This window comes from Rhinolophus sinicus, linkage group LG05 (genome assembly GCF_036562045.2).
Source record: "Rhinolophus sinicus isolate RSC01 linkage group LG05, ASM3656204v1, whole genome shotgun sequence".
Lineage (NCBI taxonomy): Eukaryota > Metazoa > Chordata > Mammalia > Chiroptera > Rhinolophidae > Rhinolophus > Rhinolophus sinicus.
In genome coordinates, this window is record NC_133755.1 from 71,324,349 (window position 1) to 71,389,764 (window position 65,416).

Consider the following 65,416-nt stretch of genomic DNA (forward strand, 5'->3'; position numbering starts at 1 on the left):
ATTGATTTATGGATATTGAATCATCCTTGCATCCCTGGAGTAAATCCCAGTTGATCATGTGGTATGATACTTTTAATGTATTGTTTTCGATTTACTAGTATTTTGTGAGGATTTTTACATCTCTGTTCATCAGAGATATTGGCCTATAATTTTCTTTTTTATGTTTTTCTTGTGTGGTTTTGTTATTAGAATAATGTTGGGCTTATAAAATGAATTAGGAAGCATTCTGTCCTCTTCAAATTTTTGGAAGTGTTTTAGGATAGGTGTTAAATCTCCTTTGAATATTTGTTAGAATCCACCAGTGAAGCTGTCTTGTCCTAGACTTTTGTTATTTGGGAGGTTTTTGGTTCTGTTTTGATCTCCTTACTAGTGAACTATCTATTAAGATTTTCTAATTTTTTCATAATTCAGTTTTGGAAGGTTGTATGATTCTAAGAATTTACTAATTTTCTCTATATTTTCTAATTTTTTGGCACATAGCTGTTTATAGTAGTCTCTTATAATCCTTTGTATTTCTGTGGTATTCATTATAACTTCTCTTTCATTTCTGATTTTAGTTATTTGAGCCTTTTCTCTTTATTTCTTAGTGAGTCTAGCTAAAGGTTTATAATTTTTGTTATTGTTTCAAAGAACCAGCTCTTAGTTTCATTGATTTTTTTTCTCTTATCTTTTTAGTCTCTATTTCATTTATTTCTGCTCTGATTTTTATTATTGTCTTCCTTCTGCTGACTTAGGGCTTAGTTTGTTCTTCTTTTCTAGTTCCTTTAGGTGCAAGACTAGATTATTTGAAATTTTTTCTTATTTCTTGAAATAAGCCTATATTGTTATAAGCTTTCTTCTTAATACTACTTTTCCTGAATCATAGTATGTGGTGTGTTGTATTTTCATTTATGTATGTATCTATGTATCTTTTTTTCATTTGATTTTCTCATTGACCCAATAGTTGTTTGGTAGCATGTTGTTTATACTCCACATATTTGTGATTTTCCCAGTTTTCTTGTTTCTTGATTTTTAGTTTCAAACCTTTGTGGTCAGAAAAGATGCTTGCTATGATTTCAATCTTAAACTTACTGAAACTTGTTTTATGCCTCAACATATGGCCCAGTCCTTGAGAATGTTTCATGTGCACTTGAGAAAAACGTGTATTCTGTTGCTTTTGGATAGAATATTATATATTCTACATGTATGTATATGTATATATACATATATATATGTGTGTGTATTTATATATTTATATATTAAGTCTTCTGCTCTAATAATGTTATTTAAGACCACCTTTTCTTGTTTTTCTGTCTGGATAATCTATGCATTGATGCAAGTGGGGTGTTAAAGTCCCCTACTAATATTGAGTTGCTGTCAATTTTTTTCTTTTAAGTCTGCTAATATTTGCTTTATATATTTTGATGCTCCTATGATGGGTGCATATATATTGATAAATTACATAATGTCCATCTTTGTCTCTTTTTACAGTTTTTGTCTTAAAGTCTGTTTTGTCTGATATAAGTATGGCTACACCCACTTTCTTTTGGCTACTGTTTACTTGGAGTATCATCTTCCATTTTACTTTAAACGTATGTTTGTCTTTAGAGCTGAGATGAATTTCCTGCAGGCAGCATATAGTTGTGTCTTGTTTTATAATCTGTCCAGCCACTCTGTGTGTTTTGGTGAGTTCATTCCAGTTACATTTAGGGTAATTATTGATATATGAGGGCTTACTGCTGCAATTTTATCTTTTGTTTTCTTCTTTGTCTTTATCTCCATTGTTTTTTTCTCTTGTTTCTCTGTGCCATTTTAGCTTAGTGGTTTTCTAGGATGTATTTCTGTTTCCTCTTATTTTATGTTTTGTGTCTTGGTTCTCATTTTATGTTTTGTGGTTACCATGTGGTTTGTATAACATGTCTCATAAATTAAGTCCTTTTTTCTGTGATAGTGTCTTATCTTTATTTGCCTATATAAGTTCTGTCCCTTTCTTCTTCCCCTTCTTTGTTTTTGCCATCATAAATTATGCCTTTTTATGCTGTTAATTCATTACCAAATTGAACTAGCTATAGTTATTTTTAGTGTTTTTGTTTTTCTTTAACCTTTATGATAAACTTTAGTGATTAACACCGTATTATTAAATAGCTTTGCAGTTTTCTGATTATGTCTATTTAATACATTACTCAAAGATTCATGTAATTTTACTTTTTTGTTTTTGGTAGAACTCCTTTAAACATTTCTTGTAAGGCAGGTCTTGTGCTGGTAAACTCCCTCAGCTTTTGTTTGTCAGGGAAAGCCTTTATTTCTCCTTTATATCTGAAAGATAACTGCTGGGTAGAATATTTTGGGCTGGTAGTTTTTATCTTTCAATATTTTGAATATGCCCTTCCACTCTCTCTTGGCTTATAGAATTTCTGCTGAGAAATCTGCTGATAGCCTAATGTGGGTATCTTTGTAAGTCACTGTCTTTTTTCTCCTGGATACCTTTAAATTTTTTTTATCGTCGACTTTTGACAGTTTTAATATGTCTTAGAGAAGGTCCTTTTGAACTGAAGTAATAATTATATATTCTAATAGGCTCATGGATTTGCATATCTAGTTCTTTTTCCATGTATAGGAAGTTGTCAGCTATTACTTCTTTAAATAAGCCTACTGCTCCCTTTTCCTTCTCTTCTCCTTCTGGAATACTCATTCTTATGTTACTTGTTTCTAATAGAGTTGGATAGTTCTCATAGATTTTCTTCATTGTTTTTTAGGTCTTAGTTATCATTCCTCTTCACCTGAATGATTTCTAGATATCTATCTTTGAGCTCACTAATTCTCTCTTCCATATGGTCTGCTCTTTTTTCAGTGCTTTTAAATGAATTCTTTATGTCATTTATTGGGTTCGTCAGCTCCAGAATTTCTATTTGGTTCCTTTATGGAGTTTCTTTTTCTTTTTCTTTTTTTTAAAATTTTATTGGGGAACAGTGTATTTTTCCAGGACCCATCAGCTCCAAGTCAAGTTGTTGTTTTCAATCTAGTTATGTAGGGTGCAGCTCACTGGCCCATGTGGGAATTGAACCAGCGGCCTTGGTGTTATGAATACTACACTATAACCAACTGAGCCAACTGGCCACCCTTAGAGTTTCATTGTTTTAATAAAGTACTCCTGTTCATTAATTTTATTCCTGAGCTCATTGAATGTTCTGAATTTTCTTTTAGCTCATTGAGTTTCTTCAGGACAGCTACTTTGAATTCTCTATCTGGTAGATAACAATCTTTCAGGACTTTAAGTTTAGTTTCTGGAGAATTCTTATTTTCTTTTTGTGTTACTGTGTTACTGTAACTTTTCATGGTGCTTGATTAATTCTTCTTCTGTCAACCCATTTGAAGTAGCAAATACCTTTCTAACTTGTCTCCAGTTATATCCCAGAGCTAGTGCTTTGAGAGCAAGTGCATTTGCCAGTGGCATAGCTGGTGCCCTTGCTGTCACTACTTGTACCTCTGGTGCCTTGCTGCTGTCAGTGCTACCATGTCATGGGCACCACTGCTGTTCCTGGAGCTTCTGGTCTCATATGCTGCGGTGGTTCCTGGAGTCTCTGGTCTTGGGTACCACCACCATTTCTGGAGCCACAGGTTGCAGGTACCACTGCCACTATCATGTACACCAGGGACTTGGGTGCAGGCCCCACTGCTGGGAGGGCTGAATTTGCAATCACCACTGCTGCTGGAGATGAGGTGGGGCTAAGTCTTGGGTGCTGCCTTGGTTCCTGGAGCCTCTAGTCTCAGGCACTGCTGTGGTTTCTGGAGCCTTTGGTCTTAGGCACTGCCTCAGTCCTGGGGCTTCTGGTCTCTGGTACCAACATGGTTCCTGGACGCTCTGGTCACCAGTGCCACCTTGATTTCTGGAGCCTTCAGTCATGGGCTCTGCCACTACTGCCCTTCTGGTTCTACCACCTTCAGGAGGTCTAATATACCCAGCTTCAGATGTAAAGATGTATGGATCTCTCAGGTGTCCCAGTGTGGTGTGTAGAGGATCCTTATTGGGCTACGGATGTCCTACTGGTTGTAACTTAAAGGAGAGAGACAAAGGGAAGGACTCGTGCTGCCATGATGCTGACATCACTCCCTCAAAATTTAATTTTACTTGTTTACTTGTTAACATTTTCTGTCTCCTTCACTATACTGTAAGGTATGTGAAACATGACTTGGGCTGTGTCTTGTTTTCTCACTGTACACCACCTTTATGCATATTACTTGACATTCTATTATTTCTTGAGAGAAAGAATGAGTAAAACTAAGCAGAAAATTGGCAAGTGAGTTCTTTGAGCCACCATCATGGTGGGGATTAGGCGAGGCTAGAGGCTATGCTTGGAGTCTGCAGACAAGTCAGGAGGCAGACTGAATCTGAATCCTGCACCAGCTCCTAGTAGCCGTGGGCCACGGACATGTTCCTGAACCTCTCTGCCCTTACACTTCACACTTTCTTCATGTGTAAATGGGGATCCTAAGAGCATTTACCTCATAGTGTTGTGGGGAATCAAAGTGTGTTTAGTGCTCAGTATAGTGCTTGGCAATAGGAAAATGTTCAATAAACTGTGGATGGAAAAGAGGCCACATGTTAAAGCTGACAAGCTCAGGAGACTTAAAATCACCACATAGGATGGCGTGAGCATAAAAACTCCTAAGTAAGGTGGGCAATGGCGGGAAGTCACATCTTTGGCCTGTAGCTTCCTTGACAAAGGTCAGTCTTTACCTTAAGTGAGCCTGTCTGTCATCTTTTTGCATCTAAGATAACATACCCTTGGAATGCCAAAGTAATCCCTTTTTCCAGACCCCCCAGGGGGCACAACCCACCACACCAGAGCAGGAAACTACAAAATCTCTCATGGTTACCTTGCTCTTCAAATGCTATCTCTATGTGCTGTAAGGTGCTATTCACTATCTTGTATCCATCAATGTCAAAGAAGTGTGTGTCTCTCCATTTTGCTTTTTATCCAATCCCAGAGATTTCCCCGCTTTGCTTTCTCCCACCCCCTTAATCTACAACCAATGGATTTCATGTAACCTTCCTCCTTTGATTCTAATGTGTAAAACAAGTTGCAAAACGGCCAGTTTCTGGAGCATTTTCTCAATCCATTGACTTTGCTTCCCGGCAATTGTCATCAGTTTGGCTTGAATTAACTCCCATAAGCTTTCTCTTAGGTTGGTTGCTGTTTCATTGACATTACTTGGCGTAGTTGGGCAGGATTCCAAAAAAGCCCACCCAGGACCCGGGTTTGATGCTAGGTGTCAGCGGGGGCCCGTGGTGCCCCACCAGCGCCGTGCTTTGCATTGGGTAATCTTGGGTGACTTTTTCTTGGAATTCCGGACCTCCCTGTTTGAAGGTAGGAGGCCATGATTTTATTTGAGCTGTTTTTTTAAAAAAATTCCCTGAGGTGGCATTAAAGGTTAAGGGTTGAAATAACCCAGGATAAGGACAAGAGTTAAGATAACTCAGGGACAGGAGAAAAAAATGGGTGCCTGGTTTTAAGTTTGACTTTTTCAAATTGGAATTGCTTACTGAGAGTCTGACCAAAACCTTTTGCTGGATAAATGAGAGTCTGAACTTGTTCAGCTCTGAAGACAGGGGGCATTTACTCCCTCCAGCTCGAATTTTGGGCATTCTTAGGTGACTGAAAATCTATGTGGAGGTGTTTGAGGGTACGCCTCAAAATGTGCAGTGGCCCCATAGGGAATTCCAACACAATTGCAATTAAATATTTGACTCGTCCAGGGACGCGCACACAAAGGCTGGTTACCTAGTGCTCCGAGTCCTCACTGTTGTACTAGACAGCCGGGGAGAGAAACTGAGGCATGTAAGAAGATTGAAGCAACTCGGGAGATGACAGCCCCTTGGAGCTCAACCCATGAGCAGCACACTTCAACCCACTACATAATATCACTAGATATTTGTTCAGACTCTGCAGATCTCAAAAGAAAACTAAAAATTAACAAGGGAAGTCATGCCTCAAAGGCTGACTAGCTCCCAGGCTCCAGCCCATTAATTCTCCTACAGGTGTACAGTTCCTAGGAGTCAGTCTTGCGAGTATTTATAGAAATGGAAAGATTTAACTAGAAGTGGTATCAACTTAAGATGGCCAAAATAGAGATCTTATAACATTTAAATTAATATTTGTGTGCACAATTAGGAAAAGCTGGCTTACAAATCAAACTGAATGAAATGGTAAGCTTACCTCAACTGGCAAATAGAAAGAAGCGTCTGAAATGGTATGCAGAGAAATGGCCTTCTCTCCAGGAAGTTAGTAAGAAAATTTAGAGACTGTCTTTGAACTAAAGAAGGTTTCTGAAGCGGCTCAATGCCAACATCCCACTTTTTCGTCTTCTCCGACTGTCCCACTGTACACGTTACTTTGCCCGGACTTGCTCTCCTTTTCCTCCGTCTCTCTTTTCTGCACCTTTGTGCAGTTCCCTTTGGAGGGGAGCTGGTCTTGGGTGGAGGGGCTTTAGCTTGTACGCAGGCAGGACTAAGGAATCTGCTAAAGATTCCCCCAACCCTCTCTAGGAACCTGATGACTTCGCAAAGGAATTTGAATTAAATGTTAGAACAAACTTAAGATCTTGGCTTTTCTGATTTATCCCAATTAATGCACTGACTGGTTTCTGAGAGAAAAGCAATAGAATTATTGAATAAGTTTTGCTAGGGAAACTCCTGTGAGAGGAGTCTGCTTCTATTATAAAAAGTCAGATCACCTTAAGGATTGTAGAAAACTGAAATGGGATTTAGAAAAAGAAAAGAAATAGAAGCAAGCATAGGGCTACTTCAAGGATTCTGAGGGCATTTCTCCTTACTAACACTGGGGTTACTTTATCTGTTAGCACCATCCGACTAAGTTACCCTCTCCCTTGGAATAAAGCCTCTGTACAAACTGTAGGGATATCTAATCAACCAATGTCTGTTTTTTAAATCAGGACCTAATCCCTTCCAACAAGGAAATGTTAAGGGGTGACATATATTTTTACTACTCAAATCTGCCCCAAGTCACCTGATAGAATGAGACTTTCTAATCAATGATACATAGCCTTCTCCCTGGAGAGTGAAATCTACTTAGTTTAGAACTAACTGAATCAGATTGGGAAAATGATTTTAAAAGAAAGTACAGGAGAGAAAACTAATCTTGAGACTGACTAAATGTTTGTTGCAGGGTGTCCCAGTGCAACTTTAGGCTTTTTCCAGTACAGATATTGGCAAGGTTAAATCAGCCACTCCTATTTAAATAACTATTGATAATACTTTGCCTCTACCTTATATTTGCCAATATCCTGTTAGACCTGATACAGCTGGAATTAGCTCATTATACAAGATTACCTTTAAAAAGGGGGCTTATAATTCCATGTAGGAGCACCTGCAATTCTCCCATCCTTCCGGTGAAGAAACCCAATTGGAAAGGATGGAGATTTGCACAGGATCTCAGTGCTATAAAGATATTCTGTGATTTCAGATCTTCATACCCTATTATCAGCTATTCCTGTGTGTATTGCCAGTATTTTTCAGTGATAGATTTATGTAGTGCCTTTTTCAGCATTCCTGAAAAAAAAAAAGGGGGGGGGAGCGAGTGAACCTCTTTGCTTTACCACCTGGGAAGATCAGAGTTTACTTGGACAGTAATGCCCCAGGGGTATACAGAGTCCCATCTATTTCTCTTAGATACTAAAAGCTAATTTAAGTAATGTTGAATTTCCCAGAAATTCTACTCTAATCCAATATGTGGATGATTTACTCTTATGCTCTAGGATATATTAGACTATTAAGAGGACACAACTTACCTATTACAATAGCTAGTCATAAAAGACATAGGGACTCAAAGGGCAAGCTTTAATTCTGTTTACAACAAGTAAAATACCTTGGTTATCTAATACCTAAAGATATACTACTAATTAACCCTGAAAGGCTTAGAGGAATAATATCTTTTCTTCTTCAAAGAACAAAAACAGTTTAAAGGATTCCTGGGTCTGACTGAATGATGTCTCAATTAGGTTCCAAATTTTTCATTAAGGCTCAGCCTCTATATAACTTATTAAACTCAGGTCAATCTGATCCAACTCAATGGAACCCTGAAGGGAAACAAGCTGAAAAAGCTCTAGACAATTAATCTCAGTCATTAAAGGGCTCCCTTCCTACATGACAGCCATCTCTGCTATAGTCAGTCATGTTATACAAACAGAAGAGATAGGTGCTCCTTTATTTATGCTACTCATTCTGTTAAATCCTTACTGACCTCAACACTTCTGTCAGCTGACTGGCTTCTTATAAAGTACTCTTGCTTTCTGCCTACTACTACTTTAAGTCAATGTAACAGTCTGAACCAGCAACTTTATTACCCTCTACAGGAAGAAGGCATCCACAACTGTGTTTTGCTTACTGAGCACCTTCTTGTTCCTAGAAATGGTTTATAGGAAACCCTTATTGATACTGCTGACTCTTTATCTGAAAGATAAACAGGGACATTACCAAGCTGGATATACAATAACTTCTATGGTAAACATAAATTTAAGTTTCTTATTTACCTGAAAAAGATCTGCCCTACAAGCTAAATTAGCTGATCTAACAGGAGCTTGTAAATGAGCCAGAGATCAAATAGCCAATATTTACACTGACAGTTGCTATACCTTTGGTGTAGCTCACCACTTTGGAATGTTGTGGAAGCGGCAAGGCTTCTTAACTTCCTCAAGGCAGCCCATAAGAACGGAAAACAGTACCAAAACTGAAAAAGATAATAAACGACGTTTTTAAATTAAAAAAAAAGTTGCAGAATTTAAATTAGATATCATACAGCAACCGATACAATTGGCAATTATCAAAAATTCTAGGACATTCTAAGGCTGCCACCATGGAAGCAAAAGAAAATAATTTAGCTGATACTGCAGCTAGACCGGCAACAATAAACAGCCAAATTATCCAGACTTGAGAATATTTCTTCTCCTTATTAAATCAATAAAAGACTCTCTTTTACAGTTCCAATGGACAGCTGCAGAAGAAAAAGAAAAAAAGAAAAAATGGCAACAAAAAGGGAAAAACTTTGACCCAAACAGATATAGCTTTGCATGTACATAAGTTAATGTATTGGGGTCTTGGAAAGATGGTTTCATGGAGTAAAGAATATTATTATCTCCTACTGTAGCTCATAAAGTATACAGCAGATGTTCTATCTGTCCAAAATGTAACCCTGGAAAATCACTCCATGGATCCCAAGGACATTTCCCATTTCCTTTAGGTCCACTTGAGGTATGGTAATTGGATCTTATCCAAATTCCACCATTTCAAGAATACAAATATGTATTAGTCATGATTTGTATGTTGTTTCACTGGGTTGAGCAATTCCCTTGCAGGAGAGCAACAGCCTTAATGGTAGGGAAGTTATTTATAATAATAATAATAATAATAATAATAATAATTCCCAATTGGAGAATTTCTTGTGAGTTACATAGTAATAACTGAGACTCATTTCACTGGGCCAATAATATAATTTGTTTGTAATATTTGGCTTATTTTATAGCATTTTCATTGTGCTTATCATCCCAGTCCTCTGGATTGGTAGAATGTACAAATAGTAAATTAAAACTCAACTAGGTAAATTTTCAGAAGCTTTAAATCTTCCTTGGCTAAAAGCTCTCCTTATAGTGCTTCTCAACCTGAGACACACTTTTGGTAAACATAGGCTTTCTCCTCATTAGTCATTGTTCACCCTATGTGAAGGTACTTGTGAAGCAACCTTACTAAAAGGAGACATTCCACATTATTATCAAGGACTTATCAATTATCTTAAATAAATAAATAAATTAGTAACTGATTCACTTCAGTGTGCTCCTGGGAGACTTCAAAGACCACGACTCACAACCAGGAAATTTTGTCCACTGGACAAGACATCAGTTAAAGACTCTCCAACCTTGTCAGAAGGGACCTATCAGTGGATACTCAAGGATGAGAAGCCGCGGACATTAGGGTTAGACAGCTAACCCAAGACATGGAGAAGACCTGTATATCTACATAATTGATATTAAACTAAAAATAATCATTTGTTTAAATGTCTTTACCTGTCTGCTAATAATATTAGTAATGACAGTTATACTTGTTATTTAGGCTTTTCTCAAAACTTGTACTTATATAGCCCAACTGTTAGTAATTGCTGAAGGTATATAACTTTTTTATTATCAATAATATTATTTTTATGGTTTTGAAACTTAGAAGGAATGTTATTATAGAAGGAAGAAAACGGAGGTGTGTGTATTTTTGAGAAAAGTTAAAAGGAAGTAGTTTGTCCTAGTAAGTTGATTATTTCTGAATAAGGAAAAGTAGAGAAACAGAGAAGGACAACTGAAGTTGTAGGTTAGTGGAACAGAAATACTGAGAAAGGAATTTTATATTAGAACCCAATTATGCTTACCCCCTAATTCAACATAGACTACTAACTATATTAATTCAGATAGAAGCTAAAGTGGATGTATATGTACATATTTTAAAAGGCCCTTATAATGGCTGCTGAGGCACAGAAAATTTATTTATGAAACTCTTACAGTCTTCCTGGCCTCTAGAAATTTTTAGGTAGTAATTATAATTTACACCATTGTATTCTTACAGCCTTAGCCCCTATTAAACCTTAAAGTTACAGTTCCCAGTTATACAACTAACAGAAATCAGATTAATAAATGACATTTGATTGCTTCCAATGTAAAGTAGACAGGCCATATTAAACCAAAAAGGTAAATGGTTATCCCTGATCAAACTGGAATGCTGAATCGTATCCACCTGGCGTATCATATCCATCGCAACAAACAACAAGATATGGTATATGGGAAGGGGACATTTTTATTGGGAAGGGTTAGAATATTCTTCTGTCATGCTAACTGATTTCTATTGTAATGACACCAGGTTTACAGTAAATGCTATGAGAATATAGTATAATACTAAAATCATAGGCAAATTAACTTTGCCTGAGGTTAATAAACCCATGATAATATTGATACTGAAAATCCAATGTATTGGGAAATTGAACTTACTCCTCCCCATGAAGTACTTCCTATGGAAACTAATTGGCCAAAAGAAAAATTAGAGCTTTTTGATCATGAAATACTGATGTAGAATATTTTCTTTGTGAGTACCCAAATGCTGTGGGGAATTTTTGTGAGTGAGTGCTGGGATTGTGTCTCATGAAACCAGAGAATGGACCAAGGAGAGGAAAAGAGTTGTAAAAGAGGATAGTTTATTAACAGTAAAGAGTAAAGGGTCGCAGTTCTTGAAATGAGAGGGGGTCCTGATCAGGTTGCCCAGTGACTGAGGCAAAAGTTCTCACCTTTATACCTTCCCTTGCCTGCTTGGGGAAGGGGACTGGCGCCTTCTAGTGGAATTTGTCTATCAGGTTTGTCCTGTTTGTCCACCCCAAAGGGATTAATGAACCCATCCCTATCTATCAGATCTATTCCTTTGTCCGTCCAAAAGGGATTTATGAGCTAATTTATTAACCTCAAGGTGTGCTCACATACTGTGTTTCCCTGAAAATAAGACCAGGTCTTACATTAATTTTTGCTCCAAAAGAAGCGTTAGAGCTGATAGTCTGGCTAGGTCTTACTTTCAGGGAAACACGGTGTCTTTGTGCTGGAGTGAAGGAGACATTCCAGAACATGGAGTTTCAGGATATGGCTGCCTTTTGTTTATTCCACCAGGGACCTCCATGTTTACCTAACAACATGTCAACTAACCTGTCTCAATAGTAGCAAGTCTTCATTTATCTGGCCAAACTTATAAGGTACAAAGAGCAGTAAATGAGGGAGGAAAACATATTAGTAGCTTAATAAAAAAAATTATAATAATGCATGTAAAGGGTTCTTTAGAGAGCTGGGATGTTTGCTCCCCTCAGACTCATACTGGTCTAATATTGGACATTTTCTGCTCCTAATCGGTGTTACTGGTTTAATGCTATTGCTCTTGGCCCTAGTTTGTACATGTTGTACTAGACATAAAATGCAACATAAGACAGACAGAGGAAAAAAACTTGGATCGTAATAGCTCAAAGATTAGGAATGATCCAGAATATATTTAATAAAGACATATAGGATCTACTGCCTCCCGCTTGCTTACCTTGTCTTTTAAATATAAATAAATAATTTGGCCTTGACTCCATCGTAGGTTATGGTCTTGCTCCAACCCCGATGGTCGAACGTTCAGCAAGACAAACGCTGACACTAAGACTTCCTAGGAATGAGCCTTCCTAGCACCGTGGGACCACACTATGCAACCAAAATGTTGGTCATCATTGCATCCCTCAGATTGATTTATGACCAAAAGGGGGAAATGTGGATGGAAAAAGGGCCACATGTTAAAGCTGACAAGCTCAGGAGACTGAAAATCACCACATAGGATAGCGTGAACATAAAAATTCCTAAGTAAGGTGGGCCATGGTGGGAAGTCACTTCTTTGGCCTGTAGCTTCCTTGACAAAGGTCAATCTTTACCTTAAGTGAGCCTGTCTGTCATCTTTTTGCATCTAAGATAACATACCCTTGGAATGTCAGAGTAATTACTTTTTCCGGAACCCCCAGGGGCACAACCCACCACACCAGAGCAGGAAACTACAAAATCCCTCATTATTATCTTGTTCCCCAAATACCATCTTTATGTGCTATAAAATGCTGTTAACCAGCCTGTACCCACCAATGTAAAAGATGTGTATGTCTCTCCATTTTGCTTTTTATCCAATCCCAGAGATTTCCCCACTTTGCTTTCTCCCACCCTCTTAATCTACAACCAATGGATTCCATGTAATCTTCCTCCTTTGATTCTAATGTGTAAAATGAGTTGTAAAATGACCATTTTCCAGAGCACTTTCTCAATCCATTGAGACTTTGCTTCCCAGCAGTTGTCACTTTGGCTCAAATAAACTCTTATAAGCTTTCTCTTAGGCTGGATGTGTTTTCGTTGACAAAACTTTAGCCATCGGTAATCAATAACTATAGTACACTATTTCTCTGTGGCCCATATTCTGGATGTGATTAGAAAATTGAAATTCTTTGCCTTTTCCTCTCCCTCATCCCCTCCCTGTTGGCTGTATTGAGATGGAGGCACTCTTGGGACAAAGACTGCCAGGTGCAACTCTTGGCATTCATATGCATTTTAAAAGACATAAGACTAACTATAATTTTTCAGTAATTTTTTTTTTATAATCTTTACACTTCTGTGTGCCAAAGGAGTAGAGTGGTGGAGAGTTTAGCAATATCTTAGCAGTTTTGTTTAGTATATTGTGTGCTAGAGATGGAGGACTGGGAGTCGGGGAGGATATGTTCCCCATCCCAAAGGAGGACTTGTTGGGGTTGAAAATAAACCTGGAGAAAGTTCAATGTTCCAAATAGTTTGAAAAGTTGTGACCACACAAATCGTTCCTCTTCTCATTTAATATTTTTACTCAATAACACTTCCTCACAGGTCAGGAAAATTAAATAAAATTTGTACTTAGTTATTATAAAAATAAACTTGTGCTCAGTCTACATTTGGCAAGCATTGCTTTGGAATTCTAAATATCTGGGTTCGAATTGAAACTACTCCTTAATAGTTGTGTAAACTTTGTAGTTATTTAATCTCTTCTGAGACCTTTTAACTTTTTAACTTCTAATTCTTCCCTGAACCTCTTTTGTTTTTGGACTCTATCACTGTTTTCTTCCGGATGTGGAGAGGAGATTCCAACTCTATGTGCACTCTTTGGATGTATGAGTTGTGTCGATGAAAAACATCCAACCTGAAAGAAAGCTTGTAAGAGTTTATTTGAGCCAAACTGACAATTGCCAGGAAGCAAAATCTTAACGGATTGAGAAAATGCTCTGCAAAATGGCAGTTTGCAGCTTACTTTGTACATAAAATCAAAGGAGGAAAATTACATGAAATCCATTGGTGATAGATTAAGGGGGTGGGACAAAGCAAAGTGGGGAAATCTATGACTGGATAAAAGTAAGTTGGAGAGACAGATACTTCTTTTACATAGGTGGGTGCAGGATAGTTAACAGTTCGCTTTTTACAGAGATGGTAATCAGGAGACAAGCAAAATAATGAGGAATTTTGCAGTCTGCAGTTCTGCTTCTGCAAATGGATTACTGACATTCCAAAGATGTTACTTAGGTGCAAAAAGATAACAGATAGGCACACTTAAACGCACAGATTAACTTTATGAAGGAAGCTGAAGATGTGACTTCCTGCCATGGCCCAATTAGTTATGAAACTTTTTATGCTCATGCCATTCCTTGTTGGAATTTTCAGTCTCCTGGGCTTGTCAGGTTTAATATGTGGCCCCTTTCCAGTCCACAGTTGTAAACTCATTGCTTGTTCAGGCTTCAAATGTAATTTGTTTGAAAAAATTATGACTGGGTTTTCTAATGTGTTTTTCATAGGAAAGGTCAATGCAGATTACTTTCCTTAATCAGGTTCTTGCTTGTATGTTTTTACAAAAGAATATGTCTAAAATATATTTTGGTTCAGTCAACTATTCGAAATGACAACTATTGGAAAATGAGCTAAGCTTATACTGAATAAAATTGAATTGAAATTGTCTTCATTCCTTTAATCAATATTTGTATTAGGCTCATTATAATAAGTGCCTCATTTGTTATCCAATCCTTTAACCAAATCAGGAGGAAGGTCTGACCATAATCAGTAAGAATGGAACCCCACCCAGATTGTGCAAGGATTGGGAAACACCCATGGTTAATCTATAATTTATTTCCACCCCACCTTATCCTATTTAGACTGCCTCATAGCCATTCTATTTGCAGTACTTTTTTCCAGAAGTTGAATGTATGTGTGTGAGGGGGATGAAACTCAAATGAATTGTATTAATACTTGCTACTTTAATCAACTTCAAAGATTGAGATTAATTATTAATTCTTGGTGAAATGAAATAAGGATGTAGGAAATCTTTAATCTTAGCTAATTCCTCAAAACATAAACCCAAGAAAATCCTTTACATTATTGGAAAAATAAAAAGCTGTGTCAAAATACAGAGCACCCAGTTAAATTTGAATTCCAGATAACAACAGATGAATTTTTAGTATAAAGTCCCATGCAATATTTGGGACATACTTATACTTAATAAATCATTTATTTATTTGAAATGCAACTATTACGGGATGTTTTATATTGAGACAAGTTAGTTAGCATGTTGCTAGGTAGACAAAGGGGTCCCTGGTGGAATAAACAGAAAAACAGCCATATCCTGATACTCCAGGTCCTGGAATGTCTCCTTCACTCCAGGACAGGACACGAGAATATGCCTTGAGGTTAGTAAATAATCTCAAATCCCTTCTGGCTGGACAAAGGAGCAGATCTGATAGATAGCAATGGGTTAGTTGTTAATCCCTTCAGGATGGGCAAACAGGATAAACCTGGTAGACTAATGCAATTAGAAGGCTCCAGGCCCCTTCCCCAAACAGGCAAGGGAAGGTATAAAAGTAAGAGCTTTTGCCTCAGTCACTGGGCACCCCCATTTGGTACCCTCTCCTGCTCGGGAGCTGCAAGCTCTTCTCCTGCCTCTAATAAACTATCTTCCTTTACAAATTTTTGCCTCTCCCTGGTCCGTGTGTCCGTTCTTCGGCTTCACAAGACACGATCCTGGCCCACACCCAGAAACTGCTAGCAGATCCAACATCGTTTGGGGACTCACAGAAAAATATTCCTTCTTCAATATTTTATCTGGAAACTCTTAAATGGGTGGAAAGTTACTAGTTAAATCTAACTTCAGAACAGAAAAACTCTGGAAACTTAATGAGTGGGATTAGAAATGTGATTTTATGGAAAAACTGACCTAAAATGGTTCTCTGTCACGGGAAACTGACCTAAAATAGTGGCCCGAGTGGAGAGAGAAGTCCCCAGCCTAAGCCCCAGCCCACTTCCGCATAACCCCCTCCAAGCCACAACCCGAGCCAATCACCAGACAACACCTACCCATTCCCTGACTCAAGGAAGCCCCCAAACCATAAAAACCTGCTCAAAACCTTGTTAGGGGCTCAGTCTTTGGGAAGGATCCCGCTGAGCCCGCTGACATAATAAAGCTGACCTTCCTAACTCTCTGAGTGCCGCTTGGGTTCTTTCCGGTCCTGGTATCCATAACATTCTTGGTTCCCTGACTGGGAACCCCATCACACTGGCCCCTTGAGACACTGGTTTGGGTGAGAGCGGGCTGTAGGGTGGCGGGAAAGCCCAGATGGGGCTAGGCGTGCCCTGTTGATTTCGGCAGTCCTGGGGCCAGCGACTTCCCGCCCGCTTCGGCCTGTGGCTCCCTGCTGGACCCCAGTAGGGAGAAAGGACAGTCAACCAGGACATTGGACATGGTAAGACCCCGGGGCCCGGACCCAGCTAGGCCTGCCTAAGGGCAGAAGGGGAACCTGATCACCTCCCGCTGTGTCCCACTTCAGACTCTAGTTAGGGCCGTTCTGGGGGCGCGTGTCTTTCCTTCCTGAATGAGTGTGTGTGTGCTTGGTCCCGAAAGGGATTCTGTATGGATCCATGGCCTGTTGGTTACAGAGCCCCAGTGAGCCCCAACCTACATTCCGTGGTAGCGTTGTACAGCATAACGTGATTTGCACTCTTGGAGTGCGACCACGCCCGGGGCTTATATGGGCACACCTTAGCCAAGACGTGCCCAAAGTTTCTGTGAGGGACACAGCTAGGCGGGCACCTGATTGAGACCCTTTCCTTGTCAACATGACACTGAACATCATGGGAGGGAGTCACGGGAAGCCCACGGTTCTAGACTGCATGTTAAAGAATTTCAGGAAGGGTTTTGGAGACGACTATGGTGTCCAAATGATCCCCGGAGGTCTCCACGCTTTATGTGAACTGGAGTGGCCAAGTTTTCACATGGGATGGCCCTCAGAAGTCACTCTCAACCTCCTCATGATTCGCCGAGTCTACACAGTTGTCACCAGGACCCCAGGACATCCAGACCAGTTCCTTTACATAGACTCGTGGTTGGAAATGGCCCCAACACTTCCTCCTTGGGTACGGTTCTGCTCCAATAGTAAGAGACAGTCCAGGGTCCTCGTTGTATGAACCCACGAGGCTGCGCCCAGAAAGACATGACTAAGACCATTTACCAGGGAGACCCTGACGAAGAGCCGCCACCACCTCCCTATGCACCATGGCCAACAGCTGGCGTGGCCCTGCTGCTTCCAGACACTCGCCTCCGTCCGACCGTCCTCCCCTCTCCCCCCCCAACCCCCCCTCACGGACACCCGACATCCCCAGCCCTCCCCAGGGAGCCCCTGATCCTACATACCAACCCTTACCAGGGCCTGCTAGTCGACTTTGGTCCAAAGACCTGCCTCCGCTTCAGCTGCCCCTCTGGGTGACCAGAGGGCCAGACCAAGTTGGAGATGATGGGACCCTCCAGCCAGGACGCCCCGTCATCTACTACCAGCCCTCCTCCACCACTGACCTGTTGAATTGGAAACATCATACCCCAGCTTACTTGGAGAAACCGCAAGCCATGGTAGATCTTATGGAATAGATCTTATGGAATAGAGTGCAAGCGGGGCCAAGGGACTGCAGCCTCAAGGACTGAGCCCTAAATCGGGCCAACGCATGGCTTTTATTAGTTAGGCGTGGGAGTAAAAGAAGTAAAGCTTGTCAATCTGAAGATCTGTGAATCCTATACATTATAATAGGAAACTGATTCAAGCCAATCACCCTTGCCTGCAGGCAGCTGAACCTTAAGTCCCAAGATAAGTATTTCACCAAGGGATAAAACCTTTATGCATATGAATAGATGGAGAGCACATCATTGACTCACTTCCCCTGCAGGTTTTGGGAAGGAATGCAGCCTCAGAGGCAGAGGCTCTCCTTAGCTGGGGGAAGGTGGGGGTGCTGTGCCCACCTCTATTGATCCCATGAATTCCCCAGATGGTCCCCACATGGCTGTGTCTGGCTTGGGTTGCCCCCCGCCCACTCCCGTGGGGAGTCGTACCTGTCTTTGACTAGCCAGCCATCTTTCTGGGGCCAAACAGGGAGACATAAAGTGTAAGCACAAAGGTGAAGCAAAGTCCCTGAAAGGATCCATCTCACAGACTCTCCTTTCTTTAGGGGCAGGTACGAGGAGATGGACCGGTAGGCTGCTGTGTGGCAAGAAGGCCTCTCTTGTTTTTATCCTTACACTCCATTCCCATTCGCCTCCTACCATAGAAATCAGGACATTTAACATGTATCTTTTGGTTTGTATGTGTTTTTTAAAAAATGAATATTTTTGGTTTGAGTGTACTTTTAAATTTATATAATTGGGTTATATATCTCATTTGGTGACTCACTTTTTTTCTCTAAGCACAATATTTTAAAGATGTCTTTATGCTGCTATGTGTTGCTTCTAATTAATTGCTTTCTGATATTCCAAGATGTGCATCTACCACATTTCATCTATTTGCTTTCCTAGCAATGGACACCCAGATAAGCTTCAACTCCCAGGCAGAACAAATATGGCTGCAAGGAACATTAGCTTTGTGAATATGCCGTGACTTCTGTCAAGTCTGTCTCTTTCTCTCTCTCCCTCCCTCTTTTTCTCCCTCCCTTCCTTCCTTTCATGAGAGAAAGTAGCAACTAGGACTCCCTAGCCCAGTTCTGAAAGGATGTGGGTGGCTTTACTGAAGGAAAATGAGTCTTGATGATGTAGAGTTTAGCCAGATTAAGGGGGAGTGTGGAGAAAGGAATAATAGGCTGCAGGGCAGAGTCAGGAACAGTTGCAGAGGCCTGGAGGCAAGGATCGTGATGACACAGAAGTGATTTGCCAGTGGTGGTGGTGGGTGGGGAGGGCAGAAGAATAGACTGAAGAGGTAGCTAGGGCCACAGTGAGGCATTTCACCTTTATCCTAAAGAAAATAGGAAGCTCCTGAAGGGCTTTAAGTGGGAAAATGAGAACATCAGATTTGTGACTTAGAAAGATCATCTTGACTATAGTGAGAAAAATAAACTGGAATGAGGAAAGATGGGAGGCAGGGTCCAGTCACTTTTGCAGTGACTCAGGTGAGAGAAGATGGTAGCAGTCACAAAGCAGATGGTATGAAGAGATATTGAAGAGGTAGAATCACTAATTCTATGCTACACACCATGCCGGCACATAATAGATGAAAAATATGTGTTACTGTTAATGATAGCATTTAAGTTTGGAGCCATCTTGAACCTCCAAGAATCTGAAACCTTAGGGTTAGAAAGGACATTAAAGATATTCTAATCCCAATCTTACTTCCCACATGATATAAGACTCTACCACACGCTTTACAGCTCCTGTTATACTTTTCCAAGCCTAGCAGATCACCACCTAACAAGGCTGTCTATTCCATTTTGATCTTCCTTATGCTGAACTGAAATCCTCGTTGCAGCATCCATCCATTGTCCCAGTCTTGTCCACTGGAGCCACACAAAATAAGTTCAGTCTTCTTTCCATGAAAACTCTTTAGAGAGCTGAAGAGAGGCAACATATTTTCCCCAAGTTTACTTGTTTTTCAAGGTTCTTTAAAAGTTTCGCAGGATTTCAGGATCCCCTGCCAGTCCCGTTATGCTCTTCTAGACATACCCAAGCTAGTCAAAAATCTCTTATTCTGAAATACCAAGTGAGCCCTTATTTTCCACAGTCTCATGAGGAACACTATTAACATCCTTTTCAGACTGTAAAAAGCAAATAATGTCAGGGCAGCTGGATGGCTAAGTTGGTTAGAGTGCGAGCTCTGAACAACAGGGTTGTTGGTTCGTTTCCCACATGGGCCAGTGAGCTACGCCTCCACAACTAGATTGAAGACAACTAGATTGAAGACAATGAGCTGTCGCTGAGCTGCCAGGGGGGCGGTCAGATGACTCAGTTGGTTAGAGCACGAGCTCTTAATAACAAGGTTGCCGGTTCAATTCCCACAAGGGATGGTGGGCTGTTCCCCTGCAACTAGATTGAAAACGGCGACTGGACTTGGAGCTGAACTGTGCCCTCCACAACTAGATTGAAGGACAGTGACTTGGAGCTGATGGGCTCTGGAGAAACACACTGTTCCCCAATTTAAAAAAAATAATTAAAACAAAAAGTGCAGGCCCCAGCATGGCATTTCTTTAAAAAAAAAAAAAAAAAAGCAAGTAATATTTTGGTAGCAAGAAAACCTATGAGGGAACCATGACAGAATTATTTAAATCTCTATAATGAATGCAGTTCAGATATCTAAGCTCTAGTTTATGTGGCCACTTAAGGTGTATTATTTAAATCTTACTAGCCACCTATATTCTACTTTGAAGCTGGGTGACAGTCTTCTGCCTTTATCTGAGTGATAATATCATCTACATACATAAATTAGAGAGATAATCTGGCATTCTGGGGTAAGAATTTAAAAATTAGCATATTTAAACTGGATACTTCTTTAAAAGAAAAAAACAAAAGCCAACTTACTAGGCTTAGTCATTCTTTCCCTGTTAAGTACAAAGCAGATCATCTCAGCACACATCAAACTGTGCCTAATTACATATAATTAGGTCTTTCAATGTTATGCTTATTTTTGTGATGATTTATATTTTTTCATATCCTCTCCTCTCCTACTTTGCAATTTTGTTCCCCTATGGATGCAGCACCAGTTGGAATGGAGTATATTGTACACTTTAAAATGGTTAAAATGGTGAACTTTGTGTTGTGTGAATTGTATCTCAAATAAAAAAAATGCAAAAAAAAAAATAGAGAAGGTAGCTATTTAGTGATATAAAAAGCATTATAAAGTTAGGTATTTATTTCTGTTTAGTAAAATAAATGGATAAAATACCAGTATTTTCCAGATACCTAATTAATCCACGCTTAATGCTAGTGCTGCAAAATTATGACTCAAATGGACTTCATTTGGTTTGGATTTGCTAATTCTCCACTATTTCATGACCACAGATCCTAACCCTAGCCAATTGTTTACAAAATTGTGCTCTTAAGTTTGAATTATAATAATTAGAAACCCTCTCAATATATATGTAAGAAAATCAAAACTTTGAGAAAGGCGTCCAAGGGACAGTGACAGAAGAGCTTGTGTGTGTGAGTTCCTTTTGCCTGGACAGCAGAGCAGTCAGTGGTCCTTTAACACTTTGGCTTGATGAGTTTTTATCACTCCCTTAGCCGATGGATTTTCTCCTTAATGTGAGCAGCATACCAAATTCATCTTTCCTTAACCTAAGCGAGAAAGTTTGAAACTTTTCAAAACTAATTTCATTAAAGGGAAAAATAAAACTGAAAACAACAAAGGAACAAGACAAAGAAACAAAACTCATAGATATAGACCATAGTTTAGTGGCTACCAGAGGGTAAGGGGTAGGGGATGGTAGATGAGGGTAAATGGGGTAAATATGGGAATGGAAGGAGAACTGACTCTGGGTGGTGAACACACAATGTGATATATTGATGATGTATTAAAGAATTGTACACTTGAAACCTATGTGACTTTACTAACCATTTTCACCCCAATAAACTTTAATTTAAAAAAAAATCTGAAATAAAGTAGCTATGAAATTATTGATTCTTATTAATTGGAAGGAATTAGCCCCCACTGGCTGGCACAACTCACTGGGCCCAAAGCCTTGGCTCCTCTTTCTTGCCCTGATCCTCTTGCAGTTTGTATCCTTTTAGATGGGACTTATGTGTCCCAATCCCAATCCCTGAGGTAGGAGTCATACAGTCTGTTAGAATTCACAGCTTCAGTGTGTGCAGGGCCAGGGCAATCAGTGGATGAAGTGGCCTAGTTGGCATCTGGTGAGTATTACCCCATTTAGAGTGAAAGGCCACGGAGCTCTGAAGATTGCTGTCAAGTTGAAATCCTGGCTCTATGCTGCCAGAAATTGGGAGTTTAGGGGACATTTCCTGATTTTTAAATGTTGGCAACTAATTCAAAGTTTAAAAAAGCAACAACATGTCTGCAAACCAGTATGGCCACTGTTGCAACCCAAAGGCCACAAGCTGGAAATCTCTGCTCTAAGCAGACAGCAAGGTGGAATTTTGTCTTCAAGTCTGAGACCCGATGAGGAATTTCTTTGAACTTTTCCCTAAGGCAGGGTTTACCCTGGTTCCCATAACCATGATGTTACTTCACTTGCTTTTCCTGGTTCTAGCTTTGCATTAGATTTTGGGTTCCTTAAGGGCATAGTCTAGAAATTTTTCACCTGTGTATCCTCTTCAGCTCCTGTGGTAGACTACTGATAGAAATCGTGAAAATGTGCATTAGGAAACAGATCCCCCAAACCACTGAGAAGACTTATATTCATTACTCTGTGGGGAGACAGAGATCAGAACATTGCTTTATACATCCCTCTCCTAATGTTTTTAAAACACAACAGATCACGTGATAGTAAGTTGAAACTCTAAGATCTCTGTATTGAAATAGTCCTTAGTAACACAGCACTTGGTGCCCAAAACTTTAGTACTCATTTTGGGTTATATAAAACTATGTAGAAGGACTTATGCTGCCCATCTTATGCAGCTCAGTGGTCAGAGAAAAAGCAAAAAAATAAGAACAAAACTTACAATTTATTTGTTTCATGCCCCTCTCTCCAAAGCAGGGACTACTGTGTCCAGTTCCTCCTTGCCTCTCTAGCACTGCATCTACAGTGCCAGATGTGCCTTGTTATTAAAAATATGTATCTTAGGCTAGTGTCCTCAAGCTCTCTTGGACCTGCCTCACAGCATCCATGGTCAGGGAAGCCTCTGATTATATCAGCTTCAGGCACCACTACCAGGGGAGTCCTGGCATGACAAATACCACAGTACTTTCCCAAGTTTAGCTCAGAAATGAGGAACAAAATGTGGGTATGACCTCTAATATCCCTATCTGCCAAGTTTAGAGAGGTTTTACATATTACTGATCAGTCTGCTTTTTGTTCCCTGGAAGGGCTCTAGTCCTACTTCCCTGGTTTGTGTGACTCACAAGGGAGACAGGAGTGGAACATGACTCACTCAGGATCTTTTAGTGCCAACCTAATAGTTTGGACTCTCTGAGAGCAGCTTATAATGTCCATTTCTTGGTTAAAGTTTGCGATTTTATAGATAGGAGTAAGAAGAAATTTTATTGCCTATTCAGATTTGTGATTAGATTTTTCAAAGAACTTGGGTGTTCCTCACATCCAGAGGAAAACTGTAATTATATTCACTCACTGTGCAATGAGAGCAGTCTTTGACCAAGTCTCAGAGGTCAATGTACCATTGGCAGACTCCTTTCTCTGGACGCAACGTACAGCATCAATCCAACCCACAGAGTGTAGCATCCCCAGATCTACACAAAATCAGATAGGGGATCAGGCTTCAAGATCAGTATCCAAAAAAACCAAGAAATCTGAGGTAGGACGATGGCATGATGACGTCTCAGACCTAACTTTTCAGGTCCCATTTATCTTTTGTAAAGCCTGCAATGGAAGTGTTGGTGGATGGTCAGGCTGGCCTTTCCTTATTTTTCTTGAAATAAATTTTGTCCTTAAGAGGAGGAACTAATTTTTATAACACGATAGTAACTCATTATACCCAATGTAGAGTGCCAATCTACCCCCTCAAGGTAGGAGTTTACTAGGATTAATTAACTGACTGATTAATTTGATTACATCTTGAACATGGCTACGGCTATTCCAGGCCCTGTGATAACATAGTGACTTCTTACATTCGATAGCAGTGTTGAGCCAATTCACATGTCCAACTCTGTCCAAGCCCCTCTTTGTACTCTGTATATGTCAGCTACATCATCCTGCTGCTTTCTCCTCCTCACTCCTTTTGTAGTTGAATTTCTGGGTGCCAGATTTGGTCTGTGCCTCACCTGCTCCTCTGCCACACACCTGACAGGATGGTTACCTGGGAGTGGGCTGGTCAGATTCTCCTTCCTGGGCAGTAGAGCAAAAATACGGAGAGCACTAGTCAGTTTGTCATGATAATGGCCCATAAAGATAAGTAATGGGAATGCAGAATATAGGGGGAAGCAGAAGATTCTCTTAGTACTCTATGTGTGACCTCGTAGTGTTCTATGCCAAGACAACAATGCAAAAAACAAGACAAAATGAACTAAAAAGCATTGTTTTTCTCAATGGACTAGAATTACTATTGGTTCAAAAATCAGTGAAAACTATTTTTCTTTTTACTTTGACTTCCAATAAGCGCTGAACTATGTTATGACCAACCACAGGAACTTTTATTAGCCTTTATCTGGGTTGTTATTATATCTCTTGCTGCACAATATGCCTTTTGAACTTTTATTGAAACATAATAATATTGTATAAACAACTACTCACGTGAGGAAGTTGAACAGGGGAATTGCATTGTGGGAGTGTGAGTGCAGGTGACAGCTCTAATGGGGAAGTGTACCTACAGGAAATTGGCAGTGCCTCTTGCCAAGCAAAGGGAAGGTTTTAGTGGGAGATATGAGACGATATAACAATGGTAACAGAAAGTTTCCTGGAGACAGTAGGGAGCATTCTTCCTGCAATCCATGGTTGTTTAGGTCAGCCAAGATTTCACCAAGTACATAGACGAAAGGTGCTAATCACAATAGATTGGCTTACTTTTAGAATCTAGAAGTTCTAAAAGACTGATACCACTTGAGCCACCAAACTTATATACTCACACACAGGTCTCATTCAAATATTATTCCTTTTTCCTGCACACAGTTTACTGTATACATGATTTCAGATTCAGGCACCGTGGAGAGTCCAACTTCTTTTCCTACTTACTAATGTACTTTTCCTTCCCTGTCCACAGTTCTTCCTTACACTTCATTTTCTTTGGAAACATCTGATCCTAGCGAGTGTTGGTGTCCTGCCCAAACGCCCTGGGGAGGTGCTTCCTGGTTAGAATGGTATGCCCATCTTCCAGCTGCGGCAGGTGCTTCAGCTCATGACTCAGCTTGCACTCTCCTACTGCTTTGCCTCTAGGTGCCTGGGCGTTAAACTATAACACCATTGCTCCCCGTGCTGGGAGTACACAACCTTACCCTCTTGCCTTAAAGCAGAACACCTTCTGAAGCTCCCCTCCTCTCCCCCGTCTCCCCATGCTGGATTTATTTTCCCCCCTGAAATCGTATTCTTGTGTGGCTCCTTTCCCTTCTCCAACTTACTTGCCTCCTCCCTTATAATCATAGTACCCATGAATTCTTGTTTCTGCTTCTAAGGAACCTGCCTAAGACAGTGGTATAACCGACCTCATGTAGGAAAAAATTAATACTTCAAAGTAAAATACACTGTTTCTTCCATTTCTGTCTTTCCCTCTAATTCAAGGTATTAGCCACAGCTTTTGAACTTCAGATTTTAAGAGCATAAGTGACTAATGTCTGAGTTTTATCCGTTTAGAATCAACTGGTATCTGTTAATAGAAAGAGACCCCTAGCTTTTTGGGCATAGAGAAGATGGGGGTGGGGGTAGGATAGAGATATGCTCCCCTCTCTTCTGAATATCGATCCACTTCCTGATGCATTTGGGCTTCCTCCTTGAAGACTTATTCCACTAGGTCTTGAAGGATTTCTGGGTCTTAGGAAACCTCTGAAATATGTGTCCCTGAGGTTTTAGAAATACAGTTGACCCTTGAACAATGCAGGGGTTAGGGGCGCCATACCCTGCACAGTCAAAAAGCGGCATATAACTTTTGATTCCCCCTAAACTTAACTACTAATAGCCTACTGTTAACTGGAAGCCTTATTGATAACATAAATAGTTGATTAACATGTAGTTTGTATGTTATATGTATTATATACTGTATTCTTACAATAAAGTAAGCTAGCAAAAAGAAAATGTTAAGAAAATATAAGGAAGATAAAATATTTATTGAAAAAATTCTGGGTATTAGTGAACCAGCACAGTTCAAACCTGGTTTGTTTAAAGGTCAACAGTAAATTAATAAGTAGGACAATTGGACTTCTGGGTGAATGGGAACTAGGAATGCTGACTGTACTAAATGTGGCACATGTGCTTTGTGGCCAGGGAGTGGCGTGATTGTGAAGTACACAAGGCCTCATAGCCCCACTTTCTTCAGTTTTTCTGGGGCTCCACACCATTTGGTTTTGTTTTTCTTCTCTATGACCCTGCTGTACCTTTCAGTCTATCACAGTCTTTTGTTTTTTTGTTTGTTTTTGTTTTTGTTTTGTTTTATTCTTTAATAATACTGTGTCAATCACCTGTGTCAATGCTGCCACCCTTCCTGGGGAAAGGAATCTTGTTTTTATCATCTTTTGATGCTCTCCACCTTCCAGCATCAATAAGGCTCTCAATATGTCTGTCATCAAATGAATGGAGCTCCATGGACTTTTTGCTGTGTAAGATTGTATTGGGGGGATGGTAGAAGAGAATAAAGGGGATCAAATATATGGTGATGGAAGGAAAACTGACTCTGGGTGGTGAGCACATGATGTGATATATAGATTACATAGTATTACGGAATTGTACTCTTGAGACCTATGTAATTTTACTAACCATTGTCACCCTAATAAATTTAACTTAAAAGAAAAGAAAAAAGAAAGAAAAAAAGATGTATTGTATAGACCTTTTGAAAGAAATATTTTAATTCAAAGAAAATTATAACAGACCATAGTAAGAGGATATATAAAAGAAACAGCAATGACTAAATGTATATTATATATTATATGTTGGTATATTGAAATTAACCTAGACCCTAAAAATCTTCAGAGAGAGAAGAAAAATGCTGAATATTGATACTATAGTTACATGAAGTCACATTGTGGTTAATACAAAAAGTTAATCATAAATTCAAGACTAAGAATGTCCAGATCATTGTTTAAAAACCCTCACATTAGGCCACACAAACCATTATTGGTGTTTGGAAACAGAGTTTTGTTGTACTTCACAGAGGCTGGCGAGACAAGAGGTCTTACTCCCTTGCTCTGATTTTTACAGTTCCTCGAAGAATGACAGAGAGGTATCAGCCATATGTTTCTCATAATCTTCATAAAATCGCTTGTTCTGAGCTTCAGTGAACTGATTTTTCCAGTCTCCTACGACTCCTAAAAAGAGTGATGTAAAGCACATTCAATGATATGTTCATGAACTTTGACAATTTTGCATTTAGATACTCCCTTTCCTCTCAGTACTTAAATTCCTTGCATAGACATTAGCTCATTGTCCTCCTGACATTGAGTGATAAATGAAACTACAAGTAAGATTACTCCATTTCACACATGAGGTATTTGTAAATAGAAAGCTTTCTTCTGAAACACTTGGGGAGAGGTGGAAATCCAGGTCATGGTTCTCTAATTCTCTGCATTACACTCTTGAGCTCTCTGATCTCTCAGTATTTTCTGCACCCTCAGTACATCTAACATTCCATTTAAGTTACCTGGACCTAATTTTCTTATTTTCTGTTTACAGATCACTGAAGGGCTTATGTGAGTGGCTGCATTCTAGGGACATTATCTGCATCTCCTGTTTGTATGTGTAATTCAGGCAAAATTCATAGTTGAACACACTGAAAATTCTAATTTCCAATCTAAATTATCGTTGCTATTAACCTATAATTAAATTAAAGCAATAGACTCTAAAGCAATGGTAGGGTGGGGTAACTTTGTTTCATGCTTATGCAATAGAGTGTTCAAAAGTTTTTGTTTTTAGCTTCCATAAATAAAAATGATCAGAGAACCTATAGAAAGCTATTTATCCTCCAATTGCCCAATGTTGTCTGATTCACTTAGGCTCTTCAAGCTGTGTAATGTTATTTTCATGTGTGAAGTATAAATTGCTTAATTTTCTAGGGGTAATAAATTATACGATTATATAATTTATCAATTGGCTTACAAGAAAACTAGGTGACTGAGTGACATCAGCAAAATGGTGGAGGACATACCAGCCTTCATTCCCCCACAAAAACCAACTAGACAGCTATCCATGGACACAAATAGCCCTGGGAAGGCTTCAAGAGTCTAATTAAGAACCTGAAGCAACACAGGGGAGCAAAAACAACTCCATACAGAAAAGACTACTAAAGAGATTGGCATAGCTGAGATGTCTGGAGATGTTTAGGAATAAAGAAGAGTGGGGGTTAAAAGTATCAGATACACAGTGGGTGCCATTGTAGTCCCCAGTGGCCTGCTCTGCAGAACACCTGGTAGCCTTTGCCACTGAGGACCTCAACAACCCTGTGACCACCATGGAGTCCCTGTAGCTTTCACAGTGAAAGGCTTCATGGTGTTTGTCAGCATGGACTCCAGTGGCTTGCTTTGTTAGGACTCTGGCAGCTCTCCCCACTGAGATAACCGACAACCACAGTTACCACAGACCCACTAGAGAGGGAGACACTGCTATGTGCCCTCCTTTCTAACAAGGAGCTGCTATTGTACTACACTGACACTGTCAGCTCCACTCATGTCAACTCCATGCATGCACTGGATCCCAGAGCCTCAGCCATGCCATACATGCCCACTCGTGATACCCATGCCCCATGACCACTTCACATGTGCCTACACTCAGGACTCTGGCTCCCTGGCCCCTCTGTGAGCACACAGACCAGAAATCACCAGTGCAGCAACTGCATCTGCACCCCAGGCCCCAGAGCTATAGTCGCTCCACATGTGCTTGCATTCTGGACACTGGCTTTACAACTGTTCTGTCAGTGCCCACATCTAGGGAACTAGAGCAACCACCACAGTAGTGCCAGACCCTGGAGCCATTGTAGCTCTTTGAGGTCGCACACTCTGGACCCTGGTTCCATGGCTGCTTTACCCATGGGAGAAAAGGAGATCAGGAGGACCCCAGCAGCCTTCACCCCTGAAGTTCCAACAGCACATGTTGCTGCTCTGGACACCTACAGTTAGAGCTGTGTCTTCTGCAGACCTCTGCAGTTTTCACTGATGCTCACCTTAGCTGATGGAACTGCACACTGCTGTGTCTTCCCAGGAGGCAGAATTGTTGCAGGCCACCCAGCCAGTGACCCCACACCCACCCATAGGTGAAGGTCTTTCCTCACTGAAACCAAATCACAAAGTCTGGAAGAGGCGATTATGCCATCAAATGTATAGACATTAACACGAGGTTGCAAAAAACATGAAAAATCAAAGGAAAATGACACTGCCAAAGGAACACCATATTTTTTGTTTTTGGCAATAATGGACTCCAAAGAAATGGAGATCTATAAATTTCTAGATCGAGAATTTAAAATAATTATTTCAAGGAAACTCAGCAAGCTACAAGAGAACACAGACAACTCAAGGAAGTCAGGAAAACAATACACGAAAAATCTGAGAATTTCAACACATGGATAGAAATCATAAAAAGAACCAAACAAAAATTATGGAGCTGAAGAATACAATGAATGAAACAAAATAATGCAATAAAGTGTTAATAGTAGATCTGATCAAGCAGAATAAAGAATCTGAGAACTCAAAGACATGCTATTTGAAGTTACCCAGTTAGAAGAACAAAAAGAAAAACAATTAAAAAGAGTAAAGAAAGCCTATGGGATTTATGGGACATCAAGAGGATCCATATATAATTTGTAGGAATTTTATATATGGGTCCTATATCAAGAGGAGAAGAGAGAGAGGGATAAAAGGGCAGAAAGCTTATTTAAAGGTACAGTGGCTGAAAATTCCCAAATCTAGGGAGAAATACAGACATCCAGGGCCATGAAGCTCAAAGGTTCCCAAACAGGTTCAACCCAAAGAGGTCCTCACTGTGACAGATTGTAATCATACTGTCAAAAATCAAAGACAAATAAATTTGAAAACAACAACAGAAAAGAGACTATTCACATACAAGGGAATCCTCATAAGGCTATGAACAGATTTCTCAGCACAAACCTTGCAGGTGAAGAGAGTGAAGTAATATATTCAGAGTGCTGAAAAAAAATACCTCTCAATCAAGAATACATTATTTGACAAGATGTCCTTCAGAAATAAAGGAGAGAAAATACTTTCCCAGGCAAACAAAAGCTGAGGGAGTCTTTCACCACTATGCCTGCCATATAAGAAATGCTAAATGGAGTTTATTAAGCTGAAACAAAAAGGTGCTAATTAGTAATATGAAAATATATGAGGTCTGACAATTAAGTTCGCGAACTCATCCTATTAAAAAGTGCTACACACCTCATTGCTGAATATCACTATGGTTACCTTCTAAGTACTCCCCTTGGGAAGCTATGCACCAATGCCAGTCCCTAGTCCACCCTTCAAAGCAATTTTGGAACACTTTTTCTGGAATGGCCATCAGAGCTGTCATTGTATTATATTACCCTTGATGTCCTGAATGCCATCAAAATGTCTTCCTTTCAATATTTCCTTTACCTTCGGGTAAAGACAGAAGTCATTGGTGGCATGATCAGACAAGTAGGGAGGGTACTCCAATCCAGTTATTTGTTTACTGACTAAAAACTCCCTCATAGACAGTGTCGTTTGAGCTGATGCATTGTTATGATGCAAGAGCATGAATTGTTGGCGAAAAGTTCAGGTCGTCTAACTTTTTCATGCAGCCATTTTAGCACTTCCAAACGGTAAACTTGGCTGTTTGTCCAGTTGGTACAAATTCATAATGAATAATCCCTCTGATATAAAAAAAAGTCAGGAACATCGTTGCAACCAGTTCGTGAACTTAATTGTCAGACCACGTAGATGCAAAATTTTTCAGCAAAATATTAACAAACCAAATTCAACAGCACATTAAAAAAATTGTAAATTATAACCAACTGTGATTTATTCCTGGAATGCAATGATGGTTCAACATATGCAAATCAATCAATATGATACACCATATTAACAAAACAAAGGGAAAAAATCATATGAGCTTCTCAATAGGTTCAGAAAAAGCATCTGACAAAACTCAGCATTCATTTGTGATGAAAAAAAAACAACTCTCAACAATTTAGACATAGAAGGAATGTACTTCAACATAGAAAAGGCCACATAAGACAAGGCCACAGCTAGCATCACATTCAATGGTGAAAAGATGAAAGCTTTTCATCTAAGATCAGGAAGAAGTCAAGGTTGCACTTGTCACTTCTATTCAACATAGTTCTTAAAGTCATAGACAGAGTAAGAAAAAGAAAGTAAAGGCATGGTTATTATTTTAAAAAGTTGAAAGGTAAACTTGGGGTCCAAAATAGTAATGTAGGAAAACCCTGAAACAACCTCCTCCTTTGGACACACTGAATATACATATATATTGAATATAATATATATATATATATATATATATATATATATATATATAATTCCTCCTGAATAACAACTGAGGGTTGACTGAACAGTTTCTGCGTAACAAATGAGAGAGGGACCACATAGAGAAGGGCAGGAGAGATGGAGACAGAGTAATCATGGGAATTCCACTCTAACAGGGCAACCAGCACTAGAGAAGGATATCTTTGAGGGGCCCATGCACAGACTTGCCTGCCTTGGGACACAGTGATAAAACAGTGATTTAAAGGGCATCTAGACTACATGTGAAAAAAAATCAATTTACTAACCCCAAAGCACCTGCCAAATAGGTGGGGAACTGTGGGAATTCTCTGGGATTGGAAGTCAGCAAGTGCCATTATTTATGTTCCTCCTCCACCTAGGTAGCATGATCAGGAGCTCTATCAAGTGCTCTAATTGGCCTGCAAAGCCACAACAGCATACTCCAGGCCAGTTCGCCCCACACCTGCTCCAGACCTGGCGAGCCAGCATGCCCGGGCACCCCTGAGACATGCACTCCAAGACACGTTGGCCCAAGCCCACTTAAGCTCCAGCCAGCTGGCCTGCCAGGTAACTCCTGGCACCACCTGCTTGTCAAAGTCATCTGGCACATGCATTCTACACAGTGTTTGCTCCTACACAAGGCCACTACTTTCAGATCAGGAGAGAAGTAGCTGTTTCGTCTAAATCATAGAAACAAATACAGAAATTCAAACAAAATCAGGAGCAATGGAATATGTTCCAAATGAAAGCACACACATGCGTACACACACACACACACACACACACACACACACAAGAAAAAACATAAATAATCTTAATGAAATGGAAATAAGTAATTTGTGTGATAAAGAAAGAAAAGTCGTGGTCATAAGGATGCTAATTGAACTTAGAAAAACAGGAACACAGTGAGAACTTTAACACAGTGAGAATTTTAACAAAGAGCTTGAAAATACAGAAAAAAAACAATCTTAGCTGAAGAATACAGTAACTGAAATGGAAAAAAGAAACTAGAGACAATCAACAGCAGATTAGATAATTCAGAAGAATGGATTGGTGACCTAGAAGACATAATAGTGGAAATCACCCAATCAGAACGGTAAAAAGAAAAAAATTTTTTTTAAAAATGAGATAGTTTAAGTGAATTCTGAGACATATCATGCATACTAGAATTCTCATTATAGGTGCCGTGAAAGGAGAAGAGAGAGAAAGGGGCAGAAAATTTATTTGAAAATTTTCCTAATCTGGCAAAGGAAAGAGACATCCAGGTCCAGGAAGCACAGAGAGTCTCAAACAAGATGAACCCAAAGAGATGCACACCAAGACATATTATAATTAAAATGGCAAAAACTAAAGACAAATGAGAAATTTGAAGGCAGCAAGAGGAAAACAACTAGTCACAAAGACAATCCCATAATGCTATCAGATGATTTCTCAGCAGATACTTTGCAGGCTAGAAGGGAGTAGAAGGATATATTTAGAGTCCTGAAAGAAAAGGACCTACAATACTCTATTCCACAAGGTTATCATTCAGCATTGAAGGAGAGATAATTTCCTAGACAAGCAAAAACTAAAGAAGTTTATCACCGCTAAATGTTTTACAAGAAATGTTAAAGAGTATTTTTTAAGCAGAAAAGAGTAGGCCATAATCAGAAATAATAAAATATATGAAAGAAAAAAAATCTCATTGGTAAAGGCAAATATACAGTAAATGAAGTAGGTTAGCTACTTAAAAATCTATCACGAATGTTAAAGGACAAAAATAGCAAAATCAACTATAACTACAATAAATAGGTGATACAGAAAACAAAAAGATTTAAATTGACATGAAAAATATAAAGCATAGGAGTGGGGAGTAAAAATATACTGCATTTAGAATGTGCTCAAATGTAAATGACTATCAGATTAAAATAAACATATATATATTCACATATCTAAACTTCATTGAAATCATACCATAAGCTAAAAACCTACAACATATTCACAAACAATAAAGAGACAGGAGGCCAAACATTAAAAAACCTAGCAAACAAGGGAAGAGACTGTGATAAGAAGAAAGGATAAGAAAAACTGCAAAAACAACCAAAAAGCAATTAATAAAATGGCAACAATTACATACTTATCAATAATTAACTTTAAATGTAAATGGACTAAATGCTCCAATTAAAAGACATAGAGTGGTTGAATAAAAAAACAAGACCCATCTATATCCTCTCTATAAGAGACTCATTTCAGATCAAAAGACTGAAAGTGAACAGATGGAAAAAGATATTCCATGCAAACAGAAACAAAAGAAATCTGACGTAGCAATAATCATATCTGACATAATGGATTTTCAAACAAAGACTATAATAAGAGACAAAGTAGGGCATTACATAATGATGAAGGTATCAATTTAAGAGAAGGATATAACATTCATAAATATTTATGTACCCAACATAGGAGCACCTAATATATAAAGCACACATTAACAGACAAAAAGGGAGAAACGGGCAGCAATACAATAATAGTAGGGAACTTTAATACCCCACTTACATCAATGTATAGATCATCCAGACAGAAAATCAATAAAGAAACATTGGCCTTACATGAGAAATTAGGCCAGATGTGGAATTAGAGAGACAAAACAGAAACAGACTCATTGATACAGAATGAATCTGATGTTTGACAGGAGTGAGAGTCGGGTGGTAGGAATGGACGAAAAGCTTAGGGGAAACAGGCGGCACGAGCTTCCAATTATAATAAAGTCAAGCGGATGTAATGTTGTCGATAATATCGTGTATTGTGTATGGTGACAGATGTATGGTCATGTATGCTGACAGATGGTTACTAGACTTATCATGATGATCACATTGTAAAGTATATAAATGTTTGAATCACTGTGTTGTACACCTGAAACTAATATAGTATTGTATGTCAACTATATTTTAATTAAAAAGTTAAAAGATAACAAGTGATGATGTGGCGAAAAAGGAACCCTTGAGTGCTATTGGTAGGAGTGTAATTGGTGCACTCATTATGGAAAACATTATAAAGTTTCCTCAAAAAATTAAAACTAGAGCTACCACTTGATCCCACAATCCCACTTTTGGGTTATAGCCAAAGGAAACAAAATCACTGTCTCAGAGAGATATTTGCATTCCCATATCCATTAATACATTATTCACAATAGCCAAAATATGGCAACAACCTAAATGTCCATTGACAGATGAATGGACAAGGAAATGTAGTATGTATAGTAGAATATTATTCAGCCTTAACAAAGAATGAAATCCTGACATTTGTGATTTGTAACAACACGGAGGAAACTGGAAGGCATTATGCTAAGTGAAACAAGCCAGACACAAAAAGACAAATACTGTGTGATCTCACTTATATGTTGAATCTAAAAAAGTCAAACTCATAGTAACAAAATAGAATGGTGGTTACCAGGGGGAGATGTTGGTCAAAGGATACAGATTTTGTTATAAGATGAATACATTCTGGAGACTAAATGTATATCATGATTATTTTAATTAATAATTATATATTTGAAATTTGCTAAGAGAGTGTATCTCAAGTGTTCTTACTCCCCCACCAAAAAGGGTAACTACCATGTTTCCCCGAAAATAAGACCTAGCCAGACCATCAGCTCTAATGTGTCTTTTGGAGCAAAAATTAATATAAGACCCGGTCTTATTTTACTATTAAACCCGGTCTTATCTAGCATAATACAATATAAGACCGAGTCTTATATTAATTTTTGCTCCAAAAGACGCATTAGAGCTGATGGTCCCGCTAGGTCTTATTTTCAGGGAAACACAGTATATGGGTGATGAATATGTTAATTAGCTTGATTTTGGTAATCATTTCACTATATATATATATATATATATATATATATATATATATAAACATCATGTACACCTTAAATATATACAATTTTTATTTGTTGATCATACTTAAATAAAGCTGGAAAAATAACCCCTAAAACCTCAGAAAAGTGAGCATGTATAGTATATTGCTGTGCATATAAATATATATGCACCTGGTCAAATAGACAAACTTTTTCCAATAAAAAAATGAAAATTAGGTTAATCAATGATCAAATTTTAAAATTTCTTCTTTGAGTCATATGTTTTTGCTTATTTCTTCAAACAAAAGGTACTGGAATATTGTTTTCCATTTTCCTAGAATAATTACAACTTCACAAATTTTGTCTCCGTTAAGGAGTTAGCAGTGTGGTAGCACAGGATGTACTCTGCTTTGTTGGCTGAAGGTCCCAGTTCTGGCCAGGCTCCAACGGCTTACTGTGCCACCTTGGTTTTTTTCCTACGTGAAGGATATTAACTAAGTGACCTGTAAGGCCCCACCCTTCTAGCTCTTAAGGCCAGTGACCTTCTCCATTGTCTTCCAGAATGTATTGAAAGGTGAACACACAATGGAATTTATAGATGATGTAATACAGAATTGTACACCTGAAATCTATGTAATTTTACTAACAATTGTCACCCCAATAAATTAAAAAAAATAAATTAAAAAAACCCCCAAAAAACAGAAAGGAATACTAGCTTCCTGAAGATTAAAGGCTTAATTTGAGAAAGAGATTTTGGTCAAATACATTTTTGGAGCTCTGAGTTAAGCTCTAAGTTAAACAAGTTTCTTCTCAGAAAATGTAATATGCTCATGCTTTTCAAAGGGGGCTGGACATAGTGTGTAGAACTCCCACATTTCTCTGTGAAATGTGTGTTACATGGGCTATCTCTTAGAATAAGGCTTTAAGGAGCTCACTTCAGGAAACACTGCAAATAGTGCTTCACTGAGCTGCAATGTTAGAAAACCATTTATGAATTAATAGCTTCTTTATCTATTATCAGAAGAAAGACAAAGAGCATTACACATCACCTTTTCTCATGAACGGAGAAAGACTATGATTCATTTCAATGTCATTTATGTAGTTGGTCATGGGGTTGTTTTTCATGACAGCAAATGAAGTGTTAACGACAATTTTGTCTAAAACCTCTTCTTTTAGGTTCTTCCCCAGGAATTCCATTACTTTTCTAATTTCACGTTTTGGGTCCTGTGGGAAAGAGTAGAAGAAACATAGAAGATATTTTCTATCTAAGGAAAAAATGTAACAGTTAAACCTTAGAGAATTAAGCCTGGTTAAATCATTTTAAAAACCTGTTCAGTTATGGTTATTATTATATGTAAATTTATGAATGTCAAATCAATAAACATGGCAATTTAAAGTCAATTGTTTTAAAACAATTGTGTTTTATCCTGGGCTAAAGTTATTTGGGAGAACAGGTGGCAGTCTTTCAAAGTAAACAAGACATGTTTCCTCCTTGTGATTGGAGAAACAAACATATGGAGCTCACCTTGCTCTGGCATGATACAGAGAAACTGGTGTGCTCTCCCCTCCCCCGTCCCCCAGGCTTCAGCTTTGATGTCTGGTGACTCTGGATCTGGGCTTACGTATTCTTGACTCTGGGCACATTGGATACACGTGTTTACAGGTGGACCTCGTGAGAGCCTCTTACACTCTGAAATGGGTTCCTGCCTCATCTAAATGTGGTGTGGGAGTTGCCCTGTTTGAAGGTCTCCAGGCCCCTGCTTGTAGGTCTCCTTTCTTTTCCTTGGCAGCTCTGCATCAAGTTTTCATGTCCTTCACAGCCAGCTGCCATTCCCTGTGGCTGTCTCAAACAGGCACAGGGCTGGGGGAAGCAGAGGGCTGCCGACACTTAGGAAAGCTTCAGAGAGCAAGGATGGACCCCAGCCAAATAGATGGAGGGACAGAAGCAATGCATTCTGTCTACCCAGATGGGGAAGAGGAAAGAGTGGCCATGGTTAATGAAGGATATGAACTGATGATCCGTGTCATAAACCAAGCCTTGGAGAACCATGGACCAGCCAGGGGTACACTGTGCTATCAACTTATTTTACATATAAATTTATGAGACAGACTTTGAATCAGAGATTGCACATGCAAAATATGTTACCAATGGAAACTTTTATTTTGAATGACAGACTTTAATATTTTAAGTAAGCGAACAAATCAGAGCAGCTCTATTCTTCCTTACTATTTCTTTCCTGTTAAGAGACCTAATTATTTTCCTTGAAAGTCAGAGCAAATGATGGGGAGAGGTAGATATCCTAGAAGGAGGAACCTGGAGAGCTAAAGAGGGAGCAAACTTGTAGCTCAAACAGGAGACCTCTTCCATGTCTCTGGATGAGGTGGGCATTGGCTGGAGAGTGCAGTGAGGCCTGCAGGAAGAAACAGGCTGCCTCCTGTGGAGTAAGGTAGATACTGTACTGGTACCATGTTTGGAGTTTCGTATGCTACATGGCAAGGTGGTTGGAGAAGTTGAAGTTGGCATGCAAAATACTTTGCATAGATAAACTTTTACATATTACTTTCCTTCATCTCTCTCATGGATTTGTAACTCAGAGAAAAAAATACTGTGAAGTCAAGATTCAAGTATATTTCTTACTTTCATCATTTCTTCATAGAAAAGATAGAGAATGGGGTGACTGTCTTTCTTCTTCCACCAGCCTTTCACATGGTCAAACCAGGACCCCCACATCACTGGAAGGAAAGCACATAGGGATTTGGGCCATGATAAATGAGAGTAGGAAAAGCCAGAGAAGAAAATGAGTTGTTTCCTCAGAATACAAATGGAAGGTGTGGTCAGGGCTACTCTAGAGCAGGAGGACTTACTTTTCACACCGCCCATATGCACTTTCTGCATGACTTTTCTCCCTTTTGGAAGCTGGCAAGACTATTCTCATGCTCTAGAGCCTGCTGGCTTTGAAACCGAGCTCTGCCACAGCTGTGTGACCCTGGACCACTTAGTTATCCTCTCTTAGCCTCCATTTTTGTTTTCTTAATCCTCACCTCTGAAAAAGGGTCAATAATGGTACCTACCTCATATGGTAATATTAGGATGTATTACTTTATTTCGCAGAGCCTACTGTGTGCTCCGCATTGTTCCAAGCACTGGGGATAGAGCACTGGACAAAACAGGTAGAAAACCTACTCTGGAAGTACATAAAATAGGGGAGACAAATTAGATAAATGTGAAATATGTAATATACTAGATCATAACACCTACTAAGGAGAAAATAGTAAATCAGAGAAGGAGAGGGCATTAGTAATAGTCCACCAGTAAAGTATGGAAATATTAGGCTTTTAGTTGCCATTTGATTTTCATAATCCTAAATGACAAAAATTATTATTGCAATAATAATAATTGGGTTTATGTAGGAGGTTAAAATGTTCATAGGCTGGCCAGAGAAGGGCTCTTTGAGACGGCAACGTTGAGTAAAACCCTGAAGAAAGAAAAGGAAAGTGCATTCCTGGGCAGAGGAAGCCAAAAGGTAATGTACTGGTACAAGAGGGTCTGGTGTTTGAGGTATAGCAAGGAGGCCAATGGGACTAGGACAGAGAGAGAGGGGCCGAGGACAGGGACAAAAATGTGAGGGGTAAGGAGGCCCAACCCTGCAGGCCTTCTGGATTACAGGAAGGCTCTGGCTTTGACTCTGAGTGAAATAAGGTGCCATTGGTGGGATCCGAGCAGAGGACCGAGGTGGTCTGACTTCCCTTTTAACAGAATCGCCCTGGTTTCTGTGTTGAAAATAGACTGTAGCTTGGCAAGGTCAGAAGTTGGGTGACAGGGCAGGGACTATTCATTTATTCAGGGAAGATATGGTGGTAGCTTGGACCATGGTGGTCGAAAAAGTGTTGATGATTGGTAGGATTCTGGATATATTCTGAAGTTAGACACATTTGCTGATGGGTTGGATGGAGTGTATGAGAAAGACGCTCAAGGTAGATTCAAGATTTTAGGCCTGAGCAACTTAAACGACTGAGACACAGTTAACCAAGACGTGGAAACCTCCAGGAGGAGAAGGTTTTCGAGGAGAGACAGGAACTTGGATTTGGACATGTGAGGTCTAAGATGCTGCACAGACATCCAAGTGGAGATGCCAGCCAGGCAGCTAAGTCCATGCACCCAGAGCACAGGCCCAAGGCCAGGAATAGAAATGTAAATCTGGGGTCATCAGCAGGTAGATGACATTTGAAGCCACGAGATGATTGAGATAGCCCCAAATCTGCTTCGTCAGGATTTCCTCTGTGTGTGTGTATGTGTGTGTGTGGGGTGGGGTGGGGTGGGTGGGGTAGAGAAGTATCCTTCAAGGGTTTGACTTCTAAGCTTTCTTCATGGGTGTACAACTTACCTCACACAGGACAAGGAGTTGAAACTACACTCAGCTCTAGAAAAATCTATCTATGTATCAGTCCATCACAAGCCCCATGCTCTCAATTTGTTCAACTAGGTCACTTCCTTGTGGCTTACTCTTTGTCTAAAGCCATCTGACATCATTTTTAGAACATCCACAATGAAATTTATTGAAGACATTAAAGCAGTAAAAATACCCCAGTGTACAAATGGATCGTTCTCAAAATGTATGTTATAAGGAGCAAATTGCAATAATAATTTTTGTCATTTAGGATTATGAAAATCAAATGGCAACTAAAAGCCTAATATTTCCATACTTTACTGGTGGACTATTACTAATTGAAAGGAATACTTTATCAAATTTATTCATAATTATTTTAGAAGAATAGGACTTAAATATATGAGAACTGTAGAGGACAATTATTTCTCAGTAGGATAATATAAATAATTAGCAAAAAGGGATTCAGTTATAAATTTTGAACTTAAATAATCAAATCCCTTAATGTAAATGTTTAGGTTTTAATCATGCAAAAGTGCCAACTCAATTTTATAGTGCAAACCGATGTGAAATTATATTTATATTGTACCTATCAAAAGGTGTAACATTGAAAAGGTTTGCTTGAATTACTTTTACTAACTTTTGAAAAATCTTTTTCTTATGAAAGTATTCAAATATACACAGAAGTAAAGGGGATAGTATAATGAACTTCCATGAACCCATTACCCAGCTTGAACAATTTAATCACTTTTTAATATTCTTTAGGCATTTTTAGGAGAAGGGTTAGTGCATTAAAAGCTCTAGTAGTATTTGAGATTTGGAACAACTTCAAGAAACTGTGGTAACTTGATTTTGACACTGGAAGCATGACTGCAAGGCCATACGTTTCTGTATATGACAATTTGTGGTCACAAAGCACGACGGGTTACCATATCACCAACTTATGATGGTCATGGTTGGAAAACTTTCTCATGCACAACTCCTTTCTTTCCAGTTAAACATGTAGGCAATTGGGAAGACTTTAGTATGGCAGCCAAGCACACAGGATTTGAGCTTAACTAGACTTGTCGATATTACCTAGGCCCTACTCTTACAAACAGGGTAACCATAAGTTACTCAAACTCACTGAGTTTCAATTTCATCACTTGTAAATTATGGATATTATTACCATGCTTTAAAGATTTAACAAGTGAAGGCATGTAAAACAGCATAAGCTCAGAGTTGGAATCTTCTCGTATTATAGCTGGTTTCCTTTTATTGACTTTTTTTCAGAAGATATATGGTCATTGGAAGCAGATCCACTGACCTCTGATGATAGGTAGCCAGGGCTATGCCACATCTCTCAGGGATGTTACCTTTTATCCTCCCCTTCCCACCCCCACCCCCCCAAAAAAATCAGAGCTCATTCTGTGGATGAATTTTATGGGGGGAATTTTCTAGAAAGGAAAATTTTATCTAAAGAACAGAATAAATGAACAAACTAATCAGAAATAGATTCATAGACACGGAGAACAAACTGATGGCTGCTAGATGGCAGGGGTGTTGGAGGAGGGGTGAGAAAGGTGAAAGGATTAGGAAGCACAAATGGGTAGTTACAAAATAGTCATAGGGATGTGAAGTGCAGTATGGGGAATACAGTGAAAATTCTGTAAAACTGCATGTGGTGTCAGATGGGAGCTGGATTTGATGGGGGATCACTTAATAAGTTGTATGGATGCCTGACCACTATGCTGTACACCTGAAACTAATATAAAATAATATTGAATGTCAACACTCCATGCCACATGTACTTCTGGTACGGCAATTTCTGTCAAATAAAAACATCAGTGTTTCCTCATCCACCTTATTCACCGGATCTGGCACCGTGTGACTTCTGGCCCTTCCCCAAAGTCAAAATGACCATGAAAGGAAAATGTTTTGATTCGATTCAAGACATCGAGGCAGCCACGACAGTGCAACTAAAGACAATCACAAAAGAGGACTTCCAGAACTACTTCAGAAAGTGGCAAGAACAATGGGGTAAGTGTGTTTGAAGTGGGGGGGGGGGTATTTTGAGGGGGAATAATGGCAATGTGTCTTTTACTGTAATAATTTTTTTAAATTTAAGCATTCACCATATCTGTTGATATCTATCTATCTATCTATCTATCTATCTATCTATCTATCTATCTATCTATCTATCTCTCTATCTCTCTATCTTCATAGGATGTGAAGTACAGCATAGAGAATACCAATCAATGGTATTGTAATAGCTGTGTATGATGTCAGGTGGGTAGTAGATTTGCTGGGGTTATCACTTTGTGAGAGGTGTAAATGTCTAATCATGTTGTTTTGTACACTTGAAATTAATAATAAAACTAACTAAATAAAAAAATATATATTTTTTCCATTTATAAAAAGAAAGAAAAGAACATTTTATGGGGCAATATTATCCTCTGCAGACATAGGTGAAGACTGGTTCCTTCCATTAGGCTTACCTTTTCCTGACATGAATGTTTCAAAGTACTCATCCCAGCTTCCTGGGTCAGGAAGTCCTTTGTTCATCTTTTGAAAATAGTAGTAAGACACCATGTTATCCTTGGCATTCCTTGCCACATATATTATCTAAAGTGGTCAGAAGAAATGGAAAAAACAGAATGTAAATGGTAAAAGGATTTAGAAATTGGGCATTTAATGTACCCAGCGTCTGTCTATGTTCATAGTAACTGAGTCCTAAAGGTCACGGATATGTCTTTACTCTCTTCTACTCATCATCCAGCAGCCAGTATAATCCTGTAAACATGCAGATCTGATCAGCTTGCTCCCTTGTATAAAACTTTTCAATATCTCTACATTGCTCTTAGGATTAAGTTAAAAACTCTTGACCTGGTGTACAAGGCCCTGCATGATCTAGCCCTCAACTAGCTCTTCAGTTTCCTCTTGCTCCTGCCCACAGGTCACACTTATTATCCCTCCTTCTGCAGTAGCACTTTATTTTGAGGTTCTCTAACCTTTCTGGCCATCCTTTTTCAGTGCGTCCTGTTCTGCCATTCTTCACATAAATCAGGAGGTCTTAAACTGATGAACATCAAGAGGACTGTGCCTCTACATAAAATAATATGCAAAGGTGTGTGTAGATGTGCACTTTGCCAGAACTGGAGACATGAGTTCCTTTAGATTTTCATAGGGTTTGTGATCACTAAAAGTTTAAAAACTTTCATTTCAGTGTTGGCTCTTTTTAGAGCTCTGCCTGGGGCCTACATTTATTCTCATTTTGTTCACTTTTCCTGTTTTGTTTTTTGCCAGCTTCTTCCACTGCTGTATATTTTATATATCTATGACAAATTTGTTCCTAATACATGCTATTGTCCTAAGCTATATACTCATATATCTCTACCTGAATGACCTACAGGCAGTTCACATTCAACGGGCTCAAAATTCAATTCATCTTCAGATAAACTTACTCTTCCTCCTTCATTCCTTTTTTTCCATTAATGGTACCACCATCAAACAATTAAAATCACAAAATCATACTAGATGCTTCTTTTTCCACCTTGTCCAAACCAATCCTTGACCAAGTCCTATAGATTCTGTCTGTTCTGTACATTTGGAATTCATCTCCTCACTGCCGCTTTTTTAATATTTTAACTTACGTTTAAAATTAAATTTATTGGGGTAACATTGGTTAATGACATTATATAAATTTCAGGTGTACAACATCTGTATAATTTATTGTATGCTCACTTCCTAAAGTCTAATTTCCTTCTATCACAATATATTTGACGCCCTTTGCCCTCTGTGTCCTAATTTGAGTCTTCTTAATTCTTTTGCTGGACTATTGCCAACATTTCCCCATTAATATCTTGCTTTCAGTCTTGCCCCAGTTCTGTTCATCCCTCCGCACCATCATGTCCCCAGGGGACCTTTTCTAAAATGTAAATGGGATCATTTCACTTCCTTGTCTAAATTTCTCTATGAGACCCAAGTAGCCTATAAGATAAAGTCCAAACATTTGGCATGATGATGAGGTCCTTCACTTCTGGCTCCTGCCTATCTTTCAGGCTTCATTTCTGGCCTTGCATGTATTTTCTTAAGCATAAGAGTCATGGCTTCTGCTCTTCTGGTAAACAGCAATGCTCTTCCCTCCCTTATCACTTGGCAATTTCCTATTTACTCCTCATGACCCCACTCCTCTATCACCCAGTAACCCTCCTTGTCAAGGAGTTATGTACTTCTCCTCTCTGCTCTGAGAACATCTTACCCAGCTCTGCATTATTGTGCTTTACTGTTAACCCCCACCCAGACCTGGCTCTATTTATAAGTGCCTGTGATAAGGGGCTAATACCCAAAATATATATAAGGAACGTATACAACTTAACAACAACAAAACAATCCAATCAAAAAATGGGCAGAGGACCTGAAGAGACATTTCTCCAAACAGGACATACAGATGGCCAATAGACATATGAAAAGATGCTCAACATCACTAATCATCAGAGAAATGCAAATCAAAACCACAATGAGCTATCACCTCACACACCAGTTAGAATGGCTATCATCAACAAGACAGATACAGTGTTTCCCCTAAAATAAGACCTAGCCAGACAATAGCTCTAATGTGCCTTTTGGAGCAAAAATTAATGTAAGACTCGGTCTTATCTTACTGTAATATAAGACCCGGTCTTATATAATACAATATAAGACCGGGTCTTATATTAATTTTTGCTTTAAAAGATGCATTAGAGCTTATTGTCTGGCTAGATCTTATTTTCAGGGAAACACAGTAATAACAAGTGTTGGAGAGGCTGTGGAGAAAAATGAACCCTCATACATTATTGGTGGGAATGCCGATTGGTGCAGCTGCTATGGAAGGCAGTGTAGAGGTTCCTCAAAAAATTAAGAATAGAATTACTATATGACCCAGCAATCCCTCTCCTGGGCATCTACCCCAAAAATCAGAAAACATTTATCCGAAAAGACGTATGTGCTCCAATGTTCATTACAGCTTTATTTATTGTGGCCAAGACATGGAAACAACCAAAGTGTCCTTCGATAAATGATTGGATAAAGAAGATATGGTATATATACACAATGCAATACTATTCTGCAGTAAGAAAAGATGAAATAGTACCATTTGCGACAACATGAATCGATCTTGAGATTATTATGCTAAGTGAAATAAGTCAGACAGAAAAAGTAGAGAACCATATGATTTCACTGATATGTGGGCTATAAAACTGAAAGCAACAAAGGAACAAGACAAACAAATAAAGAAACAAAAACTCATAGACACAGACAATACTTTAGTGGTTATCAGAGGGTAAAGGGGGAGGGGAGTGGTAGATGAGGGTAAAAGGGATCAAACATATGGTGATGGATGGAGAACTGACTCTGGAGGTTAATACACAACATGATGTATAGAGGATGTATTACAGAATTGTACACTTGAAACCTATGTAACTGTACTAAGCATTGTCACCCCAATAAACTTTAATTAAAAAAAAAAGAAATATATTGACATTTGTCTTTAGTCATTATTTTTCTCACTCTGGACCAAGATCTACATAGGAACATATGCTAGGTCTGCAAGGTAGAGTGATTAAGGCTCTGGATACACTCTAGAGAACCAGGGATGGTATAAAGTGTGGATCTTGACAGGACTGACAAAAGGTACAGAATTGTCTCATGGAAAGAGAAGGTCAGGGTCTTCTTTAACTAAGTGCCAAGGGCCCCTCTGCAGTATCTCCCGGTAGGTTAGCACTTCTTTAGACTACAAGGCAATAAATGGTTTCTTGGGGCTCTGAAAGAGTTGAAATGAATTCTTTAATGACCAACTCAAGATGTGTGTGAACACCCATATGCACCCCTATGGGCTTCAAACTGGAAAATAATATTTTATGTTTACAAAGTTTGGACAAAATAATTTGTTTTTTATCAGGTCTCAGACAGATTAGAACTTATAGGCACACTTAGATGCTTGAAAGAGGCAGTTTAGCTACAAGGCAAATAAAGTGAGAGGATAGTGGAGCACATGGTTTTTAAGAAGAAATCATCTGATCACTTAAATAAATACTCATTACCTTAAGGCTAGCAGCAGGCCAGCTCTGCATAAGCTTAGGAAGGCTGCTATCATTGTAGGAGGCTTAGAGTGGGCAGCGTAAGGTAGTGGAAAGATCATGGGCCGTCAGGTCAGGAAGATTTGGATTTGCAGCCCATCTCTTCCACCTTCCAGTGTTTATCATTGGACAAGTTGTGTAACATCTGTGAGCTGCCACGTGCTTATCTGCACCTAACCCCTCGTAGCATCACTGAGGGACTGAGGGTGATCAGAACCAAGACTAATAGACGTCAGTCCTCTCCCTATTCTCAGTGTAGGTGTGTACTGAGCCCATGCTGATCAATGAGAGATGAAGAACATGGAAGATGACCTCAGGTCCCGTGATCTATCTATTCCTTGGTGTAACACGGGGGTGACTGGACAATGGTTCTAACACAACATTCTTATGAAAAAAATTCATTTCTGAATATTTTCTGCTTCAAACTTACCTTACAGTTTTTTTCCCAGAAGGATGGAGGCAGTAGTTGAATGGGAAGATGAGTTTTCAGCGTCCTCGGTGAAGGCATTGCATTAGCTTCATCAATTCCTGAAAAACTGTTCTGGCTTATTCTTTAGTCTTTAAAAAGTTTTTATTTTTATTTTTTTAAAGAATATTCTTTTTTTTTTTTTTTTAACTTTTATTCATTTGTGTTTTTCCAGGACCCGTCAGCTCCAAGTCAAGTAATTTTTCAATCTAGTTGCAGGGGGTGCAGCTCACAGTGGCCCATGTGGGGATCGAACTGGCAACCTTGTTGTTAAGAGCTCAAACCAACTGAGCTAACCGGCTGCCCCAAGTTTTTATTTTTTATGCAATAGATCTTGTCAGTTGTTTATTTTTTTCCACTTAAACTTTTGGATTTTGTGTCATGTTTAGCTTTTCTTCACTCTTAGATGATTAAAACATTCTTCCTTGTTTTCTTTAAGTACTTAGTACTTTATGTTTCATTTTATATGTTAAAATCTTATACACACTGGCTTTCACTTGGTATCTTTTTTACTATTGAGTCTCCCTTTCCATTTCTCATGCCATTAATCTTCAGTAATTACAGCACTACCACTCAGCATCAGGGTTTGTTGACACAAATACAAATGAGGACACTGAGACCATGTGAAAGGTTATGCATTGATCACCTAGATGATCCAGAGCCTGCCTACATTTTATTGCTAAATTACCATTCAAATAAAATAATAATTAAGAAATTGTTGTAGAAGTCTTGAGGATTCCCACAGATATCTTCACAGATCAAACCCAAATTACTGAGTGTAGCCTAGAACACTTTTCAATATTGTTCCCAGTTATTTTTAACCCTCATTTTTGTCACTTTTCTCTGGTTTGACACTGAGCAGTTTTGAAAACATGGTGAATGTTAGACTAGTTAAAAAAAAAAAGAAAGAAAAAAACCCAATGAGCATTAATTTGTTAATTCACTTTCCAAAGATGAGTTCATAAGACAGTTGTTTTAGGTTGGATTCTAATGGGTTTCTATAGAAACAGTGTCATTAGACATGACCAGGTTCTCATGCTGGTCCACCACAGTCTATTTAACTCCATCCTATACCTCAGATCCGTATATCTGGAGTCATCCCTACAGGATACACACACACACACACACACACACACACACACACACCTTAGTTGTTAAGAGCATGAACTTTAGAAACAGAATTCTCAAGTTCAAATCTGACTCAGTTACCTATTAGTTGTGGACCTTGAGCAAATCATGACCTATCTGTGTCTCTGCTTCTTCATCTGTTACATGGGTATAAAATAGTAGCTACCTCACAAGCATGTTGTGAAGACTAAATGCATTAATACATGGAATGTGTTTAGAATAATGCCTGCCATATGATAAGAGCTATAAAAATCTTAGCTGTGGCTATACCATGTATTATTTTTCCATGGAAAGTACATCGTAAATTCTAACTTTGAACACTGGTGTCCTTGGTGCCAGGCTTCTTTGATGTTCACACTTATAACTCATTGGGGGAGGACTAGATAGGTATTTCTTGGCACTTGTAACTCATTGCCACTTCATTAAATATAGAGATAGTATCCCTATTGTTAAGAATTAGGGCTAACTATGTTTTTAAGTCAAGGAACCTACTTAGATTTTCACAAGAAAAGATAACTTTCATTCAGTATTTAGAATTGGGAACCAAAGAAAGCTTTTTGTTTTGGTGTGGTTTTTTTTTTTGGTGTTTTTTTTTTTCAGTTTGTTGTAGACTTTCAGACTCTCCACTCCCAAATTGTCCATCTCTATGTGAAGATTATGATTTTTAAACTGGAGACTTACCAGAGTTTATTACTCTTACCCACTCCAGGAAAGGTTGTCGAAGGTGAATGGGAGCCCGTCTGCTGTTCTCAATGTCTCCATTGTTTTGTATCAGATCTACAATTTCTTGTGTCCAAGTAGTTCCTGAAAGAAAGTAGAATAAAGAACTAAGGAACTGATTATTAATTTTCTGCAACTTACAATTCAGAAACATGCTACAGAAAGAATTAACATGTCTGTCAACACTTCACTTATGTCACTTACTAAATTGAATTGAAACCAACTATTAAGATTATCTTCTCCTCACCAGAAAGTTTAAGGGAAGAAATGTGACATTCATTTTTATCTTGCAATGATGTACTTTTAAAAATATGAATATGCATTGGTATTTCTAGATAATTATAACATAAATAATGATTACATGTAACAATGATTACGTGTAACAATATGGGCTAATTAAAAATATTGCCATTTGAGAAAAATCACAGAAATTCCTAATCACTCACTTTTATCATTAAGCCCTTGCTGCTAATAAATAATCTTGTTTCCCTCCTCTGTTAACTTTTTATAGAACCAAGGAATTAATCCAATATGAAAAAGGAAGAAAATGTGAAAAGGAAAACTAAGAATTGCAAATAATCCACAAGGTGGAAGAATCTAGATTGAATTTCTGTTTAAAAAGCAAAGAAAGACTCAATGTAATATTAAACAATGATGTCTACAAAAAAGTTGAATTGGTTTTAAGTGGAAAAATAATCTTTGCTACATTTGCTGCATTCTCTCTATGGCCTCATCTAATATCTCCTTCGTGATTCTCCAGGCAGGGGAAGTCCCTCTCAGCCCTGAATGACCTAGGCTTCTATAGTGTTTAGCCTCCCAGAAAGTCTTTCCCTGTTGGCTTCTGGGACAGTTGGCCGACCTGGTCTTGTTTCTCTGGAAGGAAGCATGGTGGCTGGATGTGTGTGTGGTTGTGGAATCAGATGGACTCCAGTCCTATGTCTGTGAAGCATGAGTTGGGTGGTTTTGGATAGATTATTTAAATCCACTGACATTAATTAGTCTCTTGTGCTCTGAGAATTAGAAAATAGGCAGAATCCTACTTACAGTAGGTGCTAAATGAACATTTTAATTTTTTGCCTGTGTTAGTGCTAGTTTACTTGGAGGGCCAAAGCCAGTACATGTGAGACCATCTTGCTCAGGTAACCCTTGGGGAGGAAGATGCCATTCTTGTCAGGGTTCCCTCATGCCAGTGTCCTGTGGTCCTGGTTCCCCTATCCTTAGTACCTTGATGATGGTCCCTGGGTGTAGTCCCATGGCTTGTCTTCTAGACTATAGTCTGGTATGAAATCTGTTCAGTTCCTGGTTGGTTCCTGCTATGAATTAAAACCAATTTCTCCTTCTGCCCTCCTAGAATAAGAATTAGCTTCATCCCTGATAGTTTTGTTGCCTCCTTGTCAATTTATTGTCCTAACTTCATAATGTTTGGTTCAGCCCAATCCAGGCTGTTCTGGAGCAGCAGAGAGATCCTTCTTCACATAGGCTGGCTCTGATTCCTTCCCTGCATTCTGAGGGTGCCCGAGCCTCTCAAAGGAAGTGTCCTCTACATGCAGACACCACCTCTAGACTTGGCTTTGCTGTTGCAGTTACTGTGAGCATCTCAGGAAACTCATGCTCCCTCAGGGGTTGGTCCAGGCCATCCAATGGCTTCTGCCAGGCCTCCTTGCCTCCACTCAAGACTTGTCTTGCAACCTACGTAGCTTGTTGTCAGGGGACCTCACATCATGATTCACATTCATCAGTAACTAACCCCTCTAGTCCCAGGAGAGCTGAAACCCACTAGTCCATGCTCCTAGAGTCATCACTACTGCCTGACTTCCAGTGCAAGCTGATATCTGCCCTTTTGTGGACTCCCTCTGCTAGCGGCAACTTCTCCAATATGGATGCTGACCTGAACAGAATCTCAGCAAGTTATGACTTGGCTCAGGCAAACTGTGGCTAAAGTTATGCCCTAGAGCCACATATGGAGGATTGTAAAGGGTGTAGGATGTGCCACCCAATTTTCCCTTCTAAATGGAAGGGTTTATTCTCCCAGCTGCTGGGGGTACTGCTGGCAGACAGCCCTTAGCTATTCACCTCTCTCCAGGACCAAAATCATGTCCCTTTCCTGAAGTGGCCTGTGTTCAGTGACTGGCTGGCACCCACTCCTCTCACCCCAACTGGAATGGCACCCTTTCTAAAGGGCCATCTCAGCTTCAGAGCATACCATTGGGGTTGGACGAGGCTTTTGCTGAGACTGAGTTGAAGCTCAACCTCTTCCTCTGCTCAATCCTGCTTCCTCCCTTCCCTTCTAGAAAAGTGATTCCAAGATCACTCTCTGGTAAACATCCCACATACTTATTTCTCACTCAGGTCTGATTCCTGAGGGGCGCAACCTTTGACATGGACAAAAAAGAGGCTGATTTGGGAGTGAGAATCATGATTTAGGATTATATCAGGCTGACTTAGATAGTAGCATATGGGAGCCTAGAATCTTATGTGATCTTATGTAGAAGTCAGGTCTTTATAGAAGTAATAAGGTTAAAATGACATCATTAGTGTGGGCCCTAATCCAATATGACTGGTATTCTTATAAAAAGGGGAAATTGGAGACAGATACACATACAGGTTGAACACTATGTGAACACGAAGATGACCGTCTGCAAGCCAAGGAGAGAGGCCTGGAACATATCCCTTCCTCATAATCCTCAGAAAGAACCAACCCCGAAGACTTGATATCTGGCTTCCAACCTCCAGCACTGTGAGACAATAAATTTCTGTTGTTTAAGCCACCCAGGTTGTGGTACTGTGTTGTAGTAGTACTAGCAAACTAACACACTCCTTGTATAATAGTCACAGTAGTTCAGAGTTTCTTCACTATACTTTCCTTAATTTAAATTAGGACCTGCCAATATACTTTTATTACCCATACCATGTTTCCTTCTTAGCCTTTAGCGCACGTTGTAATCAAAGATCTGTGTAATGATCTGCTTAATGGTTTAGCGTTTTTTTCCCAGATTGGACTGTAAGTGCCAGCAGGGCAAAGATAATGAACATTTTGTCTGTAACTATGCCTGGTGTTAGTCTCTGGTGTTTAGAAGATTCTTGATAAATTAATACTGAATGAAAGAAGAAAATGATAAGCATGGATGTTTTGACCTGTAAAATCCATTTTGGCTAGTTATGTATTTTTAATAAGTCAACTATTCTACCTCCAAAAAAAACCTTATAATTTTATGGAAAAAAATTTCAGATCCTTTGCCTTTCTATGTGATGTACAGACAAGGAAACTGCTTTCCTCCACCCTTTAACTTAACTGCATTGTCCTAAAAGGAGCTGGTGTATATTCTGACTTCCGTTTCCTCCTTTTCATGTCTATGTATGAGTACATACCTGCTTTGGGATAGGAAGCAATGAGGAGGTCATCAGGCTTGGCTTGAAAGTTCCAGACTTTATCCCAGTTGTTACACATATTCTTCTCTAGAACAACCCCATCTACTTGGGAAACTTCTCTTGGGGGTATCAATGTCCATTCCAACTCCTTTGTCTCCTCTACTTTATCCTTAGCCATTCCCTCCATCTTGGTCTTGGGCACCAGCAGGGGAAAATGAAAAGTAAATGGAAGTTAGGTTCACACAGATTTTATATCCTCTATGCCTTGGGCACAGAGCTCTTGCCACTTATTATAGGTATGTATGCCCAGGCAAACTAAGTGAGGTCATTTGCATGGCTCTGTATACCCTGAGCGAAACTGGCACAAAATCCTAACATTGTACCAGAAGAGGCCTTCCTGATGGCAGAGCTTTGGCACTGCCCCACCTTGGTGCTGTTAGAAGAAACAACAGTGGAAAGGTGGCTCAGCCAAGGGGCCTACCCCAATTCTGAAGGTCATTTCCTGGTCCTGTGGTTACCCACAAAGATGGGGAATTGAGAGGCGTCACTGAAGGAAGATCTGGAGCAAGTTTCCAGGAACCTCCCTTCTGTCCTCCCTCTCTTTGTCTGGAGTTAGTGATTCTGTGCTCTGAGCTTGGTCATCCATGGCTATTTGGAGGAACACCTTCCCCAGACTGAGCAGAACTGAGCTGCTGTTAACACGTCATATGTTAGAGGCACATGTTAATGTCACTAGCTGGGACAGTTCAGCTTGGAATGCCATTCCAACTTCCAAGGCTGAATTAGAGAGTTTCTTAATTTTCAGGGCTCTGTTCTTTTCTATAAATGTGAGGTTAGATTGTAATATTTGATGTCTATTGCCAGAAAGAGTACTTTTTTAAATCAAGGCATAATTAACATACAGTTAAATGCACAAACCTTAAGTTTACATCTTGATGAATTTTCACTTATATGCACACCCATGTAACTATCACCCAGATCAAGATACAGAACATCTCCATTACCTCAGAAAGTTTCCTCTTGCCTCTTCAAAGTCAATTCCTCACCACTAACACCTGCCCAAGGCAAGCAGTGTTCTGACTTTTATCACCATAAATAAGGATTGCTTATTCTTGAACTTCATACATTGGCCTCATACCATCATGTACCCCTTTGTGTCTGGCTTCATTTTTTTCAACCTAGTGTTTTTGACACTCATGGATACAGTTGCAAGTGTCAGTAGTTTATTTATTCTACTGCTATACACTATATCACCGAATAAATACACTGCAACTACTTTTCTTTTGATGGATATATGGGCTGATTCTAGTTTGGGATGATTATGAATAAGGTTTCTATGAGATTTTTGTACTTTCTTTCTGTGTGTGGACATATGCACTCGTTTCTCTTGGATGGTAGCCTAGAATCTGAACTGCTCAGTCATAGACATGTGTAACTTGAGTAGAAACTGCCAGTTTGCTAATGCATAGTTAAGGACACAGCTTAATGATGTCAAAAGACCCACTTGACCATTTGTCTGAATGACTTCCAAGAGCATTTTCTGAACCTGAGAGTCTGACAATGTGGGAGGAATGGAAGTCTTTTATTTATCTCTCTTAGTCACTGCTCAGCAGGATGGTAAGTTTTACTCACTTTGGAGTGGATCCTGCACTGTCTTGTGTCACTCTGGGTCAGGCTTCTCGAGGTGTCACCTCTGCCAGCATTTCTCTCAGCCTCAAGATAGACTCAGCCCAAGCAAGGAGATTGGGTCTGTCACCATAAAGTGATTTTAGAGCCCATAATGTTCCCTACTGTTCTAGCATGTTTACTCTGGTGTTCTGGTCACTGGGGTTCATCACAAGTTTCAAACAAACCATTTTATTTATTTATTTATTTTTATTAGTCTCAGGTGCACAAGACAAAGCAATACTTAGATGTTTATCATTTATATCCCTCACACTGTGTGAACCCCCCTCCCCCATCCACTATCCCTCTGACATCGCACAGAGCCATTACATTTCCACTGTCTCTATTCCTAATGCTGTACTCCACTTCCTGTAACCACATACACACACACACACACACACACACACACACACACATATATATATATATATATATATATATAAATTATAGTTGGCATTCATTATTGTTCAGCTTCAGGTTTACAGTGCAGTGATCAGGCATCTACATCATCCCTGAGGTGGTCTCCCAAATGGGACACGTGTCCATCGGATACCCTACAAAATCTTTACAACATTATTGATTACGTTCCCCAAATTAATTTTCAAAACCCTGTGGCCATCTTGTGGTTACTGACTGTTTTCTAATCCCCTCACCTTCCCCCTTACCCCCACCCCCCCTCCCATTTAGCAACCCTCAGTTTTTCCTCTATGTCTCCAAAACTCTTTCTGATTAGTTCATTCATTTATTCTTTTCTTTAGATTCCACATATAAGTGAGATCATATGGTATTTGTCTTTCTCTGTCTGACTTATTTCACTTAACATAATGTTCTCTAGTTCCATCCATGCTGTTGCAAATGGTAAGATTTCTTTCTTCTTTATGGCTGCGTAATACTCCATTGTATAAATGTACCACAGTTTCTTAATCCAGTCATCTACCGATGGGCATTTCGGTTGTTTCCATGTCTTGGCTATTGTGTATAGTGCTGCAATAAACATAGGAGTGCATAAAGATTTTTGAATGGGAGTTTTGGATTTCTCCGGATAGATACCTAGGAGTGGAATTGCTGGATCATAAGGTAGTTCCATTTTCAGATTTTTGAGACACCGCCATACTGTTTTCCATAGTGACTGCACCAATCTGCAATCCCACCAACAGTGCACAAGCGTTCCCTTTTCTCCACATCCCCACCAGCACTTGTCAAGCAAACCATTTTAAAGATTATCTGAGAAACACTCTTTTCTCAACTTCAGCCTACTCCCTGCCTCTGCTTTCCTCTGACAGCCCTCACATGTGCTGCAGCATTATCCTCAGGGAAGACCTGCTGCCTGGAATCCCAGAGCAGAGGGCAGAGAGAGGAAGAGTTTGCTAACGATATTATAGTTGATTGCTTCATTTCTTACAGATAAGTCTAGATCTTTCTCCAGCTTTTTGTTTGTTTGTTTTTTACATGAGGTGTGTATCACCATTTTTGAGATAAAAAAAGGGTCAGATATTTCCTTGCCCAGTTTTTAAGACATTGCCGCTCATGTCCAAGCCTATCACACTACGATTTTTCTTTCAGATGCAAGGGTTGGAACTCTGCAGTTTACATTTCTGCTCAGCCAGCAGACTCCTCTGAGTCTCTGCCAACAGGAAGACTGAGTGACAAGAGGAAGGACATGGATTTGCTCCCTAATGTGAGCGGGGGCCCCAGAGATACTCCCTCCCTCCAGCAGTGGCAGTTCCTTCTTGTAGCAGCAGGTGAGCCCAGTTTGCTGTTTTCTCCCAGGGGCATAGGCAGCCTCATGATGGCTTCCTTGGAGACAGGAAGCAGGCTTAGCAGTGCTCCCTCCACCAGAGGTTGCAGTTTCCGATTTAGGCATCCTGTCTCCCAGCTCCTTAAATTTTAGTAATTTCAGTCATTCTGAAGTTGCTGTCTTGGTGATACTTGAGTGCTTTTTCTTTCTCCTTTCTTACTTCCCCTTCCTTCCTTCCTTCCTTCCTTCCTTCCTTCCTTCCTTCCTTCCTTCCTTCCTTCCTCCTCCTCCTCCTCCTCCTTCTTCTTCTCTCTCTCTCTCTCTCTCTCTCTCTCTCTCTCTCTCTCTCCAATTTCAAATGATTCAACCTAATACTTGCACATCTGAATTTAACAGTATATCACAAATATGATGGTCACTCTAACAAAGGGAGAATAATGTTCTCTTTGTTGATGAGAAACAGACACTTAACACGTAAGAGATTTATTAGGGAAAAAGCTTGTGAAGGAAAAATAGGGAAGGGTCTATCAGAGCATGGCACGGGATCAACTCCTATGGAGGAGAGGGGGAGAGAAGAAAGACTAGGTAGGAAAAGTCTTAGATTGTGGTTCAGTTTTAAGGAAGTTTCAGCAAAGCTGTTGGGGGAATTCCTTTTTTTTTTTTTTTTTGCCAAACATTCCTATTCATTGTTGTCTGTTATCCTCCACTATCTCCAGAACAGGAAAAAATACATAATTTCATGATATTAATTAACAAAATGTTAATGACATCCCCTTCTGTTGGGGCAATTGTTGAGCCAAAGTCACCCATTAGAGAAAGTAGTCCTAGTGGGAAGGTCAGAGTCAGGTGAAGAGGCAGAAAACTTGGCCATTTGACCTTAGGAACTTTGTACTGTGTTTTAGAGATACAACCACCAGTTTCCTAAGTTACACAGCTCCTGTTACAACTATGCAGTCTGTGTCTGAAGACCTGCAAGACCAGCCCTTTAGTTAACAAAATGACTTTATTTTCCAGGTGCATGCAGACAGGAAAAATGTACATAATTTCTAGTTCTTGCCTGAACAATTTGAGCAAGTCCAGAAAGTCATTTCTGAGAGGAAAAACAGTGATAAGGAACATGAATAAAAACAAAAAAACACATGAGATAAGGTAATAAAATTGCCCCTGAATAGTCTAGACTTTTTTCCTCCCTCTCTCTAGAGTTCTTTGTGGAAGGTCAGGGAAAGGTCAGCCATTTTCCTCTTATAGTCTTCATTGAATCTCTCATTCTATGCACTTTGAGGCAATTCTTCCAGTTTCCCACAGTCCTTGGGAGACAATGAAGTCATAATTGAGAGGTTGGGTGGGAACTCTGTTCTGAATGCTCTCCCCTTGAAGCAAAATTTTAGAAATAACTAAAAAGCACTGATTTTTTAACAAATTTATTGTCTTTCAACAAATAATATTTTGAGAAAACCTCAGAATTATTGGCAGTATAGTAATCGTTACAAATTAAAAGAACATGTTAATATTCTTTCCCCAAACACTAGTTATGCAACAGTGTTGTTCGCAATGAAGTTCAAAATGGTTGGTAAGTACTTTTTCTCATAAATGGGGAGATGGAGTGGTCCACTGCATCTGAAGGCAACGTTGTTTAACCGGTCATTGGATTTTTCTTCATGTTTTCAAATAAAGTATGCTGAATAGTCCTTTCACAGTCTCTTTATCTAGCTTCTTACACACAAATTCTATTATCTTTCAAATCTCATGTTCTGGGCTCTCTGTGGGGACAATGGGGTGGGGAGGGCAACAAGTAATCATTAGGGGATTTGGGTGAGAGAATCAAGGAGAGCAAGGTAACAAAGTCTGGGAGAAATTTTTTTCAATTTGTTCCACCTCAGTATTTGTGATATTGTTGGTCTTACTCACTGAAAGAACATGAGGCATTCTTTATATTTAAATTTAGGAGTATTACATGATCTTGATTTTTCTCTCTGTTTCTTCTGCTTTCCTCACCAGTTAACTGTCTTTATTGTAACTTCCCTTTCCAAAACATATGGTGCCATCCAGTAAAGGATTGAACATGTCTAGAGCTTTCACCCAATCACTTTCTCCCCTACTCTGACAGGCCTGTGTCCCTGCACTATTACTTCATCCCTATTTCTTGCCCCAGGCACAGATCCTAATTCTTTTCCTGGTGGTTCCACTGACAAGCTCCTGCTCTGACTTGCCCCATCCCCATCTTTTTCTCTTACCTGCAAAATTTTCTTCATTCCTGATTTTGTATTAGACACCCTTTTATCAGAAAGATACTTGACTAACTCCACTTGGAATATTCTTTTAGCTTATGGGTATGTCCTTGCATATTTGTTTTAGCTTCTAAGGGTGAATGCTATGAATAATATAAACCATAGAAGAAGACGACCTCTGTTTCTGAATTTTTGAAAGTGGAGGAAATAAGGCAGTGAAATCATCTAGTTATTTTTATAACCTAAGTATGAGAAGTGTTAGGCAATATTTGTTTGTCCCAAATATTGACAGGAACTCTCCCAGGGAACTGAACAAATTAACCAATGATTTTTGAGCCAAGTAAAGCAGCAGTTGTAGACAAAACTGTTCTATGTGATTAGTGGGTACTTTGAGATAATACATGGATCTGATAAAGCAAGACGCAGATCATCTCTGAGAGCAAAGTAAGAATAAAGGCAATTTATCGCCAGAGAGACTGTAGAAGCTTGTTTCATAGTTTTTGTCTCCAAGAACCTCTCAGATGGGAGAGAAAACTATATACCTTGGACTTCCAAAGCCATTACAGTTCAACCAGCTCTGTCAGCCTCAAGGATCTAGGAATTCTTGTCTGGCTCCTGCCACATGGCACAAGGCAGTGCATGTGAATATTCCACCCCACAAGTTTCATCACTTTGCTAATACATATGCAGTGAATGAGGAGGTATGCTGCCTCCCCTCCTTCATTTCCTTGTAGAAGTAGAGAATTTGACATGTGCCTGTCTTTGTCCTTCTATCATCCTTGTACATGGTCATATTGAGGACCCATGCACATTGAAAGAAAGAAAATGGGAAAGTGGGCTGACTTGCCTAAAAGTATACGAAGGCTCCCTAGACTGGGGCTGAGGTTTCAAGGGGCGCAGCGTGGTGAAGGTGGTTCAGAGATGCATTATGCTTGTCTTCTGTCCTTCCACTGTAGAGTAGACGTTGGCTAAGGCTTTACAGGACCCCGTGGGATCCACTCACCCCATCCCCCATTCACAGATGCTTCAAAGTACCAATCCCATGTTCTGGGGATGGCAGGGATATATATGGTCATCCTGTGGGACTAGTTGGACACTGTATTGTCCTTGCCATTCCTTGCCACACAGATTATCTGCACTAGTAGGTGAAGCAGTGGTGATAGAAAGAAAATGTGATTATTTGTATCATTACTAGTCTGCAAATGAAAAAATGTTCCCACAGGGAGCTGTAGGGCCTCTAGCAGAATTCAAGGAGCAACTTGGTTTAGGAAATACTTTAATGCTCTTCTTCCTGGTTTGCATAAGTTTAATAAAATGTTCTCCTTTGCTTCAGGCTAACACTCAATCTTCTGACAAGTTCCTAGGGCTCAGGCCTGGGTCCCTTTACTGCCTTTTTCCCTTTGTCATGGGATTCAAGGACTCAACCTGTTTTATTCCTTTTTTAAACCTGACTCTCTGTGTTGCTAACACTAATATGAACCCACTTACTAAAAATATTATCTATAGCAAAATGAAACAAAACAAATAATGCATATTGCATGTTTACTAGCTGGACATTGTCCCAGGCTTTTTATATGCTCCAGCTCATTTATTTCTCAAATTTTATGAGATAGGTATGATTCTGACATCAATTCCCTTATGTGGTTTTTCTTTTTCTTTTTTATTTATTTTTTCATATGTTTTTTCTAACACCATGAAGCAATTCTCTGACATTAACCAGGTAGGTGTCCCACAGTTCAACTCAATTCTGACACTATCTACCCAGAGATAGTGCCAGCTCCCATAGGTTAAGGGCTCAAGACTGTCACACACACACACACACACACACACACACACACACGCGCACACACACACACGCACACACATGCACACACACACTTCAAATATCAATTGCAAATCTAGATTATCAGCTGGGTATACATCTGAGTTTCTCATGACTGCCTCCTTGGGTTCAATTAATATGCTAGAGCGGCTCCCAGAACCCAGCGAAATACTTTAGTTACTAGATTACCCATTTATTATAAAAGGCTATAACTCAGGAATGGCCAGATAGGAGGGCTACATAGGGCACTGTATGTGAGAAAGGACATGGAGCTTCAATGCTCTCTGAGCTCCCCACTCTCCCCAAATCGCATGTTCACCAACCTGAAAGCTCTCTGAACCCTGTACTTTTGTTTTTTATGGAGGCTTCATTACATAGGTATGATTGATTAAATCACTGGTCATTGACAACTGAACTAATCTCCAGTCCCTCTCTGCTTTCCAGAAGTCAGGGGTGGGGCTAAAAGTCACGACCCTCTAATCCTAAACTTGGTTCCCTGGCAAACAGCCCCATTCTTTGGTGAGTTAGGGGTTTTCCCAAAGTCAACTCATTAACATAACAAGAGAGAACTTTGTAGCTTCCATCACTTAAAAAAATTCCACGGGTTTTAGGAATTCTATGCCAGAAACAGGGACAAAAATCAAATATATATTTTTCATTATAAATCACAGTATCACAGTATGGATCAGCCATCTCCTCAGAAACCAGGAGCCTGTCCCCAAAAACAATGGAAGAATGACCCCAAAAGCAATTTAGAGATTATGGAGTAGGGGGAGATAACACAGAACTGTCCAGAAATTCATCTTAATCTTGCTTTTACAGAGTGTTTCCAGGAGGTGATCTTCAAAAGGTGAAGTGGTAACCCACTGGCTCCTGATTATGGGATGGGTTTTTGAGGTGAGCTCAGAGCAGAGTGTGTTTTGCACCCAGATGGGAAGCATTTCAGTACATTGTTTTAATAGGTAAACCTGTGTCCGTGCATGCCCATGGGTCGTGAGTTTGGTGGCTTCCCCTGCTGGACCTCCCTACACTCTCCCCTTTCATGCTTCATCTATAAGGTCCCAACAGGAAAAGTTCACACCCATTTGACATGACCACAGCAGAAGACTGTGGAAAAGAGCACACGGTCCCAGGAGGCTTACAAGCTGCCCCTTCAGGACAAGTCAGTAACAAGACGACTCAGTGTGTGAAGTGGTGGTTGTCCAAGATCATGGACCTCAGAACCACATGGCCCAGAGGGCACCTTGGTCAGCCTGGAAGAGCATGGAGGTTTCCCTTGGCCAAGGATGTGGACCCCTGTCCTGGCCACTGAGAACCCATCCCTGATCTACGAGGTCCCAGCTGGGGAGGAGTGGCCACGATGTAGCTAATGGAGAGGCTGGGGGCCTCTGGGGGAATTTGTGCCTTGAACAGGATTGTGTAAGGAAGGGCTGGGAGGCTGGACACTGGCGTTCACACGGAGCATAAACGTTCATGGAATGAGGCCCAGCTGTAGCCCTAGAAGCTGCATCACACATCTTTCTCCAGAGAAGAAAGTGATGGGCCAGGATCTCAGAAGGTTTCAAATGTCGCTAAAGGGTGAACACGGAGCCCCTAGAGGGGCCTGAGGATGGACAGTCCTGCCTGCCCTGAGCCCATTTGCACATGTCCTTCCTGTGGCCTTGTCTTCTCCACATCCAAGGTTTGATCCTTCTACTTGCTTTTGCTCACTGATGCAGTTCCTGAGACTGAACTAGAAAACTACAAGTTCCAAATATTTGTTTGAAAGAAACCTTGACAAGAGGAGCAGGAAATACTTCCTCTTTCTCCGAATCATATCAAGGCATCCACTGTCCCAAGGCAGGAAGTGGCCCCTGCAAGTGGTATTTTTAAAGACATCCAGGTTCAGTGGTTGCTATGCCTGTGAAAGAACTTTCAACCTCTAAGTCCCAGGGGTTCTGAGGGGCTGTGTGTGTCTCTGAACCAGGTTCATGGCACTGAAATGAACCTGTCATCTGAGGAAGGGAGACTTGGGGATATACTTCAGTAGCCAGAGAAGGGGGCTGGCCTTTCTCCCTTCTTCCACACACAATAGGCTGATGACACTGCATGATTTCTCAGTTCAATAAAGAATGTGAGAGTCTGTACCTCATTGATATGAGCAGGGGAAGGGAAAGAATCAAATCACAATTCCCAGGCGGTAATAGATACAGGACTTTATTATAATATTGAACCTGGCCTTTCCTATTGTCAACTGATGGTGGTTGGGGCCAATTCACTGCCAACAGAAATCCCCCGTTAGGGCTGCGGTGAAGAAGGAACTTTATTCACTGCAAACTGCTCAACCGTGATAGAGCTCCGCTGTGAGAGCAGCACAGCTATGGAACAGCTCCCTAGTGTTACAGCTCAATTATGAAGCAGCACAGCATGGCTGTGAGGCGGCCCTGGGGACACCTGCTCAGGTCCGGTTTGGTCCGCTCCACTCTGCCCTGCACTGGTCTGCTCCGCTCTGCTCCGTGGGACATCTTTGGTTTTTCATCTTTGGTGATTCAGCTCCAGCAGGAACCAGTTTTCAGTCTAAGGTAGAAAGGAAAGGGAAAATGTCCTCTCAGAGTCAGACAGGAGCTGACTTATGTAGACAGAAGTCCTTGCCTCTGAGACTTTTAAATGAGGACTCCAAATATTCGCTGTTTGTTTGGTCCAAGAAGCACTGTCCTGATTGGTCAGAATGGAGCCTTTCTGACTGGTTAGTGTATATTCTGGGGGAGGAAATCAAGCGGTGCAGCTCTGATTTGATGGGGGAAAGCCCCAATCCTATTGGTTGAAATACTAATCCGGGAACTCCTTCACAGGGACTGGCTCAGATGGCAAGCAGGTCAGTGTAGCTTCTTCCTGACGTGTGTTTTGCTGAGAGTCATTTAGAAATGACTGCTAGGCTCTGCTTTTCAATTTGAGCCCAGTTAGCCACCAGGAGCCCTTTTCTGTAATTACTTCTGGCTGAGGTCAAGAAGCAGAATTTGCTGTGATTTGAGCACCGCTGTTATGCAATTTTTGTTTAGTAGTTCTGTGGCTTGAAAGAGAGAAAACTAAAAGGTGGATTGATTCAGACCTGGGCATTTGCAGGTTGAAAACAACAATTTAAAAGCAGGGTAATTGAAAGAGATTCCAATTCAGACAGGATATTATTAGTATTTAAGATGTCTGAAGCACAGCAGTTTTGGATTGTGGGTGACAAGGGTTCTATGGAAAGTAACCTCATGGGGTGATCTGATCATAAATTTCTAACTGGCAGGTCATGGTGAGCTAGTCACTCCCCAGGCTTATAACTTCTTTACTAAAAGGCTTAGCTTTGCCTTAAGCAGCCCTGTTCATTGATTCTGTGCATCTGGGTTAACACACCTTGGAAACAAGTGGTAACCACCCTCAAGAGAACACATAATCTTTTTAGCTATCCTGTAATCCAGTCCTCACCTTGTTTCTTCCCACCTCCATGTAACCTTCCTTATGGTCTCTCCTTAATTTCAAATGCATAAAAAAGCAGTAAAAACTGTTATTCTCCAGAGCATTTGAGATTCTGCTCCTTAGCATATGTCATCAGTTTGGCTCAAATAAACTCTTATAAAAATTCCCTACAGATTTGGAGGTTTCAGCGTTAACAGGATTATGACAGAATCTAGGATGTAATTTAAGGATTGGGGTTTTGAAACAGAGTGTAGATGAAGGCCTTTAGAGCAGAGGAGGTGGTCAAGGATAAGTTGAGTAAAGTGCTCACAGGAGCAGTAAAACACAGATGACAGGACAAACATAACAGAATTGACAGTGTAGAGGGGAACTCTAAACTGGCTAGTCCTGGTGCCATTTTAAAAGATATGGCCAGATAGATTGTGCAACCTTCTGACCTGTAGATATAGGAGGACATATAACTTTAATGGTCATCTGTGGTCATGGAGATATTCTCAGGGATACAATTCACAAGCAACATGGTAGAAATGGTCATTTCTGGGGCTTCCTTGCAAGACTGACTTTGGGAACTTCTCACAGCTCTACAACAAATCCTCTCTCCTTCCTCCATCTCTGACTTGCTCAAGGAACCTCTGATTAGAGACCTACTGAGACTAGGACTACAAACTCTCTGGTCATTGCCAACACGCCAATTTGCCTTTGTGGGTCCCAGAACTGTTAGGCATGGCCAAAGGAATGAGTCGCGGGAGACCAAAATTGGTCTATTAGAATTTATTTGGTGTGTTTGAGCTGTGGGAGGTCAGGTTAGAGCAGAGGAAAAAGATCATAACCTTCCTGAGCAAAGAGAGGTATGGAGTTTTATAGGAGGGGTGAATGAGGCTGTTCCCCATTCAATAACAAAGGGTTTCAGGGCAGGACCAAGCCCTCGAGCTACACCCAGGTCCGCTCAGGCCCACTGATCACAGGCCCACTGATCACAGGCCCCTAGGAGATAAAGCAAGACAGGATCAAGACAAGATGGCTTTTAAGATAAGGTTTCTGCTCCTGGCCTAAATGTGGCCTAACAAGAACCTGTGAATGTCATAGTCGGATGCCCAGTGGTGTGGTTCCTTGGACTCCTAATTAATGCTAATAAGCCATCACAGAACAGCTCAAATGTCTATGCTATCAGCTACTAGGTGCTTCACAGGAGTACAAAAACAGCGCTGCTTATCCGTAAGTTTTGCTAATATTTTGATAATCCCTCACAGGAGCTCTTGATAATATTTAGAAAAAGTTTCTGCAATTGATTATTTTTATTTGATCACCTTTTTCATTAAAGGAGAAAAGACTGATGTCTCTATAAGCCATGGGAAGAATTTCTGAGGGCCATGGAAGCTACTGTAATGCAGATTCCTGAAGACTACGAATTGACATTGCAGTGGGGTCTTGGGGTTGCCTAATGGCCTATTGGTCAGGAGGTTTTAAATTCCATCACAGGTTGACTTTCTATGGGGTACAATTAGCCAGCAGCATGATACCCATGACCATAGAAGTTAAAAGACAAGTTTAATTTCAGAATTACTTCAAAGCAATAATGATGTATTACATTAAGGTATATCTGATTAATGACGGTAACTGGTAATTAATCTTTCCAAGAGGTCTTAACCAATTCTACATAATAGGTTCTAAGTGTTCTAGACTTAGCAGCATGGCATTGCTGTGCTCATCATAGGTGATAAATAAACACACGGAGGCGTTGATTTGTGTAGGAATAATAAGCATAGAACAGTACTTCAATACCACTTAATTTTGTAAGTTGCAATTGGATTAAAAATTCCTTCTGAACTCTTTTTTATACAATTAATAGTTCAGCAAGACATTTTTCTTAGCTGTTAAAAGACAAGCAAACATACAAGCTCAGCCTGAATTTTCATTAATTCAGAATCATTTAAATTAAGTGGACTGTTCAATTTTCATAAAACAACACATTTGTTTTCTTTCTGATTCTTATCTTGTCATCCATTTTTCCAAATGAATGGCATCATCAATGGAAAACGAGTTTTACCGACCTGTGAGAAGGAATTTCATTGGCTTTTTCCTGTAAATTAATTTTGACTTTATTTATGTCTGTTGAAGACATTCAATTTAAATATGTTTCCACTTAGGTGCTTTTATTTGCTGGATGATGAAGGAGAATATTCTATCCCTAAGTACTTTGCCCCTGCCCATGTCCAGAGTATTGTGGTCATGGAGGGATGCTCTTTTCCAGTAGCTTACCATTCGCAAGTCAGTGCTCTGACCACATCGGTTCCACTTCCACTCTTCATCCAAACACATCACCCCCATCAGTTCCCTTCATCATCATTCTTTCTTCCAACCTGTCAATCCTTTCTGCCTTCTCTTTGTCTCCCACCCAGCCCAGACCCTGTATTCTATCACTGCCACCACACTTGCTGGCCATATCTTTTAAAATAGCACCGGACTGGCCAGCTTAGAGTTTCCCTCTACACGTCAATTCCGTTATGTTTGTCATGTCATCTGTGTTTTACTGCTCCTGTGGGCACTTTACTCAACTTATCCTTGACCTCCTCTGCTCTAAAGGGCTTCACCTACACTCTGTTTCAAAACCCCAATCCTTAAATTACATCCTAGATTCTGTCATAATCCTGTTAATGTAAGAAACCTCCAAACCTGTAGGGAATTTTTATAAGAGTTTATTTGAGCCAAACTGATGACATATGCCAAGGGGCGATTCTCAAATCTCTGGAGAATTCTCAAATCTCTGGAGTTTTTGCTGCTTTTTTATGCATTTGAAATTAAGGAGAGACCATAAGGAAGATTACATGGAGGTGGGAGGAAACAAGGTGAGGACTGGATTATAGGATAGCTAAAAAGATTATGTGTTCTCTTGAGGGTGGTTACCACTTGTTTTCAAGGTGTGTTAACCCAGATGCACAGAATCAATGAACAGGGCTGCTTAAGGCAAAGTTAAGCCTTTTAGTAAGAAGTTATAAGCCTGGGGAGTGACTAGCTCACCATGACCTGCCAGTTAGAAATTTATCATTTCAGGTCACCCCATGAGGTTACTGTCCATAGAACCCTGTTTGTCACCCACAATCCAAAATTGCTGTGCCTCAGACATCTTAAATACTAATAATATCCTATCTAAATTGGAATCCCTTCCTTCTAGCTCAGTCACCATCACTTTCAATTATCCTGCTTTTAATTGTTGTCTTCAGCCTGCAAATACCCTGGTCTGAATCAATCCACCTTTCAGTTTTCTCTCTTTCATGCTACAGAACTACTAACAAAAATCGCATAACAGTGATGCTGAAATCACAGCAAATTCTGGGTGTTGATTTCGGCCAGAAGCAATTACAGTAAAGGACGCCTGGTAGCTAACTGGGCTCAAATT

At 39.8% G+C, this 65,416-nt stretch overlaps 1 protein-coding gene across 1 annotated transcript; it reads right to left on the reverse strand.

The window, feature by feature from the left end:
- Window positions 1-26,859: 26,859 nt before the first annotated feature.
- LOC109458226 (sulfotransferase 1C4) lies at window positions 26,860-51,303 on the reverse strand. The gene is made up of 7 exons (XM_019751679.2): window positions 51,126-51,303; window positions 47,718-47,840; window positions 45,873-45,970; window positions 41,825-41,951; window positions 37,601-37,695; window positions 36,012-36,186; window positions 26,860-26,972 (listed from the first exon to the last, which is right to left on the reverse strand). Exons 1-7 carry the CDS (start codon window positions 51,301-51,303, stop codon window positions 26,860-26,862), a joined length of 909 nt encoding a protein of 302 aa, XP_019607238.2.
- Window positions 51,304-65,416: the final 14,113 nt, after the last annotated feature.

Excerpts from the sequence above, each read along its gene's own strand:
- LOC109458226 (XM_019751679.2), bottom strand. The coding sequence starts at position 51,303 with ATGGCTAAGGATAAAGTAGAGGAGACAAAGGAGTTGGAATGGACATTG. Across the intron at positions 37,696-41,824 it reads AACATTCATGTCAGGAAAAG|TGATGTGGGGGTCCTGGTTT; the intron begins GTAAGCCTAATG and ends CTTTCCTTCCAG. Across the intron at positions 26,973-36,011 it reads TTCTCCGTTCATGAGAAAAG|GAGTCGTAGGAGACTGGAAA; the intron begins GTGATGTGTAAT and ends CACTCTTTTTAG.